At 55.8% G+C, this 51792-nt stretch overlaps 1 protein-coding gene across 1 annotated transcript; it reads right to left on the reverse strand.

The window, feature by feature from the left end:
- Positions 1-30607: 30607 nt before the first annotated feature.
- PNLDC1 (PARN like ribonuclease domain containing exonuclease 1) lies at positions 30608-51219 on the reverse strand. Its single transcript, XM_056126045.1, has 19 exons — positions 51116-51219; positions 50818-50875; positions 50588-50661; positions 47379-47418; positions 46276-46399; positions 46086-46174; positions 44905-45005; positions 36637-36713; positions 36265-36408; positions 35960-36029; positions 33908-33993; positions 33555-33610; positions 32883-32947; positions 32663-32716; positions 32536-32578; positions 32343-32442; positions 31713-31888; positions 31347-31445; positions 30608-30671 (listed from the first exon to the last, which is right to left on the reverse strand). Exons 1-19 carry the CDS (start codon positions 51189-51191, stop codon positions 30608-30610), a joined length of 1596 nt encoding a protein of 531 aa, XP_055982020.1. The 5' UTR covers positions 51192-51219.
- Positions 51220-51792: the final 573 nt, after the last annotated feature.

Consider the following 51792-nt stretch of genomic DNA (forward strand, 5'->3'; position numbering starts at 1 on the left):
GGGCCAGAGCCTCAGCGGCACCCCAGGGGCTGCTCCCCGCCCGACCCCCACCCTCGCCCCTTCCCCCAGACACAGCTGGGGAGGTGAACCGCTGAGCTCGGGAATTCTGGCTGGTGCCCGCCCACCCCCTCCACCGTGGCTTTTCTTGTTTTTCAGACGTTTTTTCCTTCCTGACGACTAGGTCAGGGCAGCGCCGGGCTCCTGGGACGGAGCCGGGCCAAAGTGGGTGAGAGGGAAGGTCGGGTTCTGTGGGAAAGCAGGCCAGCGCCATATATGCCGTGTTCTTGGGCTGTCTGCAGAAGGGGGAGGCCACAGGCCAGTCCGGCTGTCCTGGGGGGGGGGACCCTGGGGAGCCCTGGCTACCTCCAGGTGGGGCACCGGGAGCGCGGGGGCCTGTCCCGAAGTGTCTCCCGACCCCGGGCACACAGGGCGGGGCGGCGGCTGGCCAGTGCCCGGGTGCAGGTGGGCGGGAGGTTTGCTGGCAGTTACCTGGCTCTGAGGTGGCGTGGAGGAGACGCTCCGTGTCCTGGAGGATGTGCTAGTTCCAGGAGCAGAAGCAGGGCGAGGAAGCCGGGACCCCCCGAGACCACGCCTGGGCGGGAGAGAACCCTCCGTGGGCAGGGACCAGACTCGCGCCCGCCGGCCCCATGGGAAGGGGGACACGGCGACACAGGCGGAGGGAGGGACTCCGGGTGGGGACGCGGACCCCGGAGGACGCTGGGTCCACGCTGCAGCTTGGCTGCCCGTCAGGAACCCAGGGACTCAGCAATTTTATGCACGTTTCACCCCGTCCCCGCGGGGGCCCCCGGAGCCCTGAGCAGAGGAGCCAACGGCAGGGAGGACGCGAACGTCATTATTTAAGTCAACACAACGGACGGGCCTCCCCACTTGGCTCACCCCAGCACCCGCCCGAGAGGGCAGAGAAGCCGGTGGGGACACCAGGCCGCCCCGTTTGGAATGCAGAGGAGCACGGGCTGGGGAGGAAGGGGCCCGCGAGAGCCGCAGGAAACAGATGGTGGAGCCGGGGAGGGGGCCCCGTGGGCGGGGGTGGGAGGAAGGTGCTGATTGTTTGGTGACTCAGCGGCACCGGGAGCCAGGGCAGGACTGCTTGCAGGTGGCACGGGAACCGCTGCCGTGCAGTGAAATGATCTGACAGAGAAAACAGCCAAGTGCTCGCTAGGATGACGCGTCCGGCTGAAGCCACCACCTGGGGCGTGCCGTCTCAGGCACCTGTTTCAGTGCTCGACTCGTTGCGGTAACAAATCATCTCCCTGGGACGGGGAAGGTGAGTGAGGGGAGCACTGAAGAATGAGGGTCAGCAGCAATGGTCCCCAACGCACCTCTCCCACAGCGATGCCCGAGCACTGCAGCAGAGTACCCCAACTCACAGAGCATGGCTCGCCACGGCCAATCATGGACTCTACCCAGGTGCCCACTTTTAGCGTACGGTTGGGTTTGGGGGCCACACCTGACAGTGCTTGGGGCTTACTCCTGGCTCTGTGTTCAGGGACTCTTTCCTGGCAGTGCTCAGGGAATTTTATGTGGATCCGGGGATCAAGCTTCCGTTTTGCACTGTCTCTCCTACCCATCGACCCAAGTGCCCTTAACCAGGTGATTGGATAAAGAAGCCAGGCACGGGGAGGGGGTGGTGGTATGGCTATAGTCACAATGAAATACTACTATGCTAGAAAAAAGGAAGGGCCGGAGAGATAGGACAGTGAGTAGGGCATCTGCCTTGCACATGGCCCACCTCAGTTTGATCCCCATTACCCCATATGATGTCCCAAGTCCTGCCAGGATGATCTCTGAGCACAGAGCCAGGTTAAGTTCTAAGTACCACTGGGTGTGACCCGAAATCAAAAACAAAACTATCACTAAATGTTTGGGACTGGAGAGATAGTACTGTAGGCAGAGAATGTGGCTTGCTTGGGGCTGACTCAGACTCAATCCCCAGCACCCACTATGGCCTCCTGAAGCCAGCAGGAGTGAATCCCTGAGCACTGTGGCTCCCCAACAGAAAGAAAAATAAAGCAGGAAGGATCTAAGCCAGGCAGGAGCACCACAGGGGTGCTCAGGCCTAGTTGTGGCCCACCAGGGGTCCCCCAAACATCACCTGGTACACCCTGGGGGCCCCCACACCACTGACAGCTCCTAGGCAGCGCCTGTTTCCAAGGTCCCCTACTGAGCTGCCAGCCGACTGGACACCCCGGGGCTGCCCAACTGGGCGCCCACCGGGTGCCAAGCCAACATGAGACACGGCCACCCGCAGCCGCTTGAGAGACAGCGTTGCAGAAATCCTCACAAGAACCTGTGAAAAGCCAGCGACAAAGGGGGGCACCCAGTCTACTCCGCCAGAGGACCCAGTGGGGCCGGCCCTCCAAAGCCTGGGCCCAAGCGGAGAGTGAGTCCGTGTCATAGAGTATCGGGGGCAGGGGGCACCTGGATGCCACCGGGTGGATGCGGGGGCCCAGAGGTAGAAGTTCCGAGCATCTCCCTTTGCAGAAGCAGGGTCAGGGCATCTGAGCGCGTGGTGCCATCCCTGCCCGAGGAGGGCCGCTCAGGCCTCCCGATGCCCGGCACAGTGCAGCGTGAGCTTGGAAGCTCTTGTTCCACCGCCTTGTGACCGGGCAGGGGTGCAGGTGCTCTCCCTCGCATCAGCGTGGGGGGCAGGGATCGAGCTCCCTCATCAGCATACAGCAGGCAGGGTGCTGGCTTGGCACGCGCCTGACCCCGGTTCAGGCCCCTCTATGGTCCCATGAGCACCACCAGGAGTGGCCCCTGAGCAAGGAGCCGGTGTCCCCCTAAGGAGCCGGTGTCTGCTTCAGGAGTCGGCATTCTCCTCACGAGTCACTGTCCCCCTCAGGAGCTGGTGTTCCCGGCATGAGTCACTGTCCACCTCAGGAGTCAGTGTTTCCCTCAGGAGTCACTGTCCCCCTCAGGAGCCAGTGTTCCTTTCAGGAGCTGGTGTCCCCCCCAGGAACCGGTGTCCCTCTCAGGAGCTGGTATCCCCTCAGGATTTGGTATCTCCTCAGGAGCTGGTGTCCCCTCAGGAGCCGGTGTTCCCCTCAGGCCCTTCTCAGCACGGAGCCAGTGTTCCTCTCAGCACTCCCTGGTGTGGCCCCTAAACCAACATGAAAACAAAGAAGGCCTGTGAACTGAACTCTCCCTGTCAGACCCAGCCCGGTCTCTCCACACACCCTGTCCTCTCTCCGCCTTGCTGCCACCGCTCCGTCTGCAGTGGTGCCCGGGTCGCGGGGGCCGGGATCACGTGGGCTGAGTCGGGATAGAACACACAACCTCTGGCAGGGAAGGCAGGTGCCGGCTGAGCCCAGCCCCGGCCCTGGAGGGCCAAATATTATTTGTTGGTTTGGGGTAGGGGTCGCACCTGGCGATGCCCAGGACTGATTCCTGCCTCTGTGCTCGAGGATCACTCCTGGCAGTGTTGGGGGACCATATGTGGTGGGGATCAAACCCCGGGTCAGCCACAGCACGGCAAGCGCCTCATACCCACTCACTGAACCATCTCTCCGGCCCCAGTGCCCACTGCTTAAACATCACCACTCGGGACAGGAGAAATCGAAATCGCACGCGGGTAAGACACGTGCCTTGCATAGGGTTGACCCAGATCTCCAGCCCTGCACAGTTCCCAGTGGTCAGAGCCAGGAGTGGCCCTAACCCCCTGCCCTGTCCACCTCTGCCACCCAATTGGTCTTTTTTTTGGGGGGGGTCACACCCAACATTGCTCAGGGGTTCCACCTGGCTCTGTGCTCAGGAATCACTCCTGTGGTGCTCGGGGGACTACATGGGATGCTGGGGATCGAACCCCGGTGGGCCGTGTGCAAAGCAAACGCCCTCCTCGCGGGATTATCGCTCCAGCCCCTCAATTAGCTCTTGAAGACCAAGAGAACCCACCTTGTTGGCTCTCCTCCATTAGACAGGCCTGTGTGTCGGGGTCTGGTGAGAACACGGGATGGGGTCGACATCTGCAGCACCCCCCTCCCTGGATGAGAAAGCCCCCCTCCCCTCCAGCCCTCCTGGGAAAGGCAGTCAGGCCGAGCTCGGCTGAAGATCAGATCCAGCTGTGGGTTGCTCGACCCCCACCCCACCCCCGCCCTGAATCTCCTGGACCCCACCCAGCCCTACCCCCACATGGGAGCTGCCAGAGTGGACAGTCCTCCAAGACCTCGCGGGGTGCCCAGGAGCTCACGCACAGACCTGGGGCGAGGCTGGAGGGCGGCTGGCGGACAGCAGCACCCCGCGGCGAGCAGGCCCAGGGCGCCCCCCCCCCCCCCCCCCGGGTGGGGTGCGCTTCCAGACCCCAGAGCCAGAGCCCAGCGCCGCCCCGCGCCTGGCGGGCCTGCAGATGCTCGACCTCCGGATTCCTTACCTAGACTGTAATTCCGAGCGTGCCCTTGTCCAAACATCGTGAAAAACTCCAGTTGTGAGAAAAAGTATTTTTGGAGCGTTGCCTTGGGACGTGGCGTCTGCCCGTTCCTCTCGGCGCTCTAAATAGGGTCCTGGGCCCTGCGCTGCCTCCCTCCCCGCCTCCACGCGCTGTCTGCATTCTCCTCTGCAGCTCTTGATCTGCTAACCGTCAGGCCTGCAGCCGCCTGCCCGCCCGTGTCTGTGTGGCCAGATGCTCGCCCCCTTCCCGCCCTACCTACCGGCCTGGCCCCAGCTCTCTGCCTCAGATGCATAACAAGCCGACGAGTTTCTGGCGGGAAAAAGCGTGCAGTGGGGCTTTTTCCTTCACCCCTAGGCCCAGTGATACCTGGAGTGGCAAATACACCACAGGCTCACAGGTTGTCAACTCTGAGCATCAAAATCTCGAGTCTTGGGGTTGGAGCAATAGCACAGCGGGTAGGATGTTTGCCTTGCATGCAGCCAACCCGGGTTCGATTCCCAGCATCCCATACGGTCCCCTGAGCACCACCAGGAGTAATTCCTGAGTTCATGAGCCAGGAATAACCCCTGTGCATCGCCCGGTGTGACCCAAAAAGCACCAAAAAAAAAAAAATCTCGAGTCTTGGTCCTTTTTCTTTTTCCTTTTTTTTTTTTTTTTTTTTTTGCTTTTTGGGTCACACCCAGCAATGCATAGAGGTTACTCCTGGCTCTGCACTCAGGAGTTACTCCTGGCGGTGCTCAAGGGACCATATGAGATGCTGGGAATCGAATCCGGGTTGGCCGCGTGCAAGGCAAACACCCTACCTGCTATGCTATCTCTCCAGCCCCCATTTTTTAAATTTAATTTTTAATTTAACTGCTATTTATTCAACCATTGATACAGATGATTGAATTGGGCATGAACTCCACACACTGCGTGTTTTTTTTTTAATCGAATATCTATGAGATAGTCCTTTTTCTGCCAGTAACTGTGGAGTCAGGCAAAGCATCGGTACCTCAAGGACTATGAGGGAACAAGTCACATCCAGGTGACAGTCACCCACCAGGACGGGGCCACAGGCGATCTGATCGTGGTCACTCTGGGCTCATGCAGCAGGGAGGGTGCATTAGGGACTCGAGCAAACAGGCTCCATGTCCTGGTTTATGCATCAGTGTCTTCCCCAAATGCAACTTCTGGTCACTGTGGCGACAGTTGACCTGCTGAGTGCAGCTATGCCCGACAGATAGGACACTGGGGAAGGACTTGCCTTGTATGCAACTGGCCCAGGTTTGATTCCCCAGCACCCCATATGGTCCCCCAAGTCCTGTAGGAGTGATCCCTGAGCACAAATCCAGGAGTAAACCCTGAGCGAACAGACAGAGACAATGAGAGACAGAGAGCAAGACAGTGAAACAGAGAGACAGAGACAAGACAGAGACAGAGAGAGACAGAAAGAGAGAGGTAGAGGAAGAGTGAAACAAGTCCATAACATTGCAAGTTGGGTGTTCACATTTATTGGGAAAGAGCTAACTCCTGACTCTGTGGTCAGGGATCAGTTTTTTCCCCCCACTTTATTTATACTTTATTTGTGGTTTACAAAATTGTTGATGATGATTTGTTGCAGACATTCAATGTCCCAACCCCAATCCCACCACCACTGTCACCTTCTCTCTGCTATTGTCCCCATTTTCCCAACCACCCCTCAAGCCTGTCCCCCTCGCAAGCCCGAAATAATTTATTTGATATTGCTCGTTACCACTAAGTGACTAATGAAAGTATCAAAAATTACTTCAATAAAAGAAAATTTGTGAAAATTGTTGTATCTCACCATGGTAACATGTCTGAGAATTTTCTGAACTATTGCTGCTAGCTGAACCTTCTGTGTTTTTGTTAGTAAAGTTTAGTTGGCTTCTGTGTTACATTCCCATCCTATCTGTTATTGGGATGTCAGTGTTGTGGAGCTTGGAGATGCCACATGGTCACAAATGTGGCTGCATGCTCCAGACAACCCAGAATATTTATCCGGGCAGGGAGCTTACATGCTAGTGGCCGTGGAATGTGGGTGTGACTGCCAGGGCTTTGAGGAGTACGGGGAGGTGGGGGGAGGTCACCCAGCCCCACTCTGAGAAGGCCCAGAGTTTCCAGCCAAAAATACCTGGTGCACCTGAAATCTTCAGCAGTTTGGCATCTCTGTGGGGCTCAGCCGTGAGGTGGTAGAGTTTGGCCATTGGCATGACAGCAGCTGTTGGGGTCCTGGGGCTTTGGCAGGCAGGGACTTGGTCCACCTCCAAGGTCACCCTGGAGGTCTCGGCCAGGAGACCAGAGTATCTGAGAAATTTTTGAGGCTAGTTCATCTCTTTCAGAATTTAATTATGGGATTCTGAAGCTGGACCAATAGATGAGCTTACATGTAGGCAGTGGTGGAATACGGGTCAGGGCTCACTTCTGTTGGGGTTTGGGAGACCCTCTTGGGTGCCAGAAACTGAACCCGGGTCAGTAGCATGCAAGGCACAGGCCAGCTCATTGTTTTATCTCTCCGGCTGCATTCACACTTATTTCTGAGCATTGTTAGCATTGGAAGGAAATGTTTCTATGCGGCCCTCACTGACACCCTGCTGGGGGGCCCACCCTGCTCCTGGCACTGCCCAGACCCCAAAGGAAGTGTGGCAGGAAGTGGTCTACCCCTCTCTGCCCCACAGCACTGCATTTGCTTAGCAAGGTCGCCACGCCCCAACCGCTCCAGAGCTGGGCTGTGACTGACCCCCAGTGGTGCCAGGGAGGCTTCCTGGGAACGGTCACCCCTCAGGTGGACCAGTTTGTGACCAGTTTGTGACCCCTCAAGCCAGAAGCTGACGGCCCCAGTCAGGCCCAGACTGGACACGGGACACATACAAGAGTTCTTCCCAGGTGGGTAGACTGGGCCTCCCGGGCAGAATCACAGAGGCCCCTGCCACGTCCTGAAGCTGAACGTCGCCCCACACACTCACCTCACAGGACCACAGCCCCACTGCACACACCAGGCGCCGCCACGCTCCACTGCACACAGGCAAACATAAAGTCACTGACATTTCACATTTCATATGGGGTGCCCTGGCGATGACCTTGCAGAGCCAGAGGTGGAACTCGGGGTGTATGGGCTGTAGCCACTGGACACCCCCAGTCTGTGAACATGAATTTACATTCTGGTCGCTTTAGCACTTTCTCTCTTTCTTTCTTTCTTTCTTTCTTTCTTTCTTTCTTTCTGTCTGTCTTTCTTCCTTCCTTCCTTCCTTTCTTTCTTTTTTTTTTTTGTATTAAGGCACTGTGACTTATTCACAGTTGAATTTTAGGCTGACAGTGTCCATACATGTGGAGTGAAGGGAGCCAGAGGGACAAATACAAGATGATCTCACTTCTCTGTGATCTACAGAATAACTGACTAAGGGAACGCAGGATATTAAAAGGGGAATGACTCAGGCACCCCCGACCCAAGAACACAGGACAAGGACAGAGAGGGGAAGAAGTCGGGGGGGGGGGTAGCAAGAAGAAGTGGGTGGGAAGTAACAGGGGGCAGAGGGCAGGGGTCTCGGATCCAGGGGTGGTGGTGGTGAGGCGTGGTGGATGTCAACGTCCAACCCCAACGGGGAGCAGGACATGCAGACCACAGTGAACAAGCTGACAAATGCGCCCACCTGTGAAAGAGGCAGCTTGGGAGGGGGTGATGGGAGGAAGCTGGGGCCCTGCAGGAGGGAGGCTGCTTGAGCCCTATGGAAACAGTTCGGACATTTCTCAATGCTTCTTGCTGCTGCTGTGGGGAGGAACCTGCCTCCTTCCCTGGGGGCCACTTCTGGAGCTGGACCTCGATGGGACAAGCTGCGCCAGGCGCTATGACTCTCGTCTGGTCCTGGAAGGGAGCTTCCAGGGAGAGGAGGCTGCGGGCTCGTTGCTGGGGTGCTGTCAGCTCTGATGCTCTGGGGTCCGTGGAGGCCAGACAAGCTTTCATGCTGAGGGGTGGACCCAGAGCCACCCACCCGCGTCCTACACTATCCACAGGACTCACGGCCAGGAGGGCAATGGCCAAACACCCCTTCCTCACCCAGGGAGCACCCCGTGCATCCAAGGCCAGGAGCTGCGTTAGCACCCCGCTTTGTCTGGTTATTAAAGGCATCTTGGGGAGCTCCTGAGGGCCGCCTCCCGCTGATGTCACTAGGTCCACTCTGGCCGGGAGGCAGAGAACCTCTTTTCCGGCTTGCTCCTTGCAGTCTCCACACCACAGCTCTGGAAGCAACAGATCTACTCAGCAAACTGCATGCTGCTCACAGTTATACTTCCTGGCATTCGGTAAGGTGGACTGAGAAGGGAGACAGTAATCCCTAGTCCAATCCCTCAGCATTACCAGGGACCCTATTAACAAAGACACGCCCAACACTAGAAAACCAACAGGGAAAATCAAGTTCAGTGAGTGAAAATAATATCACCAGAAATACAAACAACAACAATCAGTTTGGTTAACCCTCAGACGGTGACACCGTGATGAGGATGTTTAAAGAACTCAAAGAAACGACGGCACAGATAGTCAGCAAAGCACAAAAAACAAATAGAGAGAGAGTTGAAATGAGAAAACTACCATCAGAAATGGCAGAGATGAATAATACAGTAGATGTTATAAAAAATAAAAGTCAGGGGGCCAGAGTGACAGCGCAGCGGGTAGGACGTTTGCCTTGCATGCTGCAGACCTGGGTTCCATTCCTGGCATGCCATATGGTTCTCCAAGCATCGCCGGGAGTAATTCCTGAATGCAGAGCCAGGACTTAACCCCTGAGGATCACCGGGTATGACCCAAAAAGCAGTAAATAAATAAATAAATGTCAGTAGAAGCTCTGAACGGCAGAATCACAGAAGCTGAGTAAAAGATCAAGGAGTTCCAAGATGAGAAGAGAAAACCAATAGGAAACAGCAAAAAGTAGGAAAGAAAAAAAATAGCCTGGAAAGAAATGAGCAGCATAGCAGAGAGCTACAAGATGAGCTCAAGAGGAACATTATAGCAATCATTGGAGTCCCTGAAGTATAGGAAGGCAAATGTGAGAAACAACAGTTATAGAAATCAACAGTAAGAATTTCCCAGAGTTGAGCTGAGCTACAAGAGGGCCAAAGGGTCCCAGTGAAAACAGACTCAACTAGGAAAACTCCAAGACTCATCATACTCAAATTGACCCAATCCAAAGATAGAGACAGAATATTGAAAGCAGAAAGATCAAAAAGGGAACTGACATACACAGGAAAGTCCGTAAGATGTACAGCTGATAGCAATCGAGCCTCTATGAGCCAGAAGAGTATGGGAGGATCTAGTACAAACACTTATCAAAGTGAACACTCTATCCAGCTAGAGCATCATTCAGATTTGAAGGAACTATAGAGAGCTTCAGGGTCAGGCAACAGCTTAGGTGATTCATAGTTTTGCAAGAAATGTTAAAAAAATGTTAAAAAAGCTTCATTAAAGGACAGGAGAAACTCCCCATAATGTGGTATTAAGGTACTCGGGGATGGTGCATGTGACTGTCCTCCGATAGATTAAGAAAGGCATGCTTTGTCGAAAGTAGACTATGGACTGAACATGTTTGCCACTCAATGCCTCTTTTGCAGACCACAACACCCAAAAGGAGAGAGAGAACACAGGGGATTGCCCTGCCACAGAGACAGGGGGGATGGGGGAATGGGGGTGGGAGGGATATTATCCATGGTGGTGGAAAATGGGCACTGGTGGAGGGATGGGTATCTGATCATTGTATAATTGAAACCAAAGCACAAAAAATTGTAAATCTACAACTTTAAAAAAAAAATAAAATAAAATAAAGGGAAAAAAAAAAGAAAGGCATGCTTGCTAAGAAATATTAGAAAATATAAGAAAATATAAATATAAGAAAATAGATTTTCAATAAGTTAACAATCTCATTTATATACATAATTCTATGTCTGATCAGTTTTTTTACATCCAGATATTTTTCTTGCAGTCTTTTACTTAATGCTGATATATAAGGAGTATCTATGATATATTTTTCTGTTATCACAGATCACAGATCATCCTGTTATTCGTCGATTGCCTCGAGCAGGCCCCAGTAACGTCTCCTTCATCCTAGCCCTGAGATTATATTCAAGGCTCTTTAGTTTGTTTTCTGTTATAAAACAAATATTCCTTTTTTTAAGATAAAACACTCTTTAAAATTTTTTTATTGAATCACTATGAGATAGACCCTTACAAAGCTGTTCATGATTAGATTTCAGTCACACAATATTACAACACCCAACCCTCCACCAGTGTACATTTCCCAGCACCAGTGTCCCCAAGCTCCCTCCCATCATTCCCCACTAAAAGCCTATTCATATTTTTATAAGCCTATTTATATTTTTTATTTGATCACTTGATCACTTGATCCCCCATTATTCATCGATTTACTCGAGCGGGTGTCAGTAACGTCTCCATTCATCCCTGTTGCGTGCTAGCGTAGCCCAATGGCATCTGTTTGTTCTAGGAACATGCAGAGCCTCAAACCAATCATTCAGGGTCTTGACCAAGAAGTTTGACCATCTTGTAGGTGAGCATCCACGCGATCTTTTGAAGTCCTGTGGAATCCAATCAGTAATGGCTCTAGTACAGCGGTTGTATGTAAACTCATTACTTGTCCAGCCAATCTGATTTTTGATGCCTTGGCAAATGAGACAGCATCCCTGATTCCTGAGCATTGACGGAGATCAGAACTCCGGATTCTATCTCTCATTTGAGTGAGTCGTGATATTCCAGGCATAGCTCTTTCGATTTCTCTTTGAGAGACCCAAATAGTGTTCTCATCCTGTTTTTGTAGGGCCCAGGTCTCTGAGGCATATGTTAATGCAGGAAGAACAGTGGAATTGAAGAGATGTGCTCGTAGCTGGAGGTTCTTTGTCCTCTTAGTTATTTCTTCAACGCTCTTGAAGGCATTTCAAGCCGCTCTCTTCCTCCTGCGCAACTCAGGTGCCAGGTCATTCATCATGTTGATTTCTCAACCTGTTGCATTCGGAGATGGTGGTTCTGTTGAGAGTGAATGGAGCGTCAGGAACAAGGCTGTTTCTCATAAATATTGTCTTCATAAGATTCAGCTGTAGTCCGACTTTTCCACACTCACAGTCAAAGTCGGTCAGCATTTGTGCCACTTGGCTGATGTTTGGTGTTATTAGAACGATGTCATCAGCAAAGAGGAGGTGGTGTAGTTGCCGACCATCTATCTTCACTCCCATTCTTTCCCATTCCAGTCGTCGCATGATGTTCTTGAGGGTGGCACTGAAGAGTTTTGGTGAAATGGTATCACCCTGCCGAACCCCTCTCTTGGTATGGATGATTACTTCTTTGTAGAATGGTGAGATCCTGGTAGTGAATCTGTAATAGAGCTCACGAAGGATCCTGATGTATTGAGTTTGTATGCCCTGATTGGCTAGGGCTTCTATGACCGCTTCCATCTCAACAGAATCAAAGGCCTTCTTTAAATCAATGAATGTTAGACAGAGCGGCATCTTGAACTCCTGAGAAACCTCAATGAGCTTATTAATCGTGTGGATATGGTCGATGGTACTGAATCCTTTTCAGAATCCAGCTTGTTCATATGGTTGTCCTTCATCTAGTGTTCTGCTAATTCTATTCAGGATGACTCGAGTGAACAGTTTGTAGATGACAGACAATAGGCAGATTGGGCAATGGTTGCCAATGTCGTGGATGTCTCCCTTCTTGTATAGTAGTACAGTCCTGCTGGTTTTCCATTGGGATGGAACCTTGCATTCAGACAGGTAGCGTGTGAAGAGCCGAGCCAGTGTATTGATGAGTACTGATGGTAAGTTCTTCAGGTGTTCAGGTCTGATCTTGTCTGGGCCAGGTGCTCTTTGTTTCTTTACTGATGAGATGGCATGTTGGATTTCGGAAGGGAGAACATTGGAAACGACATATTCATCATGCGGAATGTGGTATGTGGGCAAGTGGACGTGGCTATTAAAGAGATCTGAGTAGAAGTCATGAATAATCTTCTCAATTGTCCTTCTGGAAGATGTGATAGATCCATCAGGATGTCGGAGGGAAGTCATCTTGGTCTTGTAGTTGGTGAAGGACAGGCGGTCATTACGAATGCTTTTCCCGGCTTCTGCCACATCTACCAGCACTGCTGCTCTCCTGTCTTTGAGGTCATCCTTGATGACTTCTCTGCATTGTTTTGCAGCTTCTCTTCTCTCTTACTTAATTTTACATTTGTAGCTTTTGCCTATTTTATGAAAACTAAAATATATTAGCTCAGAATTTTTTTAAGTTTTACTTATGACTGGGAAAATATGATAATTACTATAGTAAGATCCAAGTACAAAATAAAATTTAATGCAATATATTTTAGGTACCAGAGTTGAAGACTTAGTCATGTGAGAATAGGCAGTTTACCATACTGTATTACACGACTTGGTTTTCTTTATTTACATAGTTTAAAATCATACAGCAATCATCACAAATTGACTTTTTTTTTCTTCTTATATTTATTTATTGAATCACTGTGGGAAAAGTTACTAAGCTTTCAGATTCAAGTCTCAGTCATACAATGATCAAACACCTTTGCCTTCACCAGTACTCATTTTTTACCACCAAGAACCCCAAAATACCTCCCTCCCACCACTCCCAATGCCTGTGAGTGTAATCTACGTTGATTATATTCATTATTTTGACAAAAGATGCACCATTATTGTTTAGAATTCCCCCCCCAACAATCAGAATTGCTGAAAAGGTATTGTGAAATACTTTGTTTTCTATAGCTGGTTATGAGAATCATATAATGTCACATGGCCGCGATAGCGGCCACGTGATTTTGGATTTCTGCAAAGAGTCAGATAATTATGAAATTGGTTTCTGTGCATCTGGATAATTATGAGATTGGTTTCTGTGAGTCTGGTGTTATGGCTGTGCCAGAGAGCCGCTTGTGGGGGGAAACTCATGACCTTAGTAGGGTGTGAAGGATGAGCCGGTACTGCCCCCCTTCCCATGAGACTGCAGTTGCCCCATCACTGCTGGCTCATACCTGGCTTTCCTATAAGCTCTGAGGTGGCAGCCACCTTGCTGCTGGGGGGGGGAAAAGGCAGAAGGGAGCAACACCCTTTCCCTCCTGGGGAGGCATGGTGCAGTAGTTTAACACATGGTCCATTCACTTTTCTGCCGCAAGCTGCTGGGCTCTGGACTAAGTCCTTTTGCCTCTGAAGCCATGGCCATGTCAGAAAGCCACTCGTGGGGGCAATTTGTGACCTTGGTAGGGCGGAAGGACGAGCTGGTATCATCCCCCTTCCCATGAGACTGCAGTTGCCCCATCACCGCCGGCCCATACCTGGCTTTCCAATAACCTCTGAGGCGGCAGCCACCTTGTATGCGGTCTAGATGCATTTCTGCCAAAAGTTGCTGGGTTTCGAGATTTGTTTCTGAGTCTCTGGGATCAAGGCCATTAATCAGCTTGATTAGGAGCCAGAGAGGCCGTTTGTAGGCAGCGACTCGGGGTCTCGTTCGGATGGGGAGGAAAGGGCCGGTTCCACCCCCATCTGGTGAGGCCCCGCATGTCTCGTCACTGCAGGCCCAAACATGACTGTCCAGTGGCCTCTGGAGGATGGCAGTCACCGGGCTGCCAGGGGGGAACAGTTCAAGACATGAAACCTATTCCCACCTGGAGTGGCCCAGCGCCAGTAACCTACTGCAGGAACAAGACGCATTTCTGCCAAAAGCCTTTGGGTTCCGAGATTTGTTTCTGAGTCTCTGGGATCATGTCCATTAAGCAGTTCAATCAGGAACCAAAGAGGCCTTGCCTCCAATTATATAGCTGAGCTGGAGGTGATTTGTGGGTGTGTCTCCCACATGCCTAACTTTTGGCCGTTTACTTTCTTGGTAAATTTTGCCCCAATTTTTTGGGGTCTGGCCAAAGGCACAGCAGCAATTTTGGGGTATCTGAAAGTCTGACGTTGCCATCAGGCTGCTGATGCACTCGCCTCACAGGTACAGATTGACCTGCTGGCGGCACCATACGCCCGACAAATTGACTTTTGATTCATTTTCTAATAATTGCTTTGCCATTCCTTTAGGTTTTGTTGGAGCAGGTAATATAAAATAAATTTGTTACATGCTTGTCAGTGGGGCAGGCTGGGGCATGGGAGGGACCCTGGGGACATGCAGAGGGAAGGGGACATTGGTGATGGGATTGGTTTCGGAACACTAATCCCAGGCCTGATACAACTCTATTATGAGCAACTTTGTAGAGCATGGAATCTTTTTGTTTGTTTATTTGGGGGGCCACACTTGGCGATGCTCAGAGGTCACTCCTGGTGGTGCTCAAGAGACTCTATGGGATGCCGGGGATCAAACCCAGGTTGGCGTGACCAAGGCACATGCCCTCCCCACTGTACTGTCGCTCCAGCCCCAGATCTTTTTTTTTTTTTTCCCCCTTTATTTTATTTTATTTTTTTTAAAGTTGTAGATTTACAATTTTTTGTGCTTTGGTTTCAATTATACAATGATCAGATACCCATCCCTCCACCAGTGCCCATTTTCCACCACCATGGATAATATCCCTCCCACCCCCATCCCCCCATCCCCCCTGTCTCTGTGGCAGGGCAATCCCCTGTGTTCTCTCTCTCCTTTTGGGTGTTGTGGTCTGCAAAAGAGGCATTGAGTGGCAAACATGTTCAGTCCATAGTCTACTTTCGACATGCATCTCCCCTCCTGGGAGGATCCTCCAAACATCCTTTATTTGGTGCTCCCTTCTCTATCTGAATAGCCCTTTCCTCTAGGATACCCGGCTGGCCTCTAAGTTATGGAGTAATCCTCCTGGTGCTGATCTCAGCTATTCTTGGGTATTAATCTCATACTTTGTTACTTTATATCCCCCAGATGAATGCAATCTTTCTATGTCTATCCCTCTCTTTCTGACTCATTTCGCTTAGCATGATACTTTCCATATTGTACCACTTGTATGTAAATTTCATGACTTCATCTTTTCTAAGAGCTACATAGTACTCCATTGTGTAGATGTACCAAAGTTTCTTTAACCAGTCATCTGTTCTTGGGCATTCAGGTTTCTTCCAGTTTCTGGCTATTGTAAAGAGGGCTGCAATGAACAAACAAGTGCAGATGTCACTTCGACTATACATTTTTGCCTCTCTGGGATATATTCCCAGGAGTGGTATTGCTGGGTCAAATGGGAGCTCAATTTCTAATTTTTTGAGAATCGTCCATACTGTTTTCCAGAAGGACCAGCCCCAGATCTTGATATTTCAATAAAAATTAGATTTTTAAAAAAGAAGAGGAAAAAAAAAAGGGTGTTAGAGCTGGGCAAAGGCCCAAGGAGTAAGGCATTGGCTCCACATGCCAGGCCCCTGCTACCTCGCTGGCACCAGCACAGAGAGGGTTGTGCCCCACTGAAATAAAGCGGCACAGGAACTGGGGTTGCCCTCATGTGAGGGGAGCTGCCGGGCTGGCGGGCACCTGCCCGGTCCCAAGGGCTGCACACACATGACTTTTGTTGCAATGCCGGGAAGGGCCCAACACACTTTAGTTGTGGTTTCGAGGCTCGAACCCAGGCCCTTCTGAGTGTGCTGCTGGAGCTCTGCCGCTGAACCTGGTCCCTGACCCGCTGACCAATGTTCACCACTGTTCCACATGAGTCACCCGAGGTGCCTGAGACATGGTGGCCGGGGGAACCACCTCCAGGGTGGAACAGACACACTCGCCCAAACAAGCTTGTGGGCCAACCTGGGGCCTGGGAAAGGGACACGTGGGCGCTCTGAGAAGAGGGGGTGCGAGGGGCTCTGCGGTGATGACCACAGTGGGGGAACATGTCTTGGGGGGTCACAAATGACCCCCAGGCTCTGTGTCGTTCTGGGGGCCCGGCCGGGCTGAGATCACGCAGACAACGGTCCTCGGTCCCCTGCCAGGACCTCAGGGCTTCACTGGGTTCTCGTTTCCATCCTGAGCAGACCCTCCCCCACCACTGCACCCCGAAACTGCAGGGGAGGCAGAATGCTGCAGGAATGCTAGGCCCCACCCCGGCTTCAAGCTGGCGGGCTGTGCCCAGGCGCTCTGCAGAAAGGCGTTTTCCCATGCCCCGTGGCACCCAGACTAGCTCCTGGCCCCCTTCCCCTCCCCCCCACCCCGCCCCCATGTCTTGGCCAAAGGCTCTCGGCCCCGTCCCTCAAGCGCATGTGCCCTCCCGACCGCATCTCCAAACAGCGCCAACCCCCGAGACACGCCCTGTCCCCCCTGCCCATCCCCACCCCCTGGCCTGACTCCCCGAGGAGGGCCGGGGTGGGAGGCCTGGACCTCCCGGGAAGGCGGCCAGGACTCCTGCCTGGCCTGCCCAGCCTCCCGCAGCGCGCCAGGAACTTTTGCTGTGAATCGTGATAGCTTTCCTGCTTTCTGTTTTTAAATGTTATGAAAGCACCATGATTTACAGAGTTATTCCTAGTGGGGTTTTGGACAAGCCGTGTTCCAGAGCCCGTCCTGCCCCCCCAGTGCCCAGCTCCCTTCACCAGGGACTCCGGGCTCCTCCCCTGCCACCTGGCCGGGCCCCTTTTGGGGTTTGGTTGTTGAGGTCCGGTTCTGTGGCTGGATGTGGCTGTTCTTTACACCACGGTGGCCCCAGTCCCCTTGCCCGATCCCCTGCTTTCTCCCAGGCCTCTTTTCTCCTCCTTGACCCCTTTCCTCCTCCATCCTTCCCCTTCCCAGACTCTCGGACCAACGATGGACAGTTTCTTTTTTGCTGTTGCTTTGGTTGGTTTGTGTGGGCGGTGCCACACCCAGTGGTATGCAGGGTACTCCTGGAGTGTTGCTGGGGGGTCCCTCCTGGTGCTGCTGGGGGACTGTGGAGCTTGGGCACACGAGTGTCAGCCCCCCAAGCAGTTCCCAGCCCCGGGCTATTCTCCTGGCCCTGCTGAACCCCAAGGGCAGGTGGGAGAAAGATTAGAATTCCACTCCTTGCTCTCAGGGACTGCATGTAAGGGGTTCTCCTTCCTCTTCGGGGCTCGGAGCAGGTCTCTCCGCAGGGTGCCTCTGTGTGGCAAGGTCCTGATCACTTCTAAGGACACTAGTTTCTTCTTCTTCTTCTTCTTCTTCTTCTTCTTCTTCTTCTTCTTCTTCTTCTTCTTCTTCTTCTTCTTCTTCTACACTAGTTTCTTCTTCTTCTTCTTCTTCTTCTTCTTCTTCTTCTTCTTCTTCTTCTTCTTCTTCTTCTTCTTCTTCTACACTAGTTTCTTCTTCTTCTTGTTTCTTCTTCTTCTTCTTCTTCTTCTTCTTCTTCTTCTTCTTCTTCTTCTTCTTCTTCTTCTTCTTCTTCTTCTTCGAGTATTGCTATTTCTTCAGCCATTGATTAGGCTGATTGAATCAGGCATGAACTCCACCAGACCACCTCCTTCTAGATGGGAGTCTAGTGGGGAAGGCCCTTAGCGTGCGCACAGCTAACCTGCATTGGATCCCAGCACCACTGCGCCAGGAGTGATTCCCCAAGCATAGCCGGGTGTGGCCCTAACACTCCTCCAAAATGGATAAACTAAAGAGTCGCCTCATTAGATGTTATATTCTCAGGGACTGAGACTGGGACTTGAACATGTGACTTGGGGGCCTGCGGTCCAGTCCTAACAAAGGGCAGTTGGGAAAGTGTGTCTCCTCCCCCGTGTGACTCAGTTTGTCACAATGCCAGAACTTGGGGCCAGAACTTGGGGCCAGCCGCCACACCCCTCGCCCAGTGACCTGGGCTTATACTGCTGAAGATGCATGAGGAAGGCTGTTGGCACCATCTCAGACAGCACGCCGAGGCCACCGGGGGCCGCCGGGTTAGCCCAGGCCGGAAGTGAGTGGCCATTACCATTGGCTTCACTCCCGAGTGGACTATGAATCACAGAACTGACCCAGCTGGCAAAACCCAACCAGGCCAGCTCTGAGGACTCTGAAAACCCTTGGTGGTTCTCAGAGGGAAAGGAGGCAGGGGAGGAATGGTCAGAGGGGCCTTTGCTGGGGGACAGAGGGTGTCTCTGGAACTGTGGGGTGGAAATGGGGACCACCACACACACTCAGAGGTGTGACAATAAACCTGGAATTTCCTAGGATTGTAAACCAGATTGTAAGTCAATAAAGAACTTGGGGTGAGGGAATGGCCATTAGCGGGAGGCCGGAGCTGCCCTAGGACATGCCCTCTGGCATGCAGCCCCCTTGCCCAGCTGCTGCCATGGACTGTGGCTCCCCCAATCCTTATCTTCTGACTTTCCCAGTCTTAGGGGGTCCAAGATGCGCCAGCCAGTGACCATCACGGTCCTTCGGGTGCCTGTCCTGAATAGCTTCTCTCCAGCTTCAGCTCACTGTCCCTCCCACCCTCCGACTCTCTCCAGAGTGAGACGGGCGAGCAGGGTCCCTCTTCTGCCCTGGCTGATGGCATCATTTGGAGACTTCTGGTCATGACAATGCCAACCTCTCCTGCAAAGGTTGGTGGCGCTCTCTCTCCCCTGTTGAGGCCCCATCGGGAGGACAGCCACGTCTGCCCCCCACCCCTTAGAGCAGGTGAGTTCTGAGCATGTCGAGGGTCCAGAGAAGGTTCTAGAAGCAAGCCAGACACGCTGTGCGTGTTCTGGCCCAGAGTGGGCTGCGAGGACAGACAGGTTCACACTCCCCAGGGCCTGGGTCACAGATGAGTTCCTGCCACCCCACAGTCTGCTGCTCGGAAGAGGGTCCTCAGCCACGCAGACCGAGTCACTTGTCACGTAGGGCCCCAGGGTGCCCAACCAGCCCAGCAAGGTCGAAAGGGCCTGTGTCCCCGTAGAAACCCGGCAGGCGTCACGAGCAAACACTTCCTGGCTGGGCCCCGAACCCACGCCCCCCCCCCACCACAGGGTGTAGAGGCTCAAGTTTGCTGTGTTCCGGGCGGGGGGGGGGGTGGAGCGAGGAGACAGAAGCCCCCTCTAACAGCGTTGGAGGGAAGTTGACACTGGTGGTGGGATTGGTGTTGAAAAATTATATGCCTGAAACTCAGCTATGAATCACTTTGTAAATCACAGTTCTTTCATTAAATCAAACATTTTAATCCCTCTAATTCTCTTAGTCCAGGGTGGTCCCACCTGCTTCTCCCCCACCCCTTCCCACGTGGACCTCCCAGAACCACCTAGTCCTCAGGTCCGGGGGGTGGGGCTCCTGGTCACGACCCTCAGTCAGACTCCCAGTAGCCACATCTGCTTGGAGTTTTCTAGAACCTTCCAGGGGCAGGTGCTGTGTTGCCAGGACCCGCCGCACTCAGCTCCATCTGGACTAAACCTGAAACAACAACTGCCAGGGCTGCCCACTGCGGGCACCCACGCCCGCCGCCAGGCCTCACCCCGCGATGCCCACCCCGACTCCTGGAACCAGTTTAGAAAGACCAACGGGCTGGAGAAACGCCCCTGGGTCCAGACTCACACACTCACACACCTGTGAAAACTTTGGGAAGAATTCTGATTTTTCTCCTGTAACCACTTGTGTGAAGGCCACATCCCAGGGCCAGAGGCAGGCTTGGCACAGGCTGAGCACACAAGACATCCAGGGTGCCCCGAGCACAGAGCCCAGGAGTGCCCAAACCCAACCCAAATGCACACACCCTAAAATCTATCGTCTGAGGGCCTCGGGGCGGCAGGAGAGACTGTGCAGGGCTGAGGCATTTGCTCTGCACAGTCGCCTGGTTGGATCCCTGCCCCCCCATAGGATTAGGCGTGACCTCTGAGCGAGGAGCTGGCGTGAGTCCTGAGCACTGCCAAGTGAGCCCTGAGCACTGCCAAGTGAGCCCAAACACCACCACCACCACCACCACCACCACCACCAAAACCAAAACCAAGCAGCCAGCCTGTGAATGCCCATGGCACCGGGAAGAATGGCACTCCGTGCCCTGATCCGGCTCCCACGGAACAAATTCCCTTCCGGGCACAGCGCCGCCGGCTGGCGGTTTGGGCCAAGCAGCTGTGTGTGTGTTGTTTGCCCCATGAGATCCGCATTGGTTGTTGGCAGATTTTCTTCCATCGAGGGTTGCATGGTGGGGGGGAGGGCGGCGAGGTTCGAGATCGTTGGCAAGTCCCCCTCATCCCGGCCTGCGCCCACGGTGCCCCATTGGCATTGAGAGCCTGGGGCACTTGCCGTCCGGCTATGGGGAAGGGAGCCGCCGTCCCAGGGGACCTGGGGGCCAGGGGGCCTCCGGCTCCCCGGACAGAAATAGCCTGCTGCTAATTTGAGTAGCGAGCGGGTAGTAAAAGAATATTGCTGACTCACAGGCTCCCGGGCAGGACACAAAATCCAGGCTGAGTTCGGACACCAACAACAACGGCACGGGGCTAAAATTGTGCCGCAGGACGAGCTCCGCCCCAACCGGCATGGGGGGCCCGGTGGCCCCGGACCCTCTCCCCGCACGGCAAGTCCTGCTTGTGCTGTCCTGGGTCTGGGGTCCCCCCCTCTCTGCTTCCACTGCCCCAAGCAGGATTTTTGGCCCCCGCCATTCCCCCCCGCCCGTGCCCTGGAGGAGCCAGTGGCCGGGCAAAGCAAACACATGCAGCTGTTGGTGCCCATGTGAAGTGCCCAGAGCCTGCAGGACCTGGTCCAGGAATCGCCCCAGGGTGGGATGGGACCCCAGTTTCCGTATGACCGAGAGGAGGTCGCATATGAAGGGAAGGCTCAGAGGCTGCATGGACCTGCCTTGTGAGCCAGGTGGCCCTGGGTTTGATCCCCGGCACGGCCCACAGGGACTGAGAATGGACCCAGTGACTCTGCCATCTCTGCTATCTCTGCCACCTGTGGCCCTGAGCACCACGGGGCATCCGTGTGCCTGGTGAGTGTGAGGAAAGGGTGCAGCCCTGGCCAGCATGGTGTGAGCACCACGGAAGGAGCGCCCACAGCACTGCGACCTGGGCTGTGGCGGGTCCACAGCTTCCAGTGCCACCCCAGCTCACAGATACAACAGCACACAGCGAAGGGAATGGGGGACACACGATGACCTGTCCTGCCCAACCCAGTCCTCCTCCTGGAGGGGACCCCAAGAGACTCCTACTGTCTCAGACCCAAGGAAATGAGCCCTGCCCTGAGCCCCCACCCCCACTTAATTTTTTAATTTACTCTGTTTTGGGGGGGGCATACCCAGTGATGCTCGGGGCTGACTCTGAGCTCAGGGGTCACTCCTGGTAGGCTCGGGGGACCCTATTTCAGAACCTCAGTGCCTGCTGTCCCTAGCTGGGAGATCGGGCGTTCCATCCTGCTTTGTCCCTCTGCTGTGTCTCCTTGCATGTGGGGTAGAATCATCCGATACGTTTCTTTCTCCAGTTACTGCCATTGCTAAAATCGGCAATATTTCACCTTTTCTTGTTTTGTTTTTCTGTTTGGGGGCGACACCCAGCAGTGCTCAGAGGCTGTTCCAGGCTCTCGGCTTAGGAGTGCCCCCTGGTGGCTCTTGGGGGATTCTACACGGCGCAGGGACTCCAACCAGGGGTCACTGCATACAGGGGAGCGTCCACCCAGGTCCGAGCTCAGGCCCCTTCTCTTCTTCAGCAGAGTCACGTAGACGATTCAGCTCTTCCTTAGCCCCTCACAGCCTCTCCAGAGTCCAGGGCTCGTAGACTGGTCTGTGCCGTACGGATGGGGGCGCTCCTGACTGCATAGCCTTCTGTTGAGTTTCTTCAGGTCAAGCGGACAAGTCAGCCCCTCAGGGACTGAGGTGGCTCAGTGGCCGAGCCCCCACCACACACCGAGGCACGAAGCCTCAGGTTTGAACTCCAGGACCAGCCCACACTGCCAGCACCCGCTGATTGGGACCCCCTAGCACAGACCCCCTCTGCCCACTGCCCGAAGTGTGGCAACCGGGTCCTCAAAAACCAAAACCAGCACAAAGGAGCAAATGTGGGCTTCAGGGGGGCCCTGAAATCCCTCTCTGAGCCCACCCTACACCCCCCCTCGCCCCGCATGAGAGCAGCAAGGCTAGATGCTGGGGGAGGGGGCTGTGGAATCGGGGAGCTTGGCCTGGGGTGCAAGGATGTGTTAGGGAGAGAACAGAGCCGGGGGGGGGGGGGGGGGAGTCAGATCCTGCAGAGGAAAATCCAGGGCTAATGCCCAGCCCGTGGCCTGGCCCACACAAGCGACCCCCAACCCCAGCATCCCCCACCCCTGCGACCCCCCTCCTGTCCCCAGCAGAACTTGTGCACCTGTTCTCAGGCCTGCCCAGGGCATCCAGCCCAAGCATTGCAAGCCACTGTGGGCTGGGCAGGACACAGGCAGGACAGAACAGGCAGGACGGAGGGTCCAGGCAGGAGATACTGGGGTCACTGCTCTGTAAGTCCCAGGGCCGCTCTGCCCCCCCCCCCACACACACACCTGGAGGGGCGTCTCTAGCAGCCCTGGCCCGGGTGTCCTTGAAATACACCCACATCAGCACGCCGGGCCGGCCTGGGGGAGCCTCTGTGTCACCGCAGTGCCCAGCGCGGGCTCAGTCCCCGCCGGGGCAGCAGCGACCCCCACTGCACGGCAGGTGGCGCCCGCGAGCAGGCAGGCGCTGGGCGGGCTCTGGGCGCCATCTAGTGGCCACGCGGGCTTCCAGCACAGGACCCCTGTCGGCGGGCCCGGTCCCAGCCTGCGCCCTTGGCTCCCCGTGGGGGTCCCCCGGCAGCGTCCCGGGGCTCTGTGGCTGTGGCCCGCTTCCTTCCTCTCCCGGGGCTGCCACACACGGCAGCACAGCGACTCCTGCTGCGAGTCAAAGCTGGACGTCTAGCAGGGAAACCGTGGACGGCTCCCTGGCCCTGCATTTACTCTTGACTATTTTGGGGGGCTGGGGTGGGATGTGGGTGCCACGTGCAGAATGCTCTGAGGCCACTCCTGGCTCTGTGCTCAGGGGAGACCCCTGAGACTATAGGTAGCTCTGGGGACCCGTGGTGGGGGGGCCACACCCTGCGGTGTCAGAGTCGAACCCAGGGCCAGCCCCTCCTGAAGCCTCGAAGCCACCCTGATTCCTCTCCTGGTGTTCATGTTGTGACAACAAAAACTGTCCACAGCGGGTAGGGCGTTTGCCTTGCACGCGGCCGACCCGGGTTCGATTCCCAGCATCCCATATGGTCCCCTGAGCACCACCAGGGGTGATTCCTGAGTGCAAAGCCAGGAGTAACCCCTGGGCATTGCCGGGTGTGACCCCCAAAAAGCAAAAAACAAAAATCTGTCCCCAGACATTGCCACGCATCCCGGGTGGTGTGGGAAAGGGGCGAAACCCCCCTCAGCTGAGAAGCCCCCAGCCAGCCACTGCTCACGAGAGCATAGCTATGGGCTGAGGGTCTGAGCACTGAGCTACACAGCCCAGCACCCTCTCGCCCGAGCCCAAGGGAACCCCGGAGGTGGGGGGCCAGCCCAAAAGGCCACAGGTGGGGGCACGACGTAAGTCCCTGGCACCGCATGGGTGTCCCTCATGGTCCCCAGCCCCTGCCGGTCGGGACCAAGCACAGAATGGTCGGCCAGTGGCCCTGTGGCCTCCTGAGCACAGCTGAGGAGGCCCCAAAGGAAAATACAAGAACAACTCAGGAACTCCAGGTGGATTGTGGATCTAGGAGTCAGGGCATGACCCGTGTTAAAGCACGCAGGGGACGTCAGCTGGGGCCCTCTCTATAGGACCGATGGCCGAGTTCCAACACAGTGGCAGCAAAGCAGGGGAGAGGCGTTGGGCCATGCCGCCAGCTCCGTGGGGATGCCAAGTCCCAGGGCTGAAAGTCCCCTCTGTGCTGCAGTCACACCCAAGGGCTCGGACTCATCATGTCACGAATATTCCTGCAGAGATGCCGAAATGAGAATAATTTCAGGTAGCGGTCCGAGGGTGAGAGCGCTGGTGTTTCTTGCGGGGGAGGGGACACCCCACCCCATCCCCCCATACTTCCAGAAGCCCCGGCCGCCATGCCCACACCCCCCGGTCACCACCACACCAACTCGTGGCCCAGACACCGGATCCTGAAGCCTCAGGCCACGTGACGCCTCCTAATTCCTCTGCACTGACACTCCAAGTGTCACAGAAGCCAGCTCAACTCAGCCCAGGAGGCACAACTAACAACAAACAGCCTAATAAATTCTTTTTTTAAAATTTTTTAAAAAATTAATCACTTTTAGATACAGTTACAAAGCTTTCATGTTTGAGCCTCAGCCATAAAATGAGTGAATACCCATCCCTCCATCTGTGCACATTTTCCACCACCACGGCCTCGTAAATTCTTAGACAAGGACTTAAAAACTCTGAAATCACATATAATAATTTTCACATACAGATTTTATATATATATATTGATTTTAATACTGGAGATTTGTTATCTAATCAATTTCAACTCTAGAATGAATTAACTGTTGTGGGTTTTGTCTACATTAATTTTTTTTGCTTTTTGGGTCACACCTGGCAATTCACAGGGGTTACCCCTGGCTCATGAACTCAGGAATTACTCCTGGAGGTGCTCAGGGGACCATATGGGATGCTGGGAATCGAACCCGGGTCGGCCGCGTGCAAGGCAAACATCCTACCCACTGTACTATCACTCCAGCCCACATTAAATTTATTTTTTTAATTTTTTCTTAAAAACTTGTGATGGTTTGTAGGCTTTTAACAGCATGGAAGGCGTTTGCCTTGCATGCAGACAACTTGGATTCAATCCCCAGCACCCCATGTGATCCCCGTACCTGCTAGCAGTGAGTCCTGAGCACAGAGCCAGGAGTAACCCCTGAGCATTGGCTGGGTCTGACCCAAAAAAACAGACAAAAAGCCCGTGATGACATTTAAATTTTTTTTTCTGTTTGGGTCACACCCAGCAATGCTCAGGGGTTACTCCTGGTGTTGCTTGGGGGAACCATATGGGATGCTGGGAATCGAACCCGGGTTGGCCATGTGCAAGGCAAATGCTCTACCTGCTGTGCTATTGCTCCAGCCCCCTAAATTTTTTTTTAAATTGATTTTCTTATTAAGGGCTGGAGCGACAGCACAGCGGTAGGGCATTGGCCTTGGCATGCGGTCGACCTGGCTGACCCGAGTTCGATTCCTCCGCCCCTCTCGGAGAGTCCGGCAAGCTACCGAGAGTATCTCACCCGCATGGCAGAGCCTGGCAAGCTACCCATTACATATTGGATATGCCAAACACAGTAACAACAAGTCTCACAATGGAGACGTTACTGGGCCCACTCGAGCAAATCGATGAACAACGGGAGCACAGTGACAGTGACAGTTTCTTATTAAAGAACTGTGATTTCCAAAATTTTTGATAATTGATTTTTGGACATCTAATATTTCAGCACCAATCCCAACACCAGTGTCCACCTCCCCGCCGGTCCCCACCTGGCCCCTTCACATTACAAAGCTCTGGGGGCTGCCCCTTAGATCTCGTGTTCTCAGTGTTGCTGAGTGTTTCGGTTATGACGGTGTCGCTCACGCATGTGATGACTCTTTCAAGCCCATGTTCGCCCTGAAGATGTCCCCTGTCTCTCCCTCTCTCTTCTTGCCTCTCCTCTCTCCCTCCCTCTCTCCCTCCCTCTCTCCCTCTCTTCTTTCTCTCCTTTCCTCTCTCCCTATCGTCCCTCTCCCTCTCTCTCTCTCTCTCTTCTCACTCCCTCTTCTCCTCTCCTCTCTCTCCCCCCCTCTCTTTCTCTCCTTTTAAAATTGATCTTGTTCCACTTTTTTTGGAGGGGTCACACCCGGCAATGCTCAGGGGTTACTCCTGGTTCATGCACTCAGGAACTACTCCTGGCCGTGCTCAGGAGACCATATAGGATGCTGGGAATTGAACCCGGGTCGGGCTGCGTGCAAGGCAAACGCCCTACCCACTGTGCTATCACTCCAGCCCCTTGATCCACTTTTTTTGTTTTTTATTTTTTTTGCTTTTTGGGTCACACCTGGTGATGCACAGGGGTCACTCCTGGCAGTGCTCAGGGGACCATATGGGATGCTGGGAATCGAACCCAGGTCGGCCGCGTGCAAGGCAAATGCCCTACCCGCTGTGCCATCTTTCCCGCCCACCCCTTGTTCCACTTTTTAAAAAAATTTTTTTAAAGCCTGGCTGCTGGAACAATAGTACAATGGGGAGGGCACTTGCCTTGCATGCAGCCGACCTGGATTCAATCCCTGGCACCCCGTATGTTCCCCTAAGCACCATGAGGAGTGATTCTTGAGTGCAGAGCCAGGAGGAAGCCCTGAGCAATGCTAAGTGTAGCAATCCCCCCCCCCCAAAAAAAAATATGTGTCTTTCTCTAGTCACCTACCCCTGAGCCCCAGACCCGGTCCCCACAAGCTGGTTGACTTTTCGTGTGTTTCGGTTTGGTGGCCACACTCAGCTGTGCTCGGGCCTCGTTCCTGGCAGGGCTGAGATGAGCCGAATGCAGGGGAAGGGTCCTGTTGGTTTGAAAAGCCCGAGGGCGAGGACGGCAGGAGGGCGCTTGCCACCCCCCCCCCCCCCCCCCGTGGCCGTAGAGTCCCCGGAGCCCACCAGGAGTGGGTCGTGAGTGCAGAGCCAGGAGTGTCGCCAGGTGTGACCCCACCAACACCACCAAGAAGGCAGCAGCCAACACACTTGAACAGAGGGGCCAGGTGAGCGCGTGGGGACTGCTGGGGGCGCTGTTCGGCCCTTGTCGTTGTGCAGGTTTTTTCTCGGCTTTTCTGTCTTTGAGAGGAAACGAGGCCCCGTGCTCTGTGCCCACCCAGTCCGGGAGAGTGCGGGGGCCCAGGAAAACCGCAGCCCCGGAGGCGCGTGAGCGGTGAGGACGCTCCTGCTCCTGCGTTGGCCTATGCTGAACATTTTCCACGACAAACGCTTTTATGAGTCACCACTTCCTGTAGGCTGGCGCTTGGTGGTGGGTATGACGTGGCTATTCCCTGCCCCCACCAGGGACTAGTGACCGGGCTGGAAACCGCAGACCTCATTAGAAACCTTTTTTTTTTTTAAAAAGTCCCCACCCTAATGCCACCCACCCACCCACCCACTTCCTCCATTGCCCACTGCCTGCCCAGTTCCCACCATTTGTCTCTGGGCCCAGCGTCTGGGGACACACACCTCACGCAGTCTCTGAGGTCCCTCTTGGTACTTGACAGTGGCAGAACATGGGGCCATTTCTTTTTCGGGGGGGGGGCGGTTGGCTTGGGGGCCACATCAGGCAGTGCTCTGGGGACCATTTCCCAGGGGCCCAGCCCGGGCTGGCTGCATGCAAGGCGCCCACCCTCCCCATTGTGCATCTCTGACCCCTGGGCTTTGTGGGGTTTTGTTTTGTTTTTGTTTCCTGGCAGATGGACAAGGCCCAGGGGTTGAGGCTGTTATCAAACTCGGGCACGGAAGAGGAAGGGCCGCTCAGAGCCAGGCCGGGCCAGCGTGTGTGGAAGCCTGGGTTCCACCCCCACGCCTTCCCTGTGCTGCCGTGGTGCCAAATTGCATTTGCTTGTGGTGCGTCTTACTCGGCTTGACCCGTGGCGCTGTGGGGAGGAGGGCGACGGGCACTGGAGCTGCAAAAACCCAACCTTGCAACGCGGCCCTGAGTGAAACCTCGCAAGGGGGAGTAAATGAGTAACTGGGCCAAGTTAGCGAAACAGGGTGTCTGCCCCACGTGTCCGGCCTTGAGCCTCAATCCACCCCCAGGTCCCTTTAGCAAGGCATCCTAAGCGCAGCATCTGGCCTCGAGGGGACAGGGCCAGGGGCAAAACAGAGTGGGAAGGCGACAGGCCACAGTGCTAAGCCCCGCGACTGGAACTTCTGCGAGCCAAGACCCTCTTCACGTGTACTTGGCAATAAAGCGAGCTGTAGTCAACTGATCCAGGGGGATTTCTCTGCGTGCTCATCCTCCTTCGCCCCATGGTCAGGCTCCTGCCCAGACCCAGTGAGCAACGTGTCCGGGCACCTTGGGGATAACAGTCGGGGTGTGGGACAGGCCTCAGGAAGGCTGGGTTTTTCCACAGGTGCCTGGGACTGCCACCTTGTCCCTGATGGACTGGGAAGAATACCTGCTCGGGAGGGCAGGGGACAGCCGGGAACCTGCACGGAGCTCATGTCGGGGTGAGCGGAGCACGAGGCAGTGGGGATAGCAGAGAGGCGGTGTAGGGGTGGGGCACGTCCCTTCAGCCTGGACACAGTACAATGGTTCCGGGCACTTGCTGTGCACCCAGCCTACTGGGTTCGATCCACAGCACCCGATATTATGGTCCTCTGAGCCCCATCAGGAGTGATCGCTGAGCACTGAACCAGGAGTAAACCATCAGCACCTGCTTGGGTGTGGCCCCAAAACAACCCCACAATCCCGGGCACCACCAGGGCTCACTCTTGTGCACAGAACCTGGAATGGCCCCCGAACACTGCTGGGTGTGGCCCCAAAACCAAAGGGAGAGAAAGAGAGGGGAGAAGGAAAGGGAGGAGCCTTGGCACCACCACTGGCCCCAGAGGCTGGAATAAAACCCAAGCGGAAATGCACTCTGGGGAAGGGACCAGCATGGGGACATTGTTAAGACCCAAAATCCAGCATGAGCAACTTTGTAACTATCTCAGGGTGATTCAGTTTAAAAAAAATTAAGCTGATACTCAATAAAGAATAAAAATAGCCTAAAAAAAACTGGGGTGAAAGTGATAGTACAGCAAGTAAGGTACTTGCCTTGCACCTAGCTGACCTGGGTTCAATCCCTAGCACCCCATATGGTCCCCTGAGCCCACCGGGAGTGTTCCCCGAGCACAGAGGCAGGAGTAAGCCCTGAGCACCACCAGGTGTGGGAGAAAATAGCCAAGTCGAGGGTGCAGTGAGCACTGAGTCTCCTTTCTTTGGTCTCCTTTCTTCACGGGCCAGGGTGTGGGGCAGGTAGGGGCTCGGGATGGCCTCCCGCAGACACCCAGTAGGAGCCTGAGCCAGGAAACTCCCGTGCGTGTTCCTGCTGGCCAAGGGAAACCCTTGCTGTTGCTCAGAGCCCCGAACCCGAGTCTTCTGGCTTGAACTGTATGTTCCTGGCCCCGGTTCTATTCACAGACAGCAGCCGGAGGCCAGGAGCAGAACTCGGACCCCTCCTGCCCTCTTCTTCCTGGGCCTGGCAACAGCTGACCAGCCACCCCGGGCCCCTGATCACTCCTCCAGCCACCCAGCCCGGGAGAGCTGAGACTTGGTAGCCGAAGAGGGTTTGGTCTCCTTTCTTCATTCGCTGGTTCGGGGCCGTGCCCGCCGCGGCTCAGGAAGGTGTTGGATGCCAGGTTTGTTTCGAAGTCACGGGTTTCAGTCTGTGAATCCACCCGCCTCTCCCCACCTCTGTTTTTCTGGGAAAGGCACCCCCCTCCCCCTCACCGCCGCCTCCTGAACCACTGCCATCCCCAGCTTCCTTCTAGACGGGGCAGCCCCTGCCATCGGACGGCTGGTCCCTCCACTGCCCGTGTGGGTGGGAGCCGGCATCCCAGGACTGGACAGTGCGGGCCCAGGACACAGTGGACAACAGCAGAGCTGGTGACTTCGCGGCTGGTGCCCAGGGTCAGGAACTCGCGTGCAGTGTGTGTCGCCACCTGGTGCCACCTAGCGGCACCCTCCTTCCTCCCGGTGCCCGTGGTCCCAGGCGCGTCCTCTGCTCTGTTCGGGCTTTTGCCTTTGGCCCATTTGGGCTCCACAGGTGTCAGCCCCTACCTGGACAACTTCCATGTGTGCTCACAGGGTGGGGGATCTGGGGATCACCTGGGGCCGTGGGGGGAGGGTCCAGCTCGCAAGGCAGGGCAGAAGGGGACAGTGTTGTGAGGGAAGAGGCAGGCAGAGTGGCCAGGGCCAGCCAGGGTCTCTGGGGACAGCTGGGAGCAGAGCAAGGCCACCTGGGGCCGGAGGTGGGGGAACCCAAGGTGAGGGGGGCATCAGCTCAGGGCGAAGGGGGGTGCCCGCCACTCCAGTGTTTGCTCTCGTCCTGTGCCCACTGGCCTGATTCTCCCTGTGGGGCAGATGCCGGGACGTGCCCACGGGGGGTTCCCTTGCCCCCACACCCTGGCAAAGGCTCCGGGATGCCCACCCCTGGCCCCCCCCCCGACCTGTCTCTCCCATCCCAACACCCAGCCGGGCCCTTCTCCCGTCCTCTCTAGAGACCAGGCAGGCAGTGTGGCTACAGACTCCTTTATGGGCCAAGGGCCAGGTTTACAGAGACCACGGCCCGGCCGGACCAGCGTCAGGAGGGTCAGCCCGAGGGGTGGAGTGGGGCTGGGCTTCGGGGGTTCCGTGTGCAGCCCTCAGGAGCTGGGTCTTCCCAGGAGAAACGCCAGGAGTGCCCAGGTGGTAACCACGCTGCAGACCCTGCAAGACAACCAGGGGTCAGGGGTCACAGGTCAGGGGCCGGGGCACACAGGCCCGCCACCCACATCTTCCCCACTGTCTCCCCAAGCACTCTCTCCTTCCCATCCTCCTCACGAAGCCAGCGGGGAAGACCCCTCCTTCCAAGGTGCAAAGAAGGCGTTTCTTCCAGAACGTTCCAGGGGAGGCAGCCCAAGGTTTTCCCCCACGGTGGCTACTGCCACACTCCAGGCCCGGGGCTAAAGCCGTGTCCAGGGGCCGGAGCGATAGCACAGTGGGCAGGGCATTTGCCTTGCACACAGCCGACCTGGGTTCTATCCCCGGCATCCCATATAGTGCCCCCAAGCACCGCCAGGAGTAACTCCTGAGTGCAGAGTCAGGAATAACCCCTGAGCATCGCTGGGTGTGAATCAAAAAGCAAAAATAATAACAATAATAATAAAAATAAAGCTGTGTCCAAGTCCCCCCACCACTCCAACTGGTCTTCCCGGCCGGCTGGGCGAGGCTCATCTGTACTGCCCCCCCCCCCCCCACCCATGCACACACTGCCCTCAGCCCCCCACCCTGGGAGCTGGCGCCCGGCTGGGCCTGCCCTCCCCTCTTCCCGCCCCATGCCTGCGAGGCTTGGGGGTGCCGAGCTCTGGTCCCTTGCCCGCCCGGCCGCGCCCCGTGACTCACTGGAGCAGGCAGTTGATGTTGGGGGAGTGTCGCCAGTAGTGGTAGAGGGACACCTGCAGCGTGGGGTGGCCGCGGTACTCTTTCAGGATGCTCCGGGCACTGCGGGACAAGGCGGCCGGCTGAGGCCTGCGGGCCCGGATGCGGGGCTGGGGCACAGGGGCACAAGGCACGGGGACCAGAGTGTGGGGACACAGAGACCGGGTCACAGAGTGCAGGGGCCCTCAGACCACGGGCGCGGGAATCTGGGAACTGGTGGTCCAGGGGTGTGGGGCGTGGGGGAACCAGGGCACAGGGGGTCTAGATGCAGGGTGCGGGGGGGAGGGGAAAGGGGTGGGACGCGGGTGCGGGGCGCAGGGCGGCTCCTACTCCTTAAACTTGTTGGTCAAGAGCAGGAACTGGCCCCGCGACAGGCGGCGCACATCAAACTTGCAGGTGTTCTGGAACTCGCGGTACACCTGCTGCTCGCTGAGGCCCGGCCACCGCCGCACGCTGAGGATGAGGATGGGAGGGCGGATGCTGGGGTAATCTGGGCCCGAGAAGTTCTAGAAGACAGGGCAGGGCGATGCAGGACGTCCCACCGGCTCCGCCCCGGCGCGCCTGGGACAGTCCTGAAAAGCTGAGAGGCACCGCCTGGGGCCGGCAGAGAGAAAACCCACCTGGGGACTCGAGCCCCGGGGCCCCTGCTCTGCCCCCTGAGGGAAGCCGCCTAAGAGACAACCCCCCCTCACACACACACATACACACACACTAAAAGAAATGCCAGGGGCTGGAACAACAGCACAGCGGGTAGGGCGTTTGCCTTGCACGCAGCTGACCCGGGTTCGATTCCCAGCGTCCCATATGGTCCCCTGAGCACCGCCAAGGGTGATCCCTGAGTGCAGAGCCAGGAGTAACCCCTGGGCATCGCTGGGTGTGACCCAAAAAGCCAAAAAATAAATAAAAGAAATGCCAGCACAGCCCGCTGTGGGCGGGGTAGGAGCCGCGGAAGGTACTCACGATCTTGGGAACCCCAGCGCGGATGAGGTTCACCTGGTTCACGTAGGGCGTGAGCACGTCCAGGTAGAGTGAGAAGGAGGGCACAGATGTGGATGCGGCGCTGCCGGGGCAGACAGAAGCCGGCGGCGTCAGGCCCGCGCTGCCCGGGGCCCCTGCTGGAGCCGTGGGTCTACAGCGACGGGCACACACTCACCCGTCCGCCCTCTGCAGGAGTAGGTGCGCCACCTTGAGCAGCACTGCGGAGGGAAAGGGTGGCTGTGACAGGTGCGGCCGCCTCCACCCTGCCCAGGGGGAGCCCAGGCCGAGCGCACAGCCCTCACCAGAGCCACAGAGGAAGGCGTCGTAGGCGGCTTCGTGGGGGTACTTGGTCTCCACTGCAGGGGCGGCCCGGGAACAGGAGAGAGCGGGAGATGGGGCAGGCCCCGCCGGCCCCCTGTGCCCCCATCACCCGGGCGTCTGTCTGACAGGTGGGAGGGAGCCCCGCGGCCCCTCAGTCAGGGGGACCCAGGCCTGCTCTCGCCCTGCCCAGCCCCGACCTACCGTACTTCTCACACTGGCTGGCGTGAACAATCACCGGCCCGGAGCCCTTGGTGGGGTTCAGATCACTGTCAGGAAGGCACAATCAGACCCCCGCAGGCTCCTGTCGCCAGGAAGATGCCAGTGGCAGGCCCTTGGGTGGTCACCAGGCAGCCGGGCCCACAGGAAGGCGCAGGCTAATGGCACTGCTTAACACAGAAAGAACCCGCAACGGGGCAGCGTCCACTGCTCGGTGGGGGGGAGCCGGGACGGGGCTCTCTCTCCCACACTGCACGGTGTCCACTGAGGGGACACACTCAATTGTGCAGGGGACGAGTTTCCAGCTGGCCCTGAGAAGCTCAGGGGCTCTGAGGAGGAAGTGGGGGGCACAGGGCCATGGGGCTAAGGGAAGGCGGCCCCAGCTCTGTCCCAAAGCCTAGCAGTGGTCACCACAGTCCCCTCCCCCAACCCACAGAGCTTCCACTGTGAGTGTGGTGCGCAGTGCTGGGTGACCTAGGCCAACAGAACCCAACAGCAAAGCCCCCAAACTTGGGGCCTTCTGGATCTGGGGGGCTGCCCCATGCCCTGCAGCCACTTGGCCCATCACGGAACTTGGTGGAATCCTGCCCGCAGCTGCCAGAATCACCCCAGTGGGGTGTCCCTGAGCCCAAGAGTTCCCAAACACTCCCTCCTTACCTGTTCAGGACTTCATAGACTTCAGAAAGGTTCGAAACCCTGGGGAAGTTGAGTTCCTAGAGGGCGAGACACAGAGTAGAGAGACTGAGACAGAGACAGAGAGAGACACACACAGAGACAGAGATATAGAGACAGAGACATACACACAGAGACAGAGAGTGACAGAGAAAGACAGAGACATACACACAGAGACAGAGAGTGACAGAGAGAGGCAGAGACAGAGATACAGAGAGACAGAGAGGCAGAGAGGAGGGAGGGAGGGAGGGAGAACGTGTCTGCACTATGCCCAGCAGTGCTCCGAGGGCCTCCTGGCGGGTGGCAAGGACCAAGCCCGGGCGCCGTGTCCCCAATACCTTCCATATGTCCTTGGTGACGTTCTTGGTGTCGATGAGGACGGGAAACAGTCTGTGGATGTTCAGCTTGAACTCGTCGTAGCTCTCTGCAGGGAGAGGCCAGGGGCCGGGTGAAGGGGACTTTGGCGCAGGCACCCACAGCACCGCCGGCTGACTCAGGGACAGCCAACGGTGCCCGCTCAATCCGGCGGGAAGGCAGCGAGGCCACGCTGGCCTTCTCAGAGAAACGGCCTAGGAAGAGCAACTCCCAGGCTATTTTTTTCTTTTTGTTTTTTGGGTCACAGTTGGCAACGCACAGGGGTTACTCCTGGCTCATGAACTCAGGAATCACTCCTGGTGGTGCTCAGGCGACCATATGGGATGCTGGGAATCGAACCCAGGTCAACCGCGTGCAAGGCAAACGCCCTACCTGCTGTGCTATCGCTCCAGCCCCACCCAGGCTTATTTTTAATGTTGTGTTTTAGGGGTCACACCTGGTGATGCTCAGGGGCCTGTCCTGGCTCTGCATGCAGAATTCCTCCAGAAGGTGGGGGGTGATGGGAGGGAACCTGGGGACACTGGTGATGGGGAATGGGACGGCTGGAGGGACGGGTGTTGGAACTGTTGGACAGGTGTTGGTCCTGTTCGCATGACTGAAACCGACCATGAACAGCATTGTAAGTGTCTGTCTCACAGTGATTCAATAAAAAAGTTAAAAAAAATTCCTCCTGTGGTGCTCAGGGGAACTTCTGGGTTCTGGGAAGGACCCCAGAGAGAGCCCGGCCCACGGGGCTGCCTCTCCAGTGCCTAGAAGACAGTTTTTGGGTGGGGAAGACCTCCATTTCTTTCTTTGGGCCGTACTTGATGGTACTCGAGACCAAACCCAGGTCTCAGCACACTGCACGCGCTCAGCCCTCAGAAGGCATTCCTGAGGGGGCCCAACAAGGTGGGGGTGCATCTCAGCAGGAGAGCACGTCTTGCCTGGCACGGGTGAGGCCCTGGGTTCAATCCCTGGCGTAGCAGAGAGTAATAACAACTAATTTCAAACTATACTAGTCACACCCCAGCAGACACCTTCTTGGAGAGCCTGACACACGCGGCAGTGCTCAGGGAACACATGGGGGCAGAGGCTCAGACCAGGGTAAGCGCATACAGGGGAAGCGTCTTAACCCTCGGCTCCACCCAGGTCCCAAGTGGACTTAGAGTCTCCTGCAGACGAAGCCAAACACAGCACCTGCTCGACCCTGCACCTGCATGACCCCTGCCCCTGCAAGGACCCTTTAAGTCCTCAAACCATCTTCAATTCCTGTGGGGGTGCTTGTTCTCCTGACATGGCCAGGGGGACGCCCAGTTTGGGCTGTGTGACAGTAGCTCCCTGCCCAGCTGGCCTGCCCGATGGCACCCCAACTTGGAACATCATGATCCAGGGGCAGATGCGGCCGCACCCCTAGGCTCTGCTAGGACTCGCTCCTGCCGGCACTTCCTGACATCACTCAGGATTGCAGTGGATCCCCAGCACCCTAGAATCTGACGCCATTAACACCCAAGTTCAGAGCTGGAGCAGAAGAACAGTGGTAGGGCTCCTGCCTTGCACAAAGTCGACCCGAGCACTGCTGGGTGTGTCTCGAAAACAAACAAGTCCAGGTTATTGAACTTATTTGGGGGGCGTGCAAGGGGCACCTGAGGCCACACCCAGCCTGCTCAGGGGTCTCTCCTGACCTGGTGTGGTGCGGGCTGAACCCTGGGCCCACTGAGCCCTCTTTGGACTGTGCCCCGGCCATGGACTGTCCCCACGGCATGATTCACGGTGCGGCCGCTCTCTGGGAGGAAATGGCCAGACACACGGTGAGCTCACCCCAGCCGAGGAAAAGGCAGCCTCTGCTCTCCAGCTGACCCTTCCGTGGGGTCGGCTAGTGTCCTGCTTGCATGGCCTCGGCCCTGGGGACAGGGGCACACAGCAGGGAGAAGGGGGGAAGGGTGGGGCCATGCCCACCTGGCAGGGAGACTGGGAGGAGGGGCAGGGCTGTGCCCACCTGGCAGGGAGACGGGGGTGGGGGGTGAGGCTGTGCCCACCTGGCAGGGGCCGGTAGAACTTCTCGTGCAGGTGCAGCAGGTCCATCATCATATTATGACCCACGAGGGGCTACTTGGAGGGAACGGGAGCAGAGAGAGAAACGGAATTTTAAAATGAAAAGAGACTCTGCAGTTTGGGGAGGGGGTGACTCTCTCCACACGCACCCGCCCCGGAGGCTGCAGGGACGGGGCAGGGCCCCAGGCACCCCGCGCTGAGCAGCTGCTCCGACTCCTCCTGGCCCCGCACGACCCAGCGAGCAGGGAGGGGCCGGGAGGGGCCGCGGGGGGCCCGGTGGGTCCCCTACCTTCTGGGCCTTCACCAGCATCTGGAAGAACAGGGAGAAGCCGCGGGCCGACCTCAGGATCTTCTCCCGCCAGCAGCTCTCCCGCTCGCGGGACGCGCTCTCCAGGTACCAGCGGTGCTGCCTGCTCACCTTCTTCACGGTCACCTGCGGGGGCGCAGAGCCCTGACCCCCGGGCCGCCCCGGGGGCTGAACAGGGCGGACAGTGGAGGAGGGGTGGAGAGGCCAGACGCGGGTTCGAGCCCCGGCCTCCCAGGGGGTCCCCCGAGCACTGCCGGGAGTACTTCCTGAGCACGGAGCCAGGAGTGACTCCTGAGCATCGTGGGGTGTTGCCCAGAAACAAGACAAAGGGGTGGGGGCCGGGCAGACACTCACCCCCTGGTCCTTCAGCGCCGTCCAGATGTTGGGGAGGGCCTGGCGTAGCACCAGCTGCACCTCGTAGGCCTGGAAGCCTGGGGTGAGCAGACATGACTCACCCGGGGCCACTGCACTCGGGGGACCGTGGGGGACAGCGGACCCACGGCTCTGAGACCGTCCTGGCCCCCGTGCCCGTGTGGCAGGGCGGGCGCGGCCCGTCCCCGGTGACGGAGATCAGGGCTCCTGCAACGCCGTCGGCGCCCAGGAGACGCCAAGCGAGCCGAGCACCATGGGCAGTCAATTCGGGACTGGCCTCCGGCCACTGCACTCGGAAACCAACTCCTGCCCCCATCTCTCTGCTCGGGCAGCGAGGGGCTCCAAGGACAGGCATGCAGCGACCAACTCCCAACTCCGCACTGTTCCTGGAGAAGTCGCTGTGGCATGCGGGTCCCCGGAAGCACAGGGAGCGCAGGCCTGGGTGCTGTGGCTCCTGCCGCTGACCACTGAAGCGAGAGGCTCAGCGAGAGGGGACGGCTGTGGGTTAGGAGCGCACCAGGGGGCCAGAGCAACAGCACGACACACAGCCGACCCAGGTCCGATCCTCGGCGTCCCGTATGGTCCCCCAAGCACCGCCAGGGGTAATTCCTGAGTGCAGAGCCAGGAGTGACCCCTGAGCATCGCTGGGTGTGACCCAAAAAGCAAAAATAAATAAATTTACATAATATATATATATATATGTGACCCAGGATCTGCCCAAAATGCGGGTCCCCCCTCCCCACAGGTACACCCGCGGCCGCCAATTAATTTCCTCTTTCACAGTGCATTGTCACATACCTCAGCCTCTTATACCAAACTCTTATGAGAGCAGCCTGGCTATGCCAACCACATTAGGCCAATAGCCCACTAGCCTATTCCAATCAAAATACTCCCCCAAACTCACCAAAATAACGGTGAACACAAGAACCTTTACAAACCCAATCTAAAAGAACACGCTGACTCAGCACTAGAGACCCCACATAAGTCACTCGGGAGCACCAAAGAGGAGGGTAGTATCCTAGCAAGGGAGAGAGGAGACCACAGTAACCGAGCTCACCCAGAGTCCTCCTGGCAGTGAAGGGGGAACACAGAGTGAACGGGAGGGACCCACCTCCATCCTCCTACAGCAATGTAGGGAGCAGCACAGATCCCCACCACGGGGAGAGGATGAAGAAAGAGCCCAGAGGCCTCGGCAGGGGAGAGCCACGTACACAATCTCTCTGACAAGAATTCAGAGATGCAACGATGAGGGTGTTTAATAAGTGCAAAGAAGCAATGCAAGGGACTGCACTGTCGCACTGTCCTCCCGTTGTTCATCGATTTGTTCGAGCGGGCCCAGTAACATCTCCATTGTGAGACTTATTTTACTATGTTTGGCATACTGAATACATCACGGGTTGCTTGCCAGGCTTTGCCATGTGGGTGAGATACTCTTGGTAGCTTGCCTGGCTCTCCGAAAGGGGTGAAGGAATCAAACTGGGTCAGCAGAGTCGGTCGCATGCAAGGCAAACGCCCTACCCACTGTGCTATCGCTCCATCCCAGTACAAGGGACATCCAATAAAAATACAGGAGAATATGAAAGAAACAGTCGAACAGACAGCCAATAAAATAAGGGAAGAAATGAGAGCAGAAATAAAGCTACAAACAGAAGTGTCACTAATTAAGAATTCAGTAGATGAAATAAAAACTCAGTGGGTGTCCTCAACAGTAGAATGACAACAGCCAAAGACAGAATCATTGATTTTGAAGATGAGTTACAGAAAGCAACCAGGAAACAACAAAAGATAGAAAAAGACCTCAAAATAGCTCAAGCGTAGGTAAGAGACATATGGGATGAATTCAAGAGGAACAATAGAAGAATCATCGGAGTATCAGAGGGACAGGAAGGCAACTCCAATGAGGTGGTAACAGTGAAAGACATCATTGCTGAGAAGTTCCCAGAGCTAGAGAAAACAGGGGCCAATGGGCACTGTATAAAACTAACAAAAAGACTCCAAGGCATATCATAATCAGAACAACAAATACCACAGAGACACAATACTGCAAGCAGGAAGGTTAAAGGAAGAAATCACATAACAAGGAGCATCCCTTAGATTTATAGCAGACTTAAATCAGATGAAACCATCTGGGCCCAAAGACAGTGGTGGGGTATAGTGAGAAAACTCAGTGAAATGAACGCCTCACCAAGAGGCGTACTTTACCCAGCCAGACTCCCACTCAGACTCAAACTCTACACTACTTCATGGATAAACCACAGCTCAGGAACTTCCTTAAGGTTCAAAACCAACCTTAAAAGAAGGACTGAAGGAGCTCCTTAAGACAAGACAAACCCCCTTGTCCCCCACCCCAACGAGACCCCACGCTGCCGCCCACAAACGGCTCCTCCAGCTACTTATCAAGTTCCCTAACGGCGATGATCCCAGAGGCACACAAACCAATCTCGGAACTCAGTGGCTTTTGGCAGAATGCGTCCGGACTCTGCAGTGAGCTATGGCACCAGGCCACCCCGGGTGGGAAAAGGTGTTGTCCCTTACACCTATTCCCCCTGCGGCATCGTGGCCGCCATCTTTCAGAGCCTATTGGGCAGTCAGGTACGAGCCAGCAGTGACGAGACACGCAGGGCCTCATAGGATGGGGGATGGAAACAGCCCTTCTCCCCCGCCCCGACAAGACCTGGAGTTGCCACCCATGAATGGCTCCTCTGCTACTTACAGAGCCCCTTAATAGCCATGATCCCAGAGGCCGGGGCTGGAGCAATAGCACAGCGGGTAGGACGTTTGCCTTGCATGCGGCCGACCCGGGTTCGATTCCCAGCATCCCATATGGTCCCCCAAGCACTGCCAGGAGTGATTCCTGAGTACAAAAGCCAGGAGTAAGCCCTGAGCATCTCCAGGTGTGACCCAAAAAGAAGAAAAATGATCCCAGAGGCACACAAACTTATCTTGGAACCCAGTGGCTTTTGGCAGAAATCCCGCCACGCTTAATTACTAAAATATCAGAATTCCAAAATTGTGCGGTCCCTATTGTGGCCGTGTGACATCATATGCTCTTCATAATCAGCAATAGAAAACAAATTATCTAATGATGCCTTTTCGGCAGGTCTGATTGTTGGGGGTAAAGGCCCTCCCGTTGATCGTCGATTTGCTCGAGCGGGCCCAGTAACGTCTCCATTGGAGACTTTGTTGTTACTGTGTCTGGCATATCGAATACTCTCGGTAGCTTGCCGGGCTCTCCGAGAGGGGCGGAGGAATCGAACTCGGGTCGGCCATGTTGGCCGCTTGTAAGGCGAACGCCCTACCCGCTGTGCTATAAATTCCAAATAATAACGGTAGGTCTTGAGCGATAGCACAGCGGTATGGCGTTTGCCTTGCACGCAGCCAACATGGCCGACCCGAGTTCGATTCCTCCGCCCCTCTCGGAGAGCCCGGCAAGCTACCGAGAGTATCTCGCCCGCACGGCAGAGCCTGGCAAGCTGCTCGTGACGTATTCGATATGCCAAACACAGTGACAACAAAGTCTCCAATGGAGACGTTACTGGGCCCGCTTGAGCAAGGTCTTTTGTCAAAATATTGAATGTACTCAAAGTAGAGAGAGTAAAGTGGAAATCATCTGCCACACAGGCAGGGGAAGGGGTGGGATGGGGGGTATACTGGGGTTCTTGGTGGTGGAAAATGTGCACTGGTGAAGGGACGGGTATTTGATCATTGTATGACCGAGACTTAAACCCAAAAACTTTGCAACTGTTCTCATGGTGATTCAACAGAAAAAAAAAAAAAAAGACAAGATAAACCTCAAAGACACAACAAAATTCTACATAAAGATGGCATGAAACCCCACAACAATGATCTCCCTTAATGTCAATGGTCTAAGTGCACCAGTTAAGAGATAGAGTGGCTGGGGACTGGAGAAATAGCACAGCGGGTAGGGCGTTTGCCTTGCACGCAGCCGACCCGGGTTCGATTCCCAGCATCCCATATGGTCCCCTGAGCACCTCCAGGAGTAACTCCTGAGTGCAGAGCCAGGAGTAACCCCTGTGCATCGCCAGGTGTGACCCAAAAAGCAAAAAAAAAAAAAAAAAAAAAAAAAAGAGATAGAGTGGCAAAATGGATTTAAAAACTGAATTCAACATTCTGCTGCCTACAAGAAACACATCTGAACAGTCAAAGTAGATAGACTCAAAGTCTAAGGATAGAAAACAATCCTTCAAGCAAACAACTCAAAAGAGCCAGGGTGGCCATACTAGTATCTGACAACATGGATTTCAGGCTGAAAAAAGATTAGAAGGGACAGGGGGTACAATGTCGCCCAGCAGGTCAACCTGTACCTGTGGGGTGAGTGCATCAGCAGCCTGATGATGCCTTTAGGCTTCCTGATACCCCAGAATTGCCACTGTGCCTCTGGCCGGACCCCCAACAACTTTGGACCAAGTTTCCTGAGAAAGTAAACGGCCAAAAGTTATGGGGGAGTCACGCCCACAAACCACCTCCGGCTCAGTTATACAAGTTCATTTATCGGCCTTGCTTCAGAGACCCATAAATAAATCTCAAGCGGTCAAAAGCAGGCCTTTTAAGCACATTAATGGCCATGATTCAGACACTTACAAATGAATCTTGGAGGAGAGCAGCACGCCAGAGATGTCGCCCCACTCCAATGCCAGCCTGATTGCACCAGAGCATCTCAGAGGGGGGCAGGTGTGGCCCTCTGCCTGCCCCAGATGAACCCTGACAGCTGCAAACCTCCAGAACCCAATCACCACCATGCTCACAGCCAATCTTCACAGCTCGCTCGGAGCCTCCCACACATGAGAATGAATCGCTAAAAAACCCAGGTACGTGGGACCAGTGACTGAAAAGTCCAGGCTTTACCCAGGCTTCACCGAGTCGGGGATGGGCGACCACACCCCATCTCCCTGCCATCCCTGTTTCCTGGCAGTCATGCCCGAAACTGCCTCTGGGCGCCACTTAATTGCATCAACAGCCATGATCCAGAGACTCACAAGTGAATCTCAGAAGAGAGCAGCACACTGCAGAGATGCCTCCGGACCCAAATATTTTAAGATTTTAGAGTTCCAGGAGCATGCGGCTACTTCTGCAGCCGCTTGACACATCATACTATTCATGGCAAACAATACAAAATAAATTACTTAGCATCTACCAAAGGGGCAGACTGGGGTGGTGGTGGGAAGATTCAAAGTAGTGGTGGTGAGAAGATGCAATGATGGTGGGATGGGTATTGAAATAATCAATGAAAATTACTGTGAACAACTTTATGAAAATATAATTTAAAAATTTTAAAACGTAATGAGGAGTTCATGCCTGCTTCAATCAGTTTAATCAGTGGCTAAATAAACGGCAGTACTCCGACATTAAAAAAAAGATGAGAAGGGACATTAAGGCCATTTTTTAATAATCAAGGGAATATACATTAGGAAGAAATTACACTCTAAACATATATGCACCCAATGAGGGGCCAGCAAAACACTTAAAACAACTGCTAACAGACTTCAAGGACGACACTGGTAGCAACACAATAGTAGCCGGAGACTTCAACACCGCCTTGTCACCTCTTGATAAATCAACGAGGCTGAAACTTAGGAAGTACTGGCTCTGAAGGAAGAAATGGGAGAGAGTGAGCTAGTAGATATATTCAGGGCTTTTCAACTCCAAAAAGCCAAATACACACTTTTCCAATGCACATGAAACATGTTCCAAGACAGATGCTGGGCCACAAAATATACCTCAATAAAATCAAGAAGAAAGAAACTGTATCAACTACCTTTTCAGACCACAGGCTGGAACGACAGCACAGTGCATAGGGCATTTGCCTTGCATGCGGCCAACCCGGTCGACCCGAGTTCAATTCTTCTGCCCCTCTCAAAGAGCCCGGCAAGCTACCAAGAGTATCTCACCCGCACGGCAAAAGCCTGGCAAGTTACCTGTGACATATTCAATATGCCAGACACAGTAACAAGTCTCACAATGGAGACGTTACTGGGCCTGCTCAAGTAAATCGATGAACAGCGGGAGGATGGTGCTACAGTGCCATCAGACCATGATGCACTGAAGATAGAAGTTAATCACACAAAGAAATGAAGAATCGAATCAAATACCTGGGAATTAAACAGCTCAATGCTGAACAACCAGTGGGTTAGAGAGGAAATCAAGGAAGAGATGAAAAGATTCCTGCCATGACAGTTCTCTCTGCAGAATCCACACAGCAAGCCCCCATGGGGCCGGGGAGAGAAGGCAGCAGGAGGGGTTCTCCTCCACGGGGCCAGCCAGGTCTGATGCCCGGCATCCCATATAGCCCCCTGAGCACGGGGCCAGGAGCAACCCCTGAGCATTGCCGAGTGTGGCCCAAAAATAATCAAAAAAAAAAAAAAAAAAGAGGAAAAGGACCCAGTTTGGGTGGTACTAGGAGAGAGAAGAAAAAAACAAACAGTAGCTGGGACCCGAGGTTTCTCAGGGCCTGATCTCGGGGCCACTCTTCAAGGGAGGACCCCAAATGCCTTTATGTGGGTCACGGTTGTTGCCACGCACCAGATTAGAAATAAAAACTATCCCTCAGATACTAAAGCTCTTCCAAGTAAAGAACATGAAGCGATACAGTGTAAGCCTCCCCAAGCATCACTGGGCTCAATCCTGGGCATTCCAAAAACAAATAGGGCTGGAGCCATAGTGCAGTGCGGAGAGCACTTGCCTTGCACGCAGCCGACCCGGGTTCAATCCCCAACACGCCACATGGTCCGCTGAGCACCACCAGGAGTAATTCCTGAGTGCAGAGCCAGGAGCCGGCCCGCGCATCACTATGTGGGTACCCCAAAAACAAAAACAGAAAAATGAACTCATTCTATGCTTAACAAAAAATGACCTGTTCTGTATGAAAAACGGAAACTACATTCCTAAACAAAAAATGACGATCCACGTCATGAGTGAGTGTTTCACATCCTGGGGCGGGACTCCACGTGTCCAGCCTCGGAAGGTCCTGAGTGGCCAGTGCAGGAAGAGGGGCTCAAGTGCACGGAGACCGCCGCTTCCCAGGAATGCAGGGGGCTTAGAGGGTGTTTCGAAAGTCCGCTGTACGGGGAGCCCCCTCGAGAGCCACACTGCTGACTCAGGAGCCCGGGCTGGACGGGAACATGCCTCACGGCCCCACGGTCCCCAGGGGCCTTGGCACCCTGCCAGCGGACCCAGGTGAGGCTCGGAGCCCAGAGGCACAGTCAGCTGGAGCATTCAGAGTCTGAGTCTCATCACTGCAGTTCTCTGACTTCATGTTGAGACAGCTCGCGCTTTCTCCTTAAGAAAACGGGTGGGAACGCCCAGTAGGTCTAAGAGGGATGTTCTCAGAGGTGAAGTCTCCAGTAACCCGTGGTCCCCGGTAACCCGCACAAAGACACAAAGACACGCTGTATGCTTGTACCAGCCAGCCCCTGTGGATTTGGATACGGGCCCGACTAGCAGGGCGGGAGTGAAAGGGCGCTGGGGGTCGAACGGGCTGCAGCACGTGACACAAGAGCAAGAAGCAAAGGTCTAAACTCCAGCTAACGCAGGGCCCTGAGGGTGGCCCGAAAATCAGACCCGGCGGTGCTCAGGGCTGACTCCTGGCTCTGTGCTTGGGGATGACTCTCAGGGGGGCTCAGGGAGCTCAGGGAAACGGAATCTGGTTGAGCAGATGCAGGTTGAGCAACTAACCCAGTGCTTTGGGTCCCCAGCCCTAAAACTTTTTTTTTTCTTTTTGCTTTTTGGGTCACACCCGGCGATGCACTGGGGTTACTCCTGGCTCTGCACTCAGGAATCACTCCTGGCAGTGCTCGGGGGACCATATGGGATGCTGGGAATCGAACCCGGGTTGGCTGCGTGCAAGGCAAACACCCTACCTACTGTGCTATCGCTCCAGCCCTGGCCCTGAAACTTCTTTGGGGGTGACGTGGGCAGTGCTGGGCTGGAAGCCACGCTCCGAGCCCCCCACTGTCTGCCCCCTCCCCCGGAACGCTACAGCAGAGGCAGTCAGCAGGTCAGCGGCTGCACGAGAAAAACCCCACCTCCTCTCAAGAAAGGCAAACTCAAAACCTGATCCTTGACGAACTGGATTCCTTTCCACAGCAGGGCTGTTATCCTGAGACCCCAGTCCAGGTTGGGACCAAGCGAGCATCCACAGCTGGGGGATGGCCCGCCCAGTGTGACACCCAGGACGCAAGAGCGTGTCCGGTTAGGGGGACAGACTGAGTCCCAACCACTGCCCCCGCCAACCTGCGATCCCAGGGAGGGTCATCCAGTCGCCTTCCTCGGCCAGGTCCAGCCACCGTGTCACTTCGTCGATCACCACCTTGATTTGGTCTTTATCCAGGGAACTGGAAAGGGGCGGAATCACCAAGGTCAAGTTGGCAGGCTGCGTCAGCAGGAGACAAGGAGAGGGATTCTGAGGCCTGAGAGGAGGAAAGCTCTGAGATCTGGTGGGAGGGCTCTCAGGCCTGGGGGGAGGGCTCTCAGGCCTAGGGGGAGGGCTCTCAGGCCTAGGGGGAGGGCTCTGAGGTCTGGGGGTCTCTGAGGCCTGGGGGTGGTTCTGAGGGCTCTAGGGCCTGAGAGGGGCTCTGAGACCTGGGGGAGGGGTTCTGAGCAATGGGGGGGGGTCTCTAGAGGCCTGAGGGGAAGAGTTACGGAGGACCGAGGGGGGTAGGAGTTCTGAGACCTGAGGGATGGGATCCAGAGGGCTGAAAGGGGGCTCTGAAGTGGGGGTGGGGGGCCCGAGGCAGGAGAGGGTTTTGAGGCCAAGTGGGAGGGTGTTCTGAGGCCCGAGGGGGTTTCTGAGGCCCTGGGGGCTCCGCTCCCTGCAGCAGCTGACCCGGCAATGCGTGGCAGAACCGACCCAGAGATGCTGAGGCCCAGGCCAAACCTGGGCCCTGAGTACCAAGCACACTCCAAGCCTTCCAGCCCCTCCTAGCCACCGTGCCCCTGCCACAGGTTCTGACACAGGGGGTGCAGCAAGGAGCCCCGGCCCGTGCTCGCCGTCGGGTGGCCGTAGGCGTCCTGCAGTCGTCCCCACTGTGCGTATCCGGAGCAGATACAGGACTCTGTTCACGGGCCGAGAGGAAGCTTCTGCTGGTTCCACTTACCGCTACAGCCCAAAGAGCCAGGCGCCAGCTCAGAGGCGCACAGTCAGCGCCTGTCACCATGCACACAGCCGCGCCCGGGTCCGAGGGGCACAGCAGGACACGCTGCAGTCAGGATTCCCTGACAGTCACTCCTGAACCTCCCCGGGACATCCCGGAAGTCTCACTCACCCCTCAGGCAATTCTGAGAACACCGCTACCCAGGACCGGGGAGGAGATCCTGCCCCCGAGGGCACTGCTCCTGGCGGTGGTCAGCCTTGACACCCCCCCCAAACCCCTGGCCACATGAGGACACCCCGACAGCCACAGGCCAGGCCCTACCTGCGCACTGTCCAGTTCCCGGTGAGGATGCTGTGCTTGACTTTCCTCTCCTGCTCCTCATTCATGTACGGGATCCCCTTTTTGAGAAACTGCGGGGGGCGGGGGGCAGGTGGGAGCCGGGCCGGGCTGCGGGGCGAGGAGCGAGGTGACCTGCCAGTCGCCCCGGGAGAAGGCAGGCCCGTGCCCGTACCTTGTTGTAGTCAAAGCCATACTGGTTCAGAAACTGGACGCTCGAGGCCTGGAAGGAGAACTCCGAATCCAAAATCCCGAATGTCGTGGGGAAGAGAAAAAAGTTGCAAGAGTGGGCGACGTACCTGTTCGAGAAAGGGGAGCACGGGGACGTGAAAAGGGGAACAGGGGCTGGAGAGACAGCACAGCGGGGAGGGCGTTTGCCTTGCACGCAGCTGGCCCGGGTTCGATTCCCAGCATCCCATAGGGTCCCCTGAGCACCGCCAGGAGTAACTCCTGAGTGCAGAGCCAGAAATAAACCCTGTGCATCGCAGGGGGTGACCCCCCCCAAAAAAAGCAAAAATAAAAGGGGAGCACAGGATTAAAAATGGGGAGCACAGGAAGTAAGAAAGGGAGGCACGGGGGATCAATAGCTGAGGCCAGTCCCTGCGTTTAAGAAAGGGGCACAGAGGGAAGAAAAAGCTGAGTCCAGTTTTAGCACTGGTCCATGGGGCCGGGGAGACACAGGGTGGGCTGTTTGCTCTCATGCCTGCAGCCCAGGGCCGGGCCCCCACACCACTGGACGCATGTCCCCCAGCAGCAAACACCCAGCCCGACCCTGCCCTCTCTCCTTATCTGGGCGGCTGGCTCCTGAGGAACACAGCGGAAAGTCACACAAGGAGACGATGAACAAAGGCTGACGGGCGGCTGGGAAGGCAGAGCCCCTGCTCCACGCGAGCTAAGGGGGTCTGGGGGCCCACTGCCTGTGCTCTCCCCATCCCCTAAAAACTGCCGTCCAGGGCCAGAGCGATACTCCGGCAGGTGACGTGGCCTTGCATGAGGCCGACCCAGCTTCAATGCCCGGCATCCCAGAGGCTCCTCGAGCACCACCTGGAGGAATTCCTGAGCGCAGAGTCGGGGGTAAGTCCCGAGCACTGCTTGGGGTCTGTGGACAACGGACAGGAGGGGGAGTCCCTAGCTAAGAAAGCTGGGCAAAGTCCTCTGCAAAGGAGCTGCCGGTGGGGGGAGGGGGTTGGGACCCAGCAGAAGGCAGGAATGTGGGGTGCAGGTGGAGGAGAGGGCTGGGTGCGATTCACGGGCTCTGCGAAGGGTCTCCATGCGTACTTGTCGGCCTCCCCTTCGATGCTGGAGAACACGGACAACCCTAGGGGGACAAGAGCAGAGGGCATGGGTCCCGGGGGCGCGGGCAGTCAACCACCCAAGCCAACTGCCCCGCTGAGCCCCTTCCAACAGAATGCTAACCCCCAGAGATGGTGGGAGGCCTAGGAGAGCCCCAGAAAGACAGGCTGGGCACAGGGACGGCAGGTGGGAGGCTGGAGTCTGGGCACCTCCAGGTGCAGCCCAACATTATATGTGCATAATATATATATATATGATATATATATATGGGCTGGAGCGATAACACAGTGGGTAGGGTATTTGCCTTGCACACAGCCGACCCGGGTTTGATTCCTCCGCCCCTCTCGAAGAGCCCAGCAAGCTACCAAGAGTATCTCTCGCCCACACGGCAAAGCCTGGCAAGCTCCCTGTGACATATTCGGTATACCAAAAACAGTAACAAGTCTCATAATTTGTTGTGAGATGTTACTGGTGCCCGCTCGAGCAAATCGATGAACAACGAAAGGACAGTCACTGTCACTGTCTTCCCGCTGTTCATCGATATATGTATATATTTGTTTTTTTTTTTTAATGGAAAGTGGAGCAGGAGTGATAGTATGGTAGGTAAGATGCTTGCCTTGCATGCAGCCAAACTGGGTTCAATCCCAGCACCCCATATGGTCCCCTGAACATTGTCAGGAATGATCCCTGAGTGCAGAGCCGGGAGTAACCCCTGAGCAAGGGGTGTGGCCCGAAAAATTTGTTATAAAGAAAAGAAACAGGGCTGGAGCGATAGTGAAGCAGGATGCTTGCTCTGCGCACAGCTGACCCAGGAGCAATTCCTCGCATCCGGTATGGGTCCCCCAACAGCACCAGATGTGACCCACAAACAAACAAAAAAAGGTAAGATTGATTTAAAACACAGGTATATTGTTACAATTCACACTGAAATTAAAATAACTGTGGGGCTGATTCTTTAAACACAGAAGTATTAAATTGATGTTTTACGGCCCTAAAGCCAAAAAAAAAAAATCATAAAGGCAGGGCCAGGGAGGTGTAGAGCACTTCCCTTCCAGCCGCACGTGTGGGAGACCCCAAGCAAGGAGGGGAAAAGAAGGGAAAAAATGGGGCATAACATAAAACATACACAACCTTTTAGATGTGCATCCTGCTTTAAGGAGGGTGTTTGCCTCGCACGTGGCCAACCCAGGTTCAATCCCTGGCACTGCATCTGGTCTCCCGAGCACTGCCAGGAGTAATTCCTGAACGCAGAGCTGGGAGTCAGCCCTGAGCGCCGCCAAGTGAGGACAGAAGGTCTCTGCGTGCTCTCTGCTGCGACTTTCAGAGTCTCGCAAGAGAAAATCCAAAGGCAGGACAGCCAGGAAACACAGATGGCTCCTCGCCAAGCCAGGGTCAAAGCCAGCCCATTCCTCAGGCACCTACTGTGCATACGGTGAACCGGGGTACAATCTCCAGCACCCCATATGGTCCCCCGAGCCCCGCAAGAAGTAATTCCAGAGTGCAGAGCCGGGGGTAACACCTGAGCACCTCCAGGTGTGACCCAAAATCTTAAAAACAAACAAAAAAATGACTAGCCAGAACTAGGTAGCTGTGACATACGGAACTTGAAATGTTTTCTTTACTACCAAACTCTCGACAGAAAACAAACTGTTTACTAAAAGTGGGAATCAATAGCATCTCGTTATCTTTTCTGAAGGGGGCGCAGTGGGGCTGGAGCGATAGCAGAACGGGCAGGGCGTTTGCTTTGCACGAGGCTGACCCAGGTTTGATTCCCAGCATCCCATATGGTCCCCTGAGCACCGCCAGGAATAATTCCTGAGTGCATGAGCCAGGAGTGACCCCTGTGCATCATCGCCAGGTGTGATCCAACAAGAAAAAATAAATTAACTTTAAAAAATAAATTAAATAAAGGGGGTGCAGTATCTTCAGGGACTCAGGGAGGTGCTTCTGTGTATTGGCTTGAAGGAAGGTAGCTAGGGCAAGGAGATGTGTATTTTTCCCCCCCGAAAAGGGTGAGGGGTTGGCAGGCCAAATTAAGTTTGGGAACCTCTCCTGTTGAGAAAAGTACTTGTGTCGCTCCCTCCAGCAACTTAGGCTGACTACGTCGGGCTGCACAGGGCATCTCCCAGTGAAGAGAGCGTGCTCACCAATGAGGAAGAGTTGGTCAACACAAACCAGTACACAGGTTCCTTACTCTGCGAGTCAGAAGCACACCAGAGACATACTCACGAGACCACAGCAATATGCCAATACATGTTTGTCAGTACAAGCTTGTTCATTACACACAAGTGATAATCAAAGGGCACGTCCAATAGGGACCTGAGTCAACACCCATCAACCCTACAGCTTCCTAAAAACTATGCCATCATTACAAAGAGACAGTACGCGAGTTAAGGGGGTTGCCTTGAGTACAGATGACACAGTTGAATCCCTGGCTCCCCATATGGTCCCCTAACCCCACCAGGAGTAAACCCTGAGCACAAAGCCAGGAGTAAGTAGTAAGCACAGCCTGGTATGGGCCCAAGCAATAAAAAGCCCAAATCAGTATCTACGCACTAACAGATTATGTCCGAAAACCTACATTAGTAGAAGGGAAACAGCTGGAGCAGAAAGCGGCCTAGCATGATCTTGTCCATACACATTCTTCAAGGAAAAAAAAAAAGTCATGCAATTTTTCTTAAAAAAAAAAATATGGTGTGGCTGCCTTCATAGTCAACCCTGAAAGCATGAGATCTCACAGACCTGAGCGGGTCAAGATTCAAACAGGCAAAAGTCTAGTCATCGGGGCTGAAGTGATAAGCACAGCGGGTAGGGCATTTGCCTTGCATGCGGACGACCCAGGTTTGATTCCCAACATCCCATATGGTCCCCTGGGCACCGCCAGGAGTGAGTCCTGAGTGCAGAGCCAGGAGTAACCCCTGTGCATCGCTGGGTGTGACCCAAAAAGAAAAAAAAAAAAGAAAAAGAAAAAGTCTAGTCATCATTCAAGCATTCAAGAACGTGAAACTGTTTGGCAGAGAGGAAACAATGAAAACCTCCCATGCTAACCTGCCTGGCATGGGGCCAAGGAGGGAGGCTCGATCTTTCCCCTTATGCCCCCCCCCCCAAGGCGGGCCAGGAGCGATCCCGACAGGGGAGACCCCCAAAGAGAAGCAAAAGGATCCGAGGTCATCGGCAGCAGCTGCCGCACTCACCGATCTGGCAGATGGTGAACTGCTGGATGCTTTGGCGGGTCTTCAGGTACCACTCGGAAGGCAGGTCGAAGAGACTGCAAGCCAGGGGCCCCTTCCTCAGCCACGGGGAGGCCCCGCGGGGCGCCCCCCGAGTCCCCCCGCGGCAATGAGGGAGCGCGCTGCCCGCTGCCCCCTGCAAGCCCACCCGGAGGCGGCGGGTCCCCAGGCCCCGGCGGCGGCGCCCCCTTTACCTGATCTGCTGGGGTCCGGACAGGTTGGAGCGCAGGCCGGTGAACTCTATGTCCAGACCTGCGGGGGAGGCAAAAGAGACCCCCATCCGGGCCGGGCCGGGCCCACCCGGTGACGCGCACGCAGCGGCGCGGCGAGAGGGGCAGCGTGGGCAGCGAGGGCAGGGACGCGCCGGCCCCCCCAACCCCCAGCTGGCGCTGGCCCAGGCCCACGCAGCGTCTCGCTCTCCCGGGGGTCCCGCCGTGGGCGCCCCCGCCCGGGTCCGCCCACCCGCAGGCTCCCGGGGCAGCTCCCCCGTACCCACGAAGTCCGCGCCCAGCACGAGCTCCTGCAGCAGCGGGAGGCTCTGCTCGAACTCGTCGGCGCCCACGTCCATGGCCACGGCTCCGGCACGGTGCCCCGAGGTGCCCCGAGGTGCCCCGAGCGGCCACGTGCAGCCACGCGCCCACGCACTTCCGCCGGCGCCGCCCCCTTAAAGCGCTCGGCGCGGGCACGTGCCCGCCGCGCCCCATGGGGCCGGCCCAGGTGTGGGCCTTTGCACACCCACGCCGTGACCTTCAGCTCCTGGCGCTCGAGACTAGCGTGGACGTGGGGTGCTTGCGGGGAGAAGGGGCCAGCCTGCCGGGCGCAGGGCAGAGTCCCCCGCGATGGAACTGCCGGCACAGGGCCCACGTCTTGCCCTGCCCTAACGACCAGTTCTATGTCACCATCCTCTGGGCATTCATGAGACCATTCGCCAGCTGGATCACCCCCCGGTGCTGGCGTGGCTCATTAAAAGGAAGGCGTCGTGGGGCTGGAGCCACGCACAGCGGTAGCGTGTTTGCCTTGCACGCGGCCCACCTGGGTTCCATTCCCAGCATCCCATATGGTCCCCTGAGCACCGCCAAGAGTAATTCCTGAGTGCAGAGCCAGGAGAAACCCCTGTGCATAGCCCGTTGTGACCCCAAAAATAAATAAATAAGGCTAAACAAGGCCAC

The sequence above is a fragment of the Sorex fumeus genome, unplaced genomic scaffold (genome assembly GCF_029834395.1).
Source record: "Sorex fumeus unplaced genomic scaffold, SorFum_2.1 ptg000061l, whole genome shotgun sequence".
Lineage (NCBI taxonomy): Eukaryota > Metazoa > Chordata > Mammalia > Eulipotyphla > Soricidae > Sorex > Sorex fumeus.

Coding starts and splice junctions, on each gene's coding strand:
- PNLDC1 (XM_056126045.1), bottom strand. CDS start 51,191: ATGGACGTGGGCGCCGACGAGTTCGAGCAGAGCCTCCCGCTGCTGCAG. Junction 32,443..32,535: donor CTCCTGCAGAGGGCGGACGG/GTGAGTGTGTGC, acceptor CTGCCCCGGCAG/CGCCGCATCCACATCTGTGC. Junction 31,889..32,342: donor GCGCTGGGGTTCCCAAGATC/GTGAGTACCTTC, acceptor CCTGTCTTCTAG/AACTTCTCGGGCCCAGATTA.